Here is a 68,755-nt window from a genome sequence, read left to right as displayed (position 1 = left end):
CTCTTCTCTAACTGAATGGAAGCCAAAACATTCTGTAAAGCCTTGTTTCCAGCCACATTTTTTGGGTTAGTAGCCAGAAAACCCGAGCACATCAAGAAAGAAACACTGGAAAACAAAACAGAAGATGGGTTTTGTGGTTTTCCTTTGCATTGGTGCGTTCAGGTGGAGAAGGGGAGGTTTTGCTCTCTCTCTCTAACAACTGGGTTGCTGTGGGGAATCTTTGGAAAGCACACATTTTTCAGCTCATATACTCAGAAAAAGACAAAAATCTCTGCTTTACACCCAGACAAGAGGAGCCTCATTTTCAGGAAGGAAAACGTGGACAAATTCAGGAGAGACACACGCACAGGCAGTATGAACAAGTCAGAAAAGCTGAACTGTATCCCATTCTCTCCTGGTGGCTTGAAATGTTGCTTCCTTGTGCTCTTCATCTTCTTTCCATTCTGTCTCCATGCAGCATTAGGACAACATTTGGGCCAGGATGGCCATGAGCTGTGTGCCCAATGCCCCCACAAAGTGACTGCAGCCAACATGTTGCCGTAGTGCAAGCGCTGGATGATATTCAAGCCTGTGCAAGAGGTGTCCAGAGGACTGGGATGCTGAACACACACTTTCACACTGTCACTGCAGGACTCCCAGCACCTCTGAAGCAATTCCAGTGGCATGTCTCAGCCTGAAACACATCGCTCCCAGTGCAAGTCTGGGCTGGGTTCACAGGCTAAGGGAAAAGGCTTTTTTCCACATTAAAGACTTTCTCTCTGTTGACAGTAATGAACAAGGGAAAAGAGGAGCCGATCCCGCTCCTGCAGGCCAGGTTACTCACATTTTGCAATGCTTGGGGCACACGCATGGAAGAAAATAAAAGAGAGCCTACAAACATCAGAAAATCTTTCTGCGATCTATCCTGTCTCCAAGCATGGACAAAAGCAGGTACCGGAGCAGAGCACAGGCACGGGGCAGGTAAGTAGCAATTACCCACCAGAGCTCCCCCAAGCACATGGCAGCATGCAGTTCAGGGCCTCTGCCTGGACCTCCCCTCCCACGTGGGGTCTGAAACCCAGGGCTGTGTCCTGCTGGCAGGGGTCTGCTCCAGCCCCCTTGAATGCACCGCAGTCCCTCCAGCAACGGCTACTGGAACCATCCCATCAGACACGTCTTCCAGCCTGCTTGCCTCCACCCATCGCTACCCATGCTCCTGTCGCTTAGCACCAGTGATAAACAGTATATAGCCCCTTGGCCAGGCGCCTGCCCAAGGCATGCAGGATCAAGTCTTGTCCCGAAAACCTCCTCTGGCAGCCACTGAACAGCACCACTTGGTTTATCAGGCAGTGAGGCTATCCCTGTAGCAAAAAAGCACTCTTCCTTGATCAATATAATCCTGCTAGGAAAATTGGCACAGATCTGCCTGCCCTTTGGCACAGATGCCTTCACAATCCCCTTGTCTTGGCCTGTGTTTCCCACCACGTTACAAAACCACTCAATCTTCAGGACAGTTTTGGCTCATTGCTAAGCATATGGCAGGTCTCTGGCCGGGGTTTGTCCAGCCACTTCTCCCCAGGGGCAGGGCTCGCTGCCCCTGGCTCCAGCCAGCTCCACAGCTTTCTATATCGAGCGCCAGTTTGCCTTTTGCTCTGGCAGATAATCTCAGCCATTGCAACCCCTACTCAGCTTCTCATCAGCCCTTTCTCCAGCCCTTCTGATTTTCCAGCATCCTCTTCCAGCTGCCTGTGAGCTGAGTGAAAAATCTGCTCCTCCCCACTGCACCCCACCCTGCAAGGTGCCTCTTTTTAAGCTGTTGTCTAATGCTTCCAGCCCACCCCACCGGGAACCGCAGGCTCCTGGGCGCTTTAACCGAGGAGAGCACAGGTATTTGGCAGAAGAGGATGCCCTGCCCTTCTCCCCATCCCCAGCCACGCTCCTGCCCTGTGTCTCAGTGGGCTACAGCCGCAGGTCAGACCCAGGACCCGGTCCTGCCCCCCCTATACACAGCCTGGCAGGATCATAGGGCTGGCCAAGGTGACAGCAGGGTCAAGAACGTTACACCTGGACAAACCATTTTGTGGGGGACGTGGTGAGATGAGAAGCCAGCCCCACGCTGTCGTGGCTGCTGCCGTGCTCCATCAGCAAAGCCAGGAGCCGGGGTCCCCGCAGCAGGGCAGCGGGTGACAGCCTGGCCAAGGGGGCAGCGGCAGGGACCCCAGGGCCCCCGTGGGGGCAGGAGGGCTCGGTTGGAGCACAGATGAGCAGCTGAGCGTGGTTTCCGCCTCACCCCGCCTTCACCCTTCCTGTACCCCTGCAGGAAACAGCCCCAGCGGCCCTCGCTCGGCACCCGCAGGACGACGGCCACCAGCCCAGAGCGTGGTGGGACAAGACCCGAGGACTCCGGTGCCACCCGTCCGCAGAGACCCGCAGCGTGCACCAACCATGCGTTGAGCCCTGCCAAGGAGAGTGGATGCCAAACCTGAATTACCAGCCCAGAGAGTGGCTGTGGATCCCGGGAGCTCCTGTGATTTGCGGCAGGTTTTTCAGGTCCCCGCCTGTCACACACACGTGGATACTTAAGCAGTCACCCAAGGACCTGCGGGGTTCTTCTTTTACACCCTCCTAGTCCGTGCCAGCTCCAGGTAAGCACCGGCTTTGAGCTGGGGGTGCTGGGGTGGATTTGCAGTTTGGGATGGGGAGGGGGGTGGAAGGAGGAGCTGACCTGTGCTTGCTGGTGCTTGAGAGGTTGGAGCAGCACCCAGCAAGGCTGTGGTGGGAAAGCTGCATGCAGGGAGGGGGACACACAGGCAGGCAGAGACCCCAGGCTGGGGGTACCATGGGGACCTGCCTCTGCTTAGGCAGCCACTGTGCTCGTTTGCTTTGTTCCCATCCGATGTTATCTCTAAAAGGCTGAACAGCTAGTTTACAGGATGCATGACAGGTGTTTTTTCCTTATTTATGGCAGGGTCTGGTTTATTTTTAAAGCCTCGGTCCCACCTTATCCTGTGCGCCATGCTGGCTGATGTTATCCACAGCCATCCCACAGCAGGAGGACAAGCAAAGCTTGGGACAGGACACAGCTCTGCAGCAGAGCAAGGGAGGGCAGGAGGGCTCGTTTGCATTGAGAACTGCTATTTTGATCCCTGCAGTGGCAGGAAATAACTGCAAGCTCAAACCACACACAGGTGCCTCCAGCCTGATCCCAGCCCTGACAGTGGGGAGGGTACTGGGGAAGGGGTGAAGAAGACCAGCAGGGTCTATGGGGCCCCATCAGCTGGGCAGGAACTACTGCTCAGAGAGTTTTCCAGGGGCTTCAGGTGCAGAAAATCATTAGAAAGCCGCACAGCCCGCCAGCTATTGTGTCTGCCGTTCAAAAAAGCAAAGCTGAGCAAACAGAAACCATGTCCTTGCTGGAAAAGTGGCTGCTTTCTGCCAGGAGAGTAAACGCTGACTGCAGCAGCGCTGCTCGGCCGGCATGGTGGGAGACAGACGGGATGTTTCTCTCCCATCTCAAGGCTGAGCTGGGAGCCCTGCTAGTAACCCCAGGGTGTCTCTGGGGAGCTGGGTGCAGCCACAGGACACAGCATAATTGCAGAGGGACATCTCTCTCCACCCCGCTGCTCCTACCTAGGTCAGGTCAATGAGGACCGTGTCCAGCTGATTTTTAGAGACCACCAAGAATGGAGGTGCCCCCATCTCTCTGGTCCCTGTCCCCATGTTGTACCCCTCCACACTATGAGTACTTTTTCCCAATATCTGATCAGGCTTTCTCTTGCTGCAACTTCCATCTATCAGCCACTGCCTTTTGTCTTCTCCTTCCAAAATGACCCTGAAGGCGCATTTAAATGCCCCATCAGCCACACTAAGAGCACCAGGTGCTGCCTGCACAGCCTCCGTGTACACAGTGATGCTGGCTGGAGCCATCCGCTGCCCAGGCAACCCCTGAACCCCTTGCGAGCTTCGGCTGGTGGCTGCTCTCACGTTGCTCCACCTAAAACCAAGACAGGCAGAGCCAAGTGTGAATTCCCCAGGGCTCTCTGGCTCTACACGTAGGACAAAGTAGGTGTCACCAGTGCTGCGGTTTCACTGTAACAGTGCATCTGGCGTTGTCATTTCCGCCTGGGTGTGTAACCCCCAGCCACCCAGCTCTCATCCCCATGCTGCCCAGGGGAGACAGCAGCAGGCATGGGACTGCTCACAGAGCTGAAGGATGACCACAGCTCCCCAGCCTTTCTGAAAGCCAAAGAGATGGTTTACATCTTTTTCACCGAAGAAGCCATTTTTTTTTCCAATGCCTGCAAAAAAAGGTAGGCAGAAAAAAGTAGTGAGCAGTGGTGCTTCTCAGCAGCTGAGTGGAACAGTTGTGATACTCCATATTTCTGTCAGGCTTAGAGAAATGTAAGGAAGAAAAATCACCTCTCCTGTATAGGGGAGAGGTCCTGTGCAGCCTGAGGGCCAGGCTCCAGGCCTGTCTTTAAATGTGGCTCCATTTAAGCAGCTGATAGTTGAGCAGTGGTCCATATGGCCAGTCAGTCCCTAAAGGGACTCCTGGTACCCTCAAGTCCTGTCATATATCCCATTTTTAGCACCCAAGAGGTTCCACATGCTGGGTGCCACATGGTGCACAGGAGCCACATGGCTCCTGAAGACCTCCAGGACCTAATGGAGCGATATGGGGAGACCTGCAGAGCCCTCCAGGACCCCCAGAGGTTTGACCTTTTCCTGAAAGTCATCTCACAGCCGTCAGAAGTAGGAACTTTTCTCCCTCCAGAGCAGGGTAGAGGGGAAACAAGGGTAAACCATCAGGCATCACATCCTGGGTGCCGGGGCACCCTGAACTGCCAGCAGGTAGAAGATACTGTATCCTACAGGGAAATGCCTCAGGAATCTGGAGATTATCAGAAAGAGAAACAGTTGTGTAGATGAAACATGAAAGTTAAAGCACATATTCCCTATGCAAATCAATGCACACATGTTAATGTACATTAATGCAGCAGGCTGCAAACGACGATTTATGAGCCACCAGGACATGTGGCTGCTGTTGGCCCAGCCTGGATGTGATCCAGAGCTGATAGGAGCCCTGAGGTGACTGGGCTTTCTAGGAGAAGAGCAGGTGGCTCCGTGGGGTGCTGATCAAGGAGCAGATGAAGAACTTGTGGCCTGAGCTTGGCCTCATCTGCACTTTGCCCTCCTGGAACGCCTGGCAGCCACGGTGCTGGAGAGCAGCACCTCAAGTCCATGGGATCTCCTTTTCCACCTGCACCTTTTCCAGAGGTCTCCAAATGCCCAAGCTAGGTGAGGAGCGTTCACCTGGTCCCCACCAGCTCACACACGTGAGGGTCTGCCCTTTGTCTGCCCCTTCCTCTAAGGACACCTCCGAACTGAGCCGACCCCAGGGTAGCCCAGGCAGCTGCTGCCACACACCAGTGGCCACAACGCTCCGCAGACAAGGCCAGCTCAGCTCGCAGCACCTGGGGTTGAAGATGGCCTTTCCCTAGCCTATCTCGGGGGGTGGGGTGGGTGATGCCATCTGCCAGCACCATCATGCTCAGAGCTGCTCCAGCCCTGCGCAACCACTGTGTTAAAATCAGGTTTTACCAAGTGACTCAAGGAGAGTGGGTTGTTTCACAATCAGCCCTGGTCTATTTATAAGCCTCTACTCAAATGCCAAAGGATCCTTTTATTAGTCAAAGCACCTCCTGCAGATGAGGCTTAGTGGGGCCTTTGCTTTTTGAGGTAAACCTCAAAGAAGAAGCTCTCTCCAGCCTCTTGTGAATAGCAGAGCTGGCTCTCTGCAAGCTGCAAGGCAGTTTCGGAGCCGAGCCCCATCCCAGCACTGCTGTCAGCAAGTGAGAGCCCTGGGGCACTCGGTACACCCCAGGGTACCCAGTGAGCTAAGGTGAGTTATCCATCAACGAGGAAAGCAGTTGGGTTTAAAGCTACACAGCAGAGGTGCAGCATGATGGAGGTGCCCGGGCTCCTCCCAGAGCCAAAGGGAAGGAGAAGCTGGACTGCAAGGTGGAGGCAGGCAGCAGGCAGCCCAGAGGAGTCCCAAGGTGGGCCAAGGGCTCCTGGCAGCCCCCGAAAGCCAGCAACACCAACTGCCCGCCTGACAGGGACGGGCCAGGCAGCTCGGACAGCAGGAGAGCAGATCAAGAAAGGCCACATTTTTGCACCCAGCTCCTCCCCCGCCAACACCCCACAGCTCGGTTTCGGAAACACCAAAATGATTCAGCATCAAGGGACTCCTGCATGCTTTGTGGGGGCAACGCCTCGCATTTTAGTTGACTGAATTGGCAGGCTCGACCCTCTGCCATGCGGGAGCCAGCTCGGAGCCCTGCAGAAGAGAGGTGTGGGACTTCGCCACAGTGTACTTACTTGTTTTGCTTGTGCTTTTGTGCCAAGTCTGCCAGAGATTCGTGCAAAGCACCAGTGGGACAAAAGTTACTCTGGAGGGGAATGTGGGTCCCTTGCTCCTGCCATTGCTGGGAGCACCTATCACTGACCACAGCTGAGGGCACTGAGGGCTTGAGCAACGGACACGCACAGGGTAAGGTCCTCCAAGGACTGACCCTTCACTTATACACTGAAAAACAAATAAATAGTTGAGTGATGCTCAGGAACGTGACTAACTGTTTATGTCCATGCGTGATAACATTAAATATTGGTAAAAACAAAGCAGCTCATTGCCAGCTTTGTGTGATGTCTGGCCGTGCCGCTAGGAGTAGGACCAGGACAATGATCAGCAGGGAAAATGGGGTGATTGCTGGGTCTAAGCCCACACTCCCAAAAGAGCCTGTGTCCTCTGGTTTGTGATTTCCTTGCACAAACTTGCCTGGTTGCTGGGGAGAAGGAAAAAGAAAACCCAAAAATGCTAGGCTGGATGCCAGATACTGGCCCCTTACCCAGAAGATGAATAATATTTTTTAAACTAATGTATTTAAATTAACCGACTCAACACGCCTGGTGCTGTGACATCCCTCCCAAGTGACGCTCAGGCCTAAATATGGCTCTAAACAGGAATCATCCCCACGGGAGTCACACTGGCTATAAATACAGCAACGGGAGCGCTGAGCAGAGGACGGGCTGCTGCTTCCTGCCAGCCGAGGATGGTGAGGCAGCTCTGCTGGGCAGGCACCACAGCGGGGAAACCGAGGCAGGAGCTGCTGGGGGGACTGCGACTCCCGGCTGCGCTCCCCTGCATGCCTTTGGTACACAGGACTTGTGCCCTGAGGTGGCCAGAGGCCACTGGGAGGGGCAGAGCTAGTGGGGACAGGGATGGCAAATCTGGGGCTCAGCAAGTGTGGCCTCACCGGCCGCTCCCAGCTTGGGCAGTGACGCTGGCTCCTCTTCACAGTGACTGGCCCACAGCCCTGCCCCAGGAGGAGATGGCCACTGAGAAGCCAGTGACTCTCACTGAGGAGCAGCTGGAGATCCTGGAGTACAACTTCAGCAAGGTGAACAAACATCCTGACGGCACCACGCTGTCCCTCATCGCAGCCGAGACCGGGCTCTCTGAGGAGCAGACCCTGGTGAGTGTGTGCCCCTCGCCCTTGCCTTGGCACCAGCCCTGCTCCCCCTGTGTGCCTCTGTGCCCCACACACTCCCTGCATCTCCTGCTTATCCCATCCCCAGCTCTTTATCATACTCCCAGCACCCTTCTGTCCCCCCACATGCTTCCTACTGCACCCTCTGCACCTCTCATGCTCCCCACTTACTTGCTCCTTACTTGCACTCCTGCACCGCTCTGCACCCTGCATACCCCTTACCACCTCCCACACTGCATCCACAAGTCTCCTCTGCACCTCTGCAACCCCCACTGCACCCCTAAACCCACACTGCACCCACAGGGCTCTACTGCCCCACTGCATCTCCGTGTACCCCACAGCCACCCTGTACCCACATTCCTCACATGTTTCTGCCCCTGCATCCCCAAAGACCCTTTCCCCTCTAATTGCAGCCCCTTCACTCACTGTTGTGGCCTCCCACACAGCAGCCCTGTGCCCCCCTGGGACCCCTGTGCCCACCCTGCCTGGGAGCCCCATCCCCAGCCTGCCTGGAGACCACACTAGTGCTTCCCACAGCCAGAACAAGGGCACACCTTGAAGGTCACCAGCTGTCTGTGGAGCCCCAAATATACAACCCAGGCATGCTGTCCTGTCCTTCCAACCCACTCCTGATAGTCTCAGGTGCCTAAACCACTGCTGGCTTTATAGTCTGAAGAAACTACGATCATTTTAAAGCAGATACAGGATAGATGCAACTCCTGCAGGTTGTGCCATGGGACACACTCCTGCTGTGCACACGCACCCTCACTGCAATTAGCTACTTCAGCATCCCTAAGGCCAGATACTGGGCAAGACTTTCAGCCTCCCCAGGAGACATAGAGGCCTCCAGATGTCCCTTCACAGGGACAGACTGCCACGATCTGGGACTTCCACCAAGTCCTGTGCTCCACTAGACCCATAGCAGCATTGATGGGTATAGAAAAGAAATCCAACCCACTGAAAAGTACCCATAGCAGCATTGATGGGTATAGAAAAGAAATCCAACCCACTGAAAAGTTAGCAGCATTTTGCAGAGAGCTGCCAAGCCTGGCTCTCTTTGGGCAAAGCCAAAGGAGATAGGAGAGACAAGCTGGCAATGCCCCCATTTCATCTGTCCCAGGGAAGGATGCTGGTATAACACCCATTGTACTGATAGCCCTTGGATGGACTGGAAAAGGAGACCAAGGAGACCCTTCCTTTCTGGCGTTTGTGACAGGCAGGTACCACTGCTTGTTTGAGGCAGCAAGGAGGCAGTACCCCTGAAATACATTTTCTTCCTTAGAAATGGCACTGCTTCATTTTTTTTTTCCCTAAAGCAAGTTGTAAACACAGGCCATATATGCCAGGACACCTCTGGAGATGTCTTAAAATCTTCCCTGATAGCCACCTTCACTATGAATCCAGGGTGCTCCCAGAGATCTGGAGATGAAGGTCATGTTAGGGACAGGACTGAGACTGGGATGGTAAGCTGCAAAGTGCCTGCATTGCGTATGGCACAGAGAATCGTTGCTCCTGACATCTGCCGTGCTTTATCGACTAGATATACCAGCTATTTTAATAAAAAGATTAGTAAAAATGAGATGCAAAGAGCTATTGAGTCAACAGGAGATGATGGTTTGGGGCAGGAAGGGAAATTTTCGGGAGGAGGCTGGGCAGGCAATCATCTGACTGGATGTGGTCCAAAGCAGCGTTAGTGCTGGAGCTGCTTGTAGAGAGTGCCGTGGTTGTGCCATTACAGACCACAATAGCTTCAAAAACAGCCATGAACAAATATAGCAACAAAACGAACAGCAACAAAGCAAATCACAGGCACATTCCCAAACAAGAGGCTGAGCTGTGCTTCCGGCACGCACGTTGTATTTCTCCTTTTACTGAGGTAGTGTGGCTTTATGCAGCTGCATTTTATCTGATATTTGAAATTGTGGCTGTGTTCAAGTGGCATCAGCAGCTCCGGGAATTGGCTTAGAGATGTTAAATTACTACAGAATAACGTAGCCATGCATATTGCTTGAGGACTAAGATAATCTTTAACCCATTTTTTAAATCTATTTGTTCTTAAATTTGTTGAAAGCCACTGTGTTGTCTCTCATCCTTTCTGAAGCAGGCCAGCTTTTGATTCCTGTAATTTTTGGACCAGCAGTGACTGTTTCACTGCTCCAGCCATTTAAACTGACACCACCCAGCAGCTCCTTACCCAAACTCTTACTCTGTTTGCAAGAAAAACGTGGACTCACAGCAATAAAATAAGGACCCACTCATGCCGTCAAGGTCTGAAGTGAGCAAGAGAAACGAGTTTGAGAGTGCACACCTAGGTAACAAGCCCGTTTGGTGAGAAGCAGCTGTCCTGCTGCCTGTGCTGCCTGGGAACAGTGCAGCACCTTTCTACAAGCTAGCAGCACCGTGAGTTTCCCTCGCCTGGTCCGACGTGCTGACTACATCTGCACCTTTAGCAAGGTTATTTGCAGCCCAGAGCACTCAATCTCTGTGTTTGGGGGTTTGTTTTTTTTTCTTTCTCCAGAAGTGGTTCAAGCAGCGCCTGGCAGAGTGGAGGAAGTCTGAAGGGCTGCCCTCAGAAAGCGGTTCTGTCAGGGACTAGAGGACGCTGCTCCGATCCCCAAGCCTGATGTAAATGATGCTGAAGCTCTTCAGAGTGGGTTTCCTTGGGGTTCTTCTGTTGCAATAGGTTTTGAGATACAAAGTAATACCCTGCTATTTAACATAAGTTTTATTTAAAGTGTACATAACCAGGAAAAAAAATTATATATATATATATCTATGTGTGTGTATACAGCTTCTGATGGCTGCATAACCTGTTTAGTGATTTCCATCCGTTAACAGCAGCTGCAGAGGGCAAGACAATCTCATGCCCTTGTCCCAGGCTTGCAGAAAAGCTGTCCTGAAAGATTCAAACATAGAAGTGCGGAAAAAAAGTTTCTTTTCCTTATGATCAATAGAGGCAAAGTATGTGTGCTAGCTTTAATATCATCCAGAGAGGAGGGCATCTGGAAAAGCAGATGTTTTTCAGGTGATCTTAAGTCAAGATGCCTGAGTCAGCTCTGGATATTGGCAAATCAGTGCCTACACCATAACCAGACCAAGCCAAGCCCCCCTTGAACGTTCCTCACATTTCTGTTAAAGGTCACCACAGGAAAAGAACTGGGCTTTTTTTTTTTTTTTTCCCAATGCATTAATAAAGAAAAAGTTTTTTTGCTGAAAGGAACTGTGTTATGTCCCTGCTTGTGCTCCCTGCCCCAATGGCAGGAGGCAGACTCCTTCCTCTGGGAGGGCAACTCTTCTCCAAGGCAACCTCAATGGGAACTGCATGTTTTCCCTCTTACCACAGGGATAGCCCACAGACATGGGCAACCTCCTCTTCTAGGGCACCCACAGGTCCATCCATGGCAGCCCACACAGCCCCCAAGCCCTGAGGCGGCAGAGGCTGGTGGTGCTGGGTTCCTCCGCAGGGTGAGAGGCCAGACCCCCACCTCCTTCTGGCCATTCTCAAGCCTGAGGGATGGAGGTGTGCTGGGGCTCTTGCACAAAGCCCAGACCCTCATCCATCCTGGGACAGAACAACGCATGGGCTAAAAAATAACCAGTGCTGTTTCCCAGTGACCTTACCTTGTCCAAAGGGTTCAAAAATCCTCTGCTTAAGTGGATTATTGAATCAATTAGTAGATCCTCTGATTAATCCTCTTCTGGTTTGTGGCCACCTGCCTCTACTCCTTTGGAAGGAGAATCAGCTTTAACACAGGGAAGATTAAGATACACTGGCACTGAAACTGCCACATGCTCTCATTCATGGGTTTTGTCCCTTGCTGGAGAGCATCTCTCCTGCCTCAGTGTCTCCAGCCCCTCACCAGCAGTTGGGCTGCCAGCGCGAAGCACTCCAAACCCATAGGACACAGATAAAATCAATCTCCCTGTGCCATGTCCCACACAGGTTGCGGCGTTCCCCTGCAATCCAGCTGCCAAACTGACTCACACTCAGACTCGACTGGAGCTCAGAGTTAGTTCTGCAGAGTCTGGCACCGGTATCTGTTTTCTCCTTAGTGTTTGCAATGTGCCTCCTCCCTTACACCGAGGTGAACTCTGCTTTTTTGAGTCAGGCTCCAGAAATCCCAGTGCAGAGCTCCATTATTTTGCCCAGGGTCACACAACTGAGTAACTGAAACGCAGAGATTTAACCTGCCCGGGTAACTTGTATCAAAGCTGCATGCAAAGCAAAAGGCTGGATCTGCCCATTCTCCAGACATTTGAGAAAACGGGCCCCAGATCCAAGCCGACTCCATGCACATGCCACCCCAACGTTTCCAAAGTCTGGACAAAAGCTTTGCACCTTACCAAATCCAGGCCTGGATCTGGAATTTTGCAGCCTTTTGTGTTTCTACTTCTGCCACAAGCACAAACCTTTGAGTCTCACTAAGAAGATCTCTAAACTTCAGCAAAAATTTTGAAACCCAAGGTCAGAAGTTGTGTTGCATCAACCTACTGTGTGCTGTCGGCCTTGGTTTGCCGCACTTCCTCGTGTGAAAGAACAGTTCTTGTGCTGGCTTCCCCCAGCAGTTGTTTCATTACTTCTTTCACTATTACAGCAAAAAAATAAGAGAGAGAAACTCCAGACACAACCTGTCCTAGGGGGAGGGCTTCCCGTATTATGTCAAATCCTGCTCATTTCCCCTAGTGACTATTTCGCCTTAAGGAATGACCATTTTATGTAACTCCCCAGATGCTTGTAAGAAAGTGTTGCTGCTGGGTGCTGCCTCTGCGCCAAGTTCAAGGAGGTTTTCCAGCCACAGCCCAGCCCAAAGGGGATGTTCCGAGGGGTGGCGGGGGCAGCTGGCACCAGCAGTGGGTTGTGTTTCTGGGCGAGCTCAGTGGTTAATTGGATGAGCCAAATCTTGGATCCGAGCAGGACAAGCTGCCTTCTTAGCAGTGTCCTTCACCGTGAACGCATCTGGGTCGCATCGAACCAAGCCTGCGGGAGGCCGGGGGGAGCAAGGACAGGGCTGGACAATTCCGACCGGAGCAGGGCCAGCTCCCAAAGCGGCCGGCCAGCTAACACACCTCCACCTCCTCAAGGGAGGACAAAAGCGGCCATGCCTTCGCTGCTGTCACCAGCACACCAGTGAGAGGGGCTGCCCCACCTCTCAGTGAAGCTGTCCCAGCCAGGCATTCCCTCACCCTCTTTGGAACATCCCACCCAGCACTTCCAGCAGCCCAGGCTGAGGCCAGATGCGTCATGCTGGGTGGCATTAATGTGCTACACTGTGCTATGTGTCAGCTGGTTGCTTTTTATAATTGCAACTAATAATTAAGAAGTCCCAACCAATCATTCCTACTGGTATTAGAAAGTTCCTAATTATTCTTTTTTGATCCTACTTCCACCTCGAAAAATGCTTCTAAAATCACAATCCATGTAGCATTAGCACACCCAACCATGTAAAATCCACACATTTTGGAAGTGGAAGGGCAGTGGCTGGATCACACTGGCCAAACCCAAATCAACAAGGTGCCATGGCCTGCACAAAATGGGCTGACAGCTGATCATCTCCCCGTGGGAGGGGAGCAGCACCTACCTTTTGCAAGGCTGGACCAGTTTCACAAGCCTTGGTGTGGCCACCACATGCTTTGCAGCCTTCATCACTGGCCACTCAGCATCCCACAGGAGCACATAGTCAGAATGCAACCTCTTTTCCCTAGTCAGCTCCAAGGTCCAAGGGCTCGCAATTGCCTCCCGAGCCAACTTGGAAACGTGTGGAAGAACAGGGAGGAAGGTCCTTAACATGCTTCTGGCATTCAAGGGTGACTAGCCTGCAACTCAGCGTACTCAGGTTCACAGCCACTAACTGCACACAGATGGGACATGATCCTGCTCACAGCTGTGTCTGGCACCAGACAAGCTGTGGAAGGAGAAACCACTGTCCGGCCAGTCCCACCGCCTGCCCTCCAGCCTCTTCTTTCTCACAGTCCTTCGTCCACCTCATCCCCCAGCACTGGAGATCCCAATTAGACACTTGTTCACCTCCCCCCATCCCCACAGCTGCAGCCTAGGCACAGGTCTGCTGTTCTCTGGGGATGTCTCTGGGGGTCAGTTCATGCTCTGGATGGAGGGTGAGTCCTGCTCTCCAGCCCAGGAAGCAGCTACTTCAGCCGTGCAGACAACAGCATGCTGAGGGCTGCCATGAGGAGTGCCAGCAGCACCTGTGCCCTCCCATGCAAGCTTCAGGTGATGCTGCCTTTCCCCACGAATGACAGATTCAGGAAAGCTGCACCCATAGCAGCAGCTCACCCTCCTGACCCAGGGCTCTGTGAGATGCTGGAACCGGGAGGATGCTCTGGCCAAGGCCACGATGTTTGTAACCCGTGCTGGCACCTGCATGGATTGAAGGATGGAGGAGGGATGTGCGGACACAGCTCACCGCAGCAGCCCACAGGGACACACTCCCTTCCCAAAGGGGTGGGCTCCCAGCACCCTTCCTCTGCAGACATGGGCACATGAAGGAACGCTCCTACTTTCTCAGCACCCATTATTTTTCTTTCACCTGAACCATCAGGTAATTTTGGCACTATTGGGATTTGTATGTTTTAGCCAGTATCACTTTTTTCCCCTGCTGTCACCCACTCACAGCCAGGAGAGGAATGCCTGTAATGAGAGCCTGTGAAGGCAGGTGAAAGCGCAGAGAAATTTCTTTCAGCATAATGTTTTTCATATTCATCTTCCTGGCTGAAATAATATCATTTTCCTGCAAAGGAAAGAGGTTCAGATTTCAGGCTAAAAGTGCTAGTGTAGTTAACCGCATTCCTACAGCAAAAGTGATTACTGCTCCAGCATGGGACTTCTTCCCCTATTTTATTTTGGTTAGATGCCAAGGTCGCTCCAGCACAGCCTGACTTATTTCCCAGCGGGAGACTCCATCCAGAAAGCCTAGCCTTTGCCATGGAAATGAGTGTAATCGGAGATTGCCCCCAGCCCTTTCACCCCTGCCAAAGCAATGACCCGCCTGAAAGGAGCGAGTTCAGAAATATGTCTCTAAATTAGGCTTCTGGTAAAACACTATTAAAATATAGATAGTGTTTGCAGGCTCATGTCCCCTGCATACACAGATAGGAGCACAGCTGCCCAAGTACAAACATGCCTGTACTCCCTGGGAGCTAAACAGCCCATTCCTATCAGGTTTCTCCACTTTCCCAGGCTGCTTTATCAGGGGATGCAGCCCAGATGACTCCCTTGGCTCTCCTGCTATTCTAGGCTGCTCCAGCCTGGCTGTTTTCTGTCTCTCAGCAGGGAGATTTGCTTTCAAAGGCAGCATCTCACCCCAAAAAGGCAGTTTCTCTCTGCACACAAACCCCAGCAGAACCAGGCAGCTTCTCCCCTCCATAGCACATCCATGGGCAGGACGCAGAGTGTAAAAACTCAGGACAGTTTGCTACATCACTGTCCCCTCTAAATGTCCCTCAGCCACCTCCTCACCTCTCTGGGCAGCAGGAACTCTGGGTGCAGCACCTTTGGCCGGGCAAGATCCAGGATCTGTGGGGAGGCCTTACTGCTCAGTGCAGCTGGTGAGATGGGCTGGGCAGGGGACTGGTGAGGTCTGGAAACAAGAGTCACAGCATCGCCGCTCGGATATTCTCCCACACCAGTTAAACCAGGTTGCCGCTGGGATGTTTAAGCCTCATGTTTGCTGCGGTAGAAGGCAGCTTTATCTTGTGGCCATTTCCAGTGTAGACGCCACTCATCCCATGCAAGAATCCAGAGGTCCCAATCCCAGCAGAGCCCCTGCTCTGCATTTTGCCCTCTGTTATACCCATCCTCTGTTCCTGTATTTATCACTTTGAAGTTGCACTGATGCTACAAGACCCAAGGGCCTACCTGCAGCACCCTATCGGCTCTCTGGCCTCCCACCTTTGCTGCAGGTAAGCAGCCTGGTATTTTTTATGTTCAGACAACTTCTGCAGCTGATCAGAAGGGAAGCAAAAATCTACTAGGGGAGGACAGTCCCAGATCATTGATTCCCATCTGCAGCTGTACAAGAAGACAGATCTTGAGGAACAGCACAGAAGAGTTAGTAAAAGGCAACTGACAGAGAACGTGATCCTAGCAGATGGTATCCTAAGTCTGGTTAAACATCCGTGCCTGCTGCATGTACAAAAGTTGGCACTGGTGCACATGAAAAAGCCACGAACAAATGGGCATTTACACTTGACATGTCCTGACTTTAAAAGTAAATGCCGTTTGCATATGCAGAGTCCTCTTTTAAGCGCTCTCAGTACACTGCTTTCAAAGTCTAGGCCTTTCCCTGGACCATTTCAAGAAACCACTCTGCAACACAAACCTGGCAGCATCTCTGTTGTTCAGCTCTGCCAATTTAGAAACCTCTTTGTTGCAATGGCTTAATAACACCTTGTGCTCTTGCAGTTCCTTTCATCTTGGGATCTCCCAAGGCTTGCCTAGTGCATGCTCATCCAGCTTTCCAACAGCCACAACTGTTGGAAGATGCCCGTCATCACCAAGGAAGAGGTGAACAGAGGTGAGCAGAAAGGGCTGTCAGACAGGCACCGTTAGTCAGAGGCACAAGCTCTCAGGAGGATGACAGCCCCTGAATCGATGGCAGTGGCAGAGGAAAAAAACCTACAGACACACGTGTCTTGACATCCCTCCAGGTAGGGGGAAGCCAGAAATGCAACACAGTTTCATCTCCATTCTTATTGCTAGGACTTCTTACAGACTAGCAACCACCATCCCGTCTCCAAGAGAGCTTCACCCCCTCCAACAGAGCTACAGATGAGCTCTTCAAGTAATGCAGCATCACCCAGCACCACCGAAGTTTACATTTTTTACATAATTTTTCACTCCTATTGCCAAACAGGCTGGGTTTTCACCATGCAGTGACAGCAGAGGTTTAACATGAGGCAAGAGACCTGGATTCCTTCCAGGATGCTGCGAGATTTCTCTGCTCATGGCATTTCCTAACCTTTATCCTCAAGATTTAGGCCAGGCTCCAAAAGGATGCAGGGGATCACTAATTGTGTCCAGGTGCCTGGCTGGGCTGCATCAGCCCCAATACAGACAGGGAACACTCTAGGGACAGTCCCTCTATAGGCACAGGTGTGACACATACATGTTTCCATCAAGGCATACATGCATGCACATGACATCTCTGCCTCCAAGCCAAAGCAGAGCTGTTGGCTGCGGGAGGTTTGTTACAGCAGAGGAACATGCTCCCATGTGCTTGGAGACTGAGATCAGGGCTGGCTCCTGTGGCAGCTGATCCAAACCCAGAGCTCTAATCAGACCAGTAACGACCACATGTTGCAGAAGCCCTTCCCACAGGCAGGAAGCAGGCATGAGGAAGGAAAAAGGCACCAAAACCTAGTAACCCCCAGTTCCTCCTAATTCTGAGAGTCAAGCACTCAGGGTTAACTGTGCTCCCATAGCACTTTATTCCCTGCTACAGACAACCACTGTTCCAAGCACAGCCTGATGGGTCTCAGGGCATAGAGCTCCCTGTGGGGCAGCAGTGGAAGGAGAGGGACATGGCATCTCCCTGTCCTCGTTTCAGCTGGGGTAGAGTTAATTTTCTTCTCCGTAGCTTGTGCAGTGCTGATTTGGAGTGAGAATAATGTTGATAACACGCTGATGTTCTTACTTGTTGCTAGGTAATGTTTACACTAAGTCACAGACTTTTCAGTTCCTTGGGCCCTGCCAGCGAGAGGGCTGGAGGGGCACAAGAAATCAGGAGGGGACACAGCCAGGGCAGCCGAGCCAAACAAGCCAAAGGGTTATTCCATACCACAGAACATCATGCTGAAATAAACTGGGGGGGACTTGGCCAGGGCCTGCCAGTCGTTGCTCGGGGACGTGCTGGGCATCAGTCAGTGGGTGGTGAGCAGCTGTATTGTACATCACTTGGGTTTTTTTCCCTTCCCTTTCGATTTTATTCCCCTCCCCTTCTCTCTCCTTTTCATTACAATTGTTGTTGCTATTGTTGTTATATTATTTCAATAATCAAATTGTTCTTATCTCAACCCTTGAGTTTTACCTTTTTTTTCCTGATTCTCCTCCCCATCCCTCGGGGGGAAGGGGGGAGCAAGCGAGCAAGCAGCTGTGTGGTACTTAGTTGCTGGTAGGGTTTAAACCACAACGCTCCCCTTCCCCTGGGAGCCAGCACATCCCCCGATTAGAGAACACCTCTGAGCTGCCTCCTTCCCCAGGATGTGCTACCACATCACTGACCTGCACTGGTGCTTGCCAAAATCTCACTTGGGTTTGGCCAACACCACTGTTCTTGATGATGGTCGAGCTGTCACAGCTCCCCATGAGAGGGTCCAGATGGTCTCCTGGTTTCCCCACACAAGCCTGGCAAGAACAACAAGGGTGTGAAATTTTAGAAACATGCACAAGTGTGAAATGTGCTTGCTGGGGTCATCCTTCCCTGCCTAGGATGGGATGCACACACAGTCCTCGTGGCTCCCTGCAGCTATAGTGCTGCTGCCTAAGTACTCACCTTCTCTGGCACTGAATTTCCTAATGCTGTCCAGGTGGTTGCTGCCAACTCAAAAAGGAAAGAGCCTTCAAGTTATGAGTCTGATTTTACAGTTACCAGTAGATGCGCAGAAAGGGTCATTTCATTACATCTCTGAAACCCCTGGGGGAGTTTCATGATTGCATTTTTCTTGCCTCACCATTACCACCTAACTATACCACAGGTATGACAGCAAAAATAATAATAATGTTACAGCCAGGGTGTGCCATGGAAAGTGGGTGAGGTTTTGCAGCACGTTAGTGGTTACCCTCCTGTGCCCAGGGCAACTTTGGAGTTGCTCATCCTCCACCGAGAGAGAGGCCATGGTGGGAGAAGGTACCAGGGTAGTCAGGACAGGGAACAGCACGACGATGAGTTTGTGGAGCCTTTTCTGAGCACAATGACCCACATCCAGACAGGGGAGAAAAGATGTTACCAAGAGACTGTTGCTCTGGCTTGTCAAGCCATAGTTTGACTGTGTAATGCAGACAGCAACTCTGTTGCTAATGCTGGACCATGTCCTTCAGGACACAGCAGCTTGTGGGTCCGATGAGGTCCAGTCTCTTTGCACCACAGCACCATCACACCCCACAACATCTCCATGGGGCTCCGCAGGTGGGGCAGCAAAGGCAAGAGTTGGGTCAAACCCAGTTTTTGGATTGAAAACAAGACCAAGCTGAAGAGAGCCCCTCACGCACTGAACATCTCAATCTGGGTTTTTGGAGCCACTTCTACTCGAAGGGAACACAGTAGCAAGACAAGGCAAAAGTTCTGTGTTGGCTGAGGCCACATCAGTCCCCAGCCTTCATGCAAGGGCTGTCTGAGCACCATCTCCCCTGGGATCATTTGCACAAGCTGCTTTCTTGGGTTCTGCAAGTTCTTGTACCCTGTCGAAATTGCAGAAAAGGCCAAACATGCCATTAAACATACAGTTCAACCAACAAAGCATAAAGAAGCTACTGCTGTACTCAAGGCCATACAAGCCACTCTTGAATCCCCCTCCCTCTGCCTCCATCCCTTGCGAGAGTGCAATTAAGGGGTATCTCTCTCTCTCCAAGTAACTTACCACCTATTTAATCTGGTGAACTCACCAGCCCGTGGATTTTTGTGCTATCTCTTGGATTGCAGAGACGTGAATTTGCAATTCTGCCCTCACTGCAGGGTCCCTTTGGGACATGGCAGGGAGAGGGGGAAGGTACTTTTCGGATTAATAATGTGCCATGCAACACCAGCAGGTAGGAGATGGATGATCTCCCAGCCCACAGGAGCCCAGACAAACAGAAACGTGTTATCAACACTCCTGTGGTTTACTGAAAGGCACCATGGAGACAGCACTGTTCCCACATGGCTTTGGGAACACAGATGAAGATGTATTTTTTTTATTTATCATTTTATTTCAGTCTATTTAGCACAGAGGTCTTAGATGCTATAGAGACATAGGAACACAAATGGTCTGTGCCCTAGGAACAGCACTAAAAATGTTTTTACTGAATATTCATCAGACCAAAACCTTTCAGGAAGATCAGATATCACAGTCTGCTCCTACTGACCAAGTGTCCCTGGCTCGAAATCCCAGTGGCTGGGAAGCACTTGTGCTTTGTGAGCCGCGGTACAAAGAGAAGGACAAGACAATGCCAGTGCCACAAGTGCGTTGCAGAATTCCCTGGTGTTATGGACCAAGCCTATACCCAGCCACTGGGGCTGCAGGTGCCTGCCCCCAGCCAGCTGGGGGACAACCACACGATGCAGGCAGCTGTACAAGTGCCCCACCGTGGAAAAAGCAGAGAAGGTGAAAGCCTGGGGTATTGCTTCCCTGATTAGTATCACCTGGCAAAAAAAGCCGCATAGCTCTACAGAGGAGCAGGGACACCAACAGAGATGCTTTGCTGACAGAAAACAGTCTATGCTTTGGGCACACACTGCGGTTTCTCCGATGGAGCAGATACCTCTAGTGAGACGCCAAGCCCTAACAAACACTTGCCAGAGAGCTCAGCACCACAGAGACCCTTGCAATGGCAGGCTGCTGTTAGAGCACCCTCGGTGCATGCTTCCTGCGAGATGCCTGCTGAGTTATCTCCCCATCACATCTAACCGCCGGTCACAGCCAGCACTGCAAACACGGCTCCCATTAAGATCCCACAGACAGAACTGCCTGTAGGACTTTGGCACCCTGCCACCAGTTCAAGACGGGACATGCTCATGAAGGCAGCCGTCATTTCAGGAGCCAAAAATGAGTTTCAGCTGTTCATTCCCAAGCAGTTCCCCAGAGGCTTTTCCTTGCAAAGGTGCAAGGAGGTAAAGGATTACCACAGGAAGGTGTCCCCCTCAGCCTAGCAGCGTCGCAGAGCTGGCACCGTCTCTGCAGGCAGGCTCATTGCTTTTCCTCCACTGCTGTCACAGATCCACAGCCAAACCCTGTGCAAAGTGCACGTGGCATTCATGACCCACACCGCTGCCTTGGTCACTGCTGCACAAAGCTTGCACCGTGACCCAGCCAAGGAATGAGTCACACGTACATCCAAATCAGATCCCTCAACTCACTTGACAATTGTTGGTTTGTTTTCCAATTACAAAAAAAAAAAAAAAAAAAAAAAAAAAAAAAAAGATTCCTCTCTACTTTTTTATCATGGCGAAAGCTCTGGACAGACAGGGGTACCCACACAGGATGCACCTGCAGCAGCTCTGCAACTTGACAGAGTTAAGCTGCCTCACTCACAAGGGGACAGCCCTGGGGGAGCCTTTGCCTTTTGTGCTTGCCAGCAGGGAAAACTCTGCTGCAGACAGACACAGACACACCTCCCCTCTGCCCCTGAGCCCACAGACTCATTGCTTAAGGGGGATCAGGTCCCTTTGAGACCAATTCCTCGTAAAGCAGAGTCCCAGCTTCCATTTTGAAGAAGCAGGACAGAGTTGTTTGTCATGAGAAGCAGATGGAAGGGCAAAACCAGGCATCATTTCCTCTGTGTGTTTATCATCGCGTCATCCAACATATCAACTCACCGCTCAAAGTAAATCCCTGAGACCTCCCTGAGAGATGTGGGGCACAGCCTGGACACCAGCCAGGAGGCTGAGCCTGGGAGGGTTTCTTACCTGTGGCATGAGCTTGCAGACAAGTAACAAGAAGCTGCAAAGACAAGAAGAGGTGAATTTAAAGGCTGGGTAACTTCTGCAGCTCAGGCTGCCTGCTCTTCGGCGTGAAATAATCACAAGGCAGATTAACTTTGTGCATCTCCTTCGGATACAGTTGCTTGCAGGTATTTGTGTTGGGTTTCCCCAACAGCTTCCCGGTGCAGTTGCACAGCAGCGCAATTGCACATGAAGTGCTCCCCTCCCACGAAATGCTCCTCTCCAGGGGTGCTAGCAGCCCCCGAGGCTGCAGGACAGAGCACCCCAGCACCACCTCCCCTCACCAGCACCCTCCCCCTGGGACGAGTCACAGCACCCACTGCTAACCCGCAGGCTCCCACCTGCCTCAGTGTGGCCGCCCCTTATTCCTGTCTTCAAGCACTTGAAGGGGACGTTTCAAGAGCGTCGGGGGACCAGCAGCCGTACTAAACTGGGACTCCGCAGCAATGCGAAACAAGCTGGCATGTTTTAGGGGTGGGGGGCAACAGAAGAACTAGAGATGTGGTGACACCAGTGCCATGGTGAAACCAGGGGCAACTTCGGGGAGCCACGTGTCCTGACGGTGGCTGCAGCCCCACCAGGGGCTGGCATCGCTTTGCCCAGCAGACACTCTCAGCTACAGTGCCAGGGGGCTGCCAGCACCGCCAGCTGTGCCGTGCCCAGGAGCCCTCCTGCCATCACAGCCCCGAGACCTGCCATGGCTGGGGGAGGGGCCAGGGGGAGATGCCACCAGAGCGGGAAGGGCTGCCCCACTGCCTCCGCCACTTCATCCCCACCCACCGGCACGGGGCCAGGCCACCACCATGGCGTGAGCTCCCAGGTCTAAAGGCGAGACCTGCTTTAAAGGCAGCCATCCGAGTAAGGCCTCCAGGGTCCCCAGCAGCACTCCTCATTGGAGTAAATGAAGCCCAGACCACTGGTTAGGGCAAAATTTTCTGCTTTATGCATCTGTTCCAAAGGACAAAACCGTAAAACGCTCATACAATAAACACAGCTGCAAATCAGGTCCTTGACAGATCTGCTCCCAGATCACGCTTCCTGGAGCGTAATTATGAGGACACCGGGAGAGTGACACGCATCAGCCACTCACATTCCTCAGCTGCTACGCTAACAGGAATTACTCTCAAAAAACAACAGGTTTTTCATATGTAAGGCTGATCGCTCGAGGACAACCTGGACTAAACTGAAATAAGCCGCTCAGCCTGATGAGGGAGTCTCCCACCTTTGGTGCCAATTTAACTTAAACGCTTCCAGTCACTAACTTAAATTACAGTTTTGTTTTTCCCCTGTAGGCAAAGAAACACCTCATATCTTATTGCTTTCATTTTTCTTGTTCTTACCCACTAAAGAAGCAGTAACCAACCCAATTTCCACAGATTACTCGTTTGCCACTCCCTTAAAAGCTGGCTCCAGTACAGCAACAACAAAAATTGTCACTGTCAAAATTACTAGTCACAGCACTTCAAATTTCTGACACTGTCAAGAAGCGAGGTCTCCTTTTTAACACAACACCGCTGTTAACAGGGTTCTGTAAAACCTGTGAAGTAAATGTATTTGAATTTTAGCCTGAGACACCAACCCAGGTTAAATTCACTGGATACGACTTTGTTCCTTTGAAATCAATGCTCGATTCCCACCTGGCAAGAAGACATCTCAGCCCACCTAAGCCATATATCCCCTTAACTCTACTGTCTGAGAGACTAATTTACCCCTAAAAATACGCTAAAAAATAGACTACTTTTCAAATGTATTTTCAAACCACTATAAATTACATTTTCTTACCAATTAGACATCATTTTCAGAGGAATTCCACACCCACAAGGAAAAGATACCTGAACATTTCAGTCACCATGTGGCAAAGTGACCAAACACTAACACCTTGTTTCCCTCAGCTGCATATACGACATTGTAGGAGAAGAGTTGTCACTGTGTTTCCAAAATGAGCTGCGCTATCAGCTCCTTGGCATCCTTCATGCCAGAGGAGATCTCGGAGCCATCTTCAGCCACATGGGTACCAATCAAGAACATCTTTCTCTTGTCCCCAATATCAGACAGTGCCAGAGCATCATGGATATCAGTGATGCAATATGCACCTTCGAGGTCCTGGTAAGACAAAACCAAAATGAGCCTGTTAGCTGCAAGAGGCGGCGGCACCATTCCTGCGTTGCAAGAGGTGGCAGAGCTGTTCCCACTTTGAGCTGCTGCTTTTGTCCAGGGAGGGGAAGTGTCTCAAAGGCTCTGGGGGCACCATTCTTAGGTACCTTCTATAAGATCAGGTTCCCATGCCCTAAAATACTTCGGGCGGGGAAAGATGTTCATCCTTAACTAACTTCTTCCCAAAGGAATATGGGTACAGTTCTGTTTCTAGTAATTTCAGTGTTTTTGAGAACAATGGAAGACTTCCTGTACAAGGCAGACAAAAGTCTTGCTGGCCCAAGACACCAAGCGCCTAGCACAGAGTTATAAGAACAGGGCAAACGTACAAGAGCCATACCCTGCATACCTTCTCAGCTACCAGCACTTCTAACACTGGGACCTAGAGAATCAACAGTAAGATTTGTTTCATGAAGCCAAAGCTTGCACTCGTGTTCAAGAGTAACACAAACGACTACTAGCAACATGCCTAAGTTACTAGAAATTTAGGAGGTAACAACATGAAGCAAACTGAGCACATGGCACCCCTAAAAGAAAATCTGGGCATAAAAACCGTGGGCTGTTCTGTCACCTGAACATACCACAGGCACAACTATATTCTAGGTATAGCACCAGTCACTGACACTTTCACAAAGATCTCAGGAGAAAGCACTGCCTTGGGAAGAAAGCTGCTCTTTCATGCTTCAGCAGCAGCCGTAGGAGCAACCAACCAGACAAGTGCTTCGCTTTTCAGTTGCTGCTAGGTAAAGCAGCACTTCTAGACAGATATTCAGAACAGAAACTTGACTCCCATTCTAACTCCTCTCCCTTGCAGCTCTCAAACCTTGCAACTCTACAGCAGTTTCCACCAGTATTTCCACCCACAGCTCTGCACATCTCCCGAGCACAGGACGTGCATTTTGCAGGTCCAAAACTCAACCTCAGACTATTTTATTTTGGCGTCAACAGGTGTCCCAGAAAGACCCTCAGCTCCCAGCCACGTGGCCTCCTTACTAGCACGAAGTCTCCTTTGAAAGGTGTTGTTGCTGGTTTTGGAGCTGCTGCCAGCCCAAGCTCAGCTAGCAGCAGGGAACTCATACCTGCTTGTTAGCCAGAACCACCACCGGCAGGGTGGAGTTGCTCTGGATCAGTTGATGAAGCAGCTGTTTCGCCACAGGCAGTCGGGCATGATCGGCCGAGTCCACCACATAGATCAGCAACAGCACTCTTGGCAAGTACATCTTCCAGTAGGAACGCAGAGATTCACTGCCCCCGACTGGAAGAGAAGACAGCAGCACAGGATTCACCAAGTAACCCCAAGCAGCACTGCTCCCCGAGGTGCTGACAGCAGGCCCCGAGCTGAAAACCCGAGGTATTTGGGTTACCAAAACTCAAGGTATTTGGGCTACTGTATAGGAGACTGGAAATAGCTTTATTTTTTCCTGTCAAGTCTCATGCAGGCATATGTGTATGCTCGGGGGGGTGGGGATATCTTTCCATTTTAAGCCATTGAGAGGATTCTGGACTCAGATTCTTTATGGTTGCTTTCTGCCTTGTTGGTTCTTGCTCTCAAGCAAGTAGGGAGAGTAGAAAGAGGGTCAGTGTCCATAAACACCACGTGAGAATGTCCCCATATAACCTATCTCCACATATCCACCTCATCTTAAGACAACGCAGGCCTACAATTTCCAAAGAAGACATTTAGCTCTGAGGTGGGGAGAGCTCTCATCAGATCTGTGTGACACTAGGGACTAGTTCAGAACTCCCACAGCTTTCATACCGTCAATAACCAGAGGTGCTTAGGAAGAGAGAAAAATCAAGCCCCAGCAGACTCTTCAGGGAATCCTTGGGAGAAGTCTTTGCACAGGATACATTTCTACCTCGGTTCTTCTCTGCTGGATACAGAGGAAAACCATCCACCCTCAAAACCAGGCTTCATAACAATTCTGTGGTGAAACCATATACAGAAAGTTACTCGAGATTGTTGTTCCCATCTGGGGACAAAAAGAGTTTGGGAGTTTGCTGAGCTTAATAGGAGCGGGACTAGCTAACAGTATATTAAATATTTCCGATGTGTTTTCAGCTCTCCAGGTCTTCTCCTAAGTACACCGCAGAACCACTCGCTCAAAAGTACCGAGGTGCTCAAAAGACACGGGTGAGCCTCCCAAAAATAGCAAGTTTTCAAAGCAATACATCTGGGATTGCCTATACCTGTCTCCTGCCTTACACAGGAGCTCTTGAAAAAACTGACTGGCCGGTCAGCCATCTTTTACTGCCCTCAGTGACTCTGTTCTGTTTCAAAGCCATTTTGCTTTCGCTTAAGTCAAAATGATTCAGTAGTTTCAAGAATGTAGCAGGGGAAGCAGGGCATGTCCACCTCTTCTTCAAGAGCCCCAGTGTATCTGCAGGCAGAACTACAAACCTGCCACTGCAGAAAGGAGACAAAGGGCTGTGACTGACACATCACACTTGGGACAGATGCCTCTGATTCTGTACTGTGATGTTGTGGGGGCTCACCACCATTCCCTTTGTTAAGTGCATTCATGCATAGCATAACCCAGGGGTCAGCAACCTCACAGGGAACTCTTTCCCAAACCAGTAAGAACTCAGCAGAAGCCAAGAGCTCCTATTCCTTGCAGAGACAAAGTACCACCCACTTATCTATATGATGGTACAAGGATGGAACAGTTTCCTGTTTGTCTAAGCCAGCAAAATAAAAACCCTGCTGATTGCTGATCACCTTGTGCCACAAGATCACAGCATAGGCTGCTAACCCCTGGACTAGGCGATGGTGCAGACTGAATAAGTAACCAGATTAGAGAGCCATGCACGGATTTACCTGGCTGAAACTGGCCTGAGACATTTCATTTCCCATGGGTCTGATTGCAGCCATCACATCTCAGTCACTACCAACCTGGACCAGAGAGGGAAGGACGACTCAGAAACAACAGGTTCTGCCATGCGGTGTGCAGCCCTGGGCCCAGGCCATCCCCAGGCAGGAGCAGAGATACTGTGGGTTTCTCCAGGCTCGGCTAGACCAAGCACTTCCACACAGGAAACACAGGTATCTCATACCTCCTAGGAGAGTGACACAGACTACAGGCATCTCTGGAGGGATGATTTCCCCAAGCCACTGCAGAGATTCCTATGGTAGTAGGACTAGGAATGAAACTGCCTTAGTGGCCTCCTCCTCACATCCCAAAAACTTACCTGGGAACAGCACAACTCCTTTAGGCCTGCTGACAAAGGTACAGAGGTGTCTATGGGCTAGCTGCTAACTGAGCCAGTCGAGCACTGGTATGGTGAAGTGCAGAAACAGCAGGAACAAAGAGCAGCTTCTGCCCCCACAGAAGGCAGGCACCGATGAGGCTAAGATGTCAGCCTCTCTGTACCAGGGACTGATGCGACTGCAGGGCCTCTACCTTCCCCACCGGCTAGCTGCACCTAGAATAGCTGTGACACTCCAACAGCATCATAGATGCTCTCTGCAGGCACAGATAACACCCAAAAATCAGTGCTAAGGACAACACAGAAAGTTCAGCAAAAACCTACAAACACTCACAAGCCAATAAAGACTAGAAAACACAGCTTATGAGGCTTTTAACAAAAAAGTATGAAGGTTTTCTCCCCCTCCTCTCTTCTTTCACGCTATTGACTCTTCTTCAGCTCTTGCCCTTTGCCAGGCATGAGCCACAAGGGGAAACCGTACAACACACACTGGCCCACTGGCCAAGGACCACGACACAGGGCTTACTGGGGAGACCTCCGCTTTGGGCTGGTTTAATGCCACCAGGCTTGCTACCCTTCCCTCTCTGGGAGCAGAACTCCCTGGAGGACACGGCTGAACGAACAGAGACCTTCTCTAGCACGAAGTCTATCATGTCCTTCAAAAAGCAGGGTAGGAAAGCTGAATCCCCAAGGAGAAAATAATCACAATTTCACATTATCTGAGCAGGCATAAGGGAACTCGGGGCTTTGAAAACACGGGCCTGACCGAACCCTAGGGCACAGGACAGGAACTGATTCTATGTTCCGTACTAAAACAGGTGCACTCACTCTCCAGGAATTCCATCTGGGTCTCTTCAGTGTTGATGCAGATGGCATTGAAGCCCTCGGTGGGAGTCACGCTGCGCTTGCCACGGTTGGTCGCCAGGGCCTGGAGCACGCTGGTCTTCCCAGCCCCATCCAGGCCCAGCACCAGGATCTGCTTGCCGTGTCCCTGACCCTGCAAAGCGAGGGGCAGCAGGCTGAGCCGGGTGGCCGGGGCAGCGCACAGCTCGGTGGGGCTCCGGAGGGAACAGCGACAGCCACTGCACAGCGGCGGAGAGACGGGGCCCGCCGGGCACGAGCGCACGGCGCCGGGAAGCCGGGCCGGCCTGCCCGGCGCGGCCGCATGGGGCTGGGGAGGCCAGCGGAGGCCGCGGCCCGGCCCGCCCGCCCAGCCCACCCCGCCGCGCTGCCAGCGCAGCCCCGCCGACCGGCCCCGCCGGCGCCCCGCGCCCCCGCGGCCTCACCCGCCGCCCCGGCCCGGCCCCGGTACCTGGTCGGCGGCGGGCGGCGCGGTCCGGCTCCGCTGGCAGGCTCGGTCCCGCGCCCGGGCCCACCAGGCCCAGGCCGCCACGGCCGCACCGCCCGCCACGGCCAGGGCCGCCCCCCACCGGGCGGCGGGCGGCGGGCGGGTGCACATGGCCGCCCCGCGAACCGGCCCCGGCCCCGGCCCCGCACAGGGCGCCGCCGGCCCCCCCTGCACGCGCACAGGCGCGCGCGCGCGGCGCCCCCCGGCGCCAGCCGCGCTCCCCGCTGCGGGCGCACCGGCCCCGCGCGCCGCCGCCCCCCGCCCCCGCCCCGCAGCGGGGTTTGCCCCCGCCCCCGGCACCGCGCCGCTCCCGGCCGGCCGGGGCTCCGGCCACGCGTGCCCAGAGGGGGCGCGGGGAGGGCGCAGCGCTGCGTTCCCCGCTCCGGGTCACCCTCCAGCAACCGCACCCGCCGGGCACCCCCGAGAGCGCCATCTCCAGCAACGGCCGCTGCCAGCGCCTCCCAACGCTGCTCCTCCGCGCCCCGCTCTTCCTCCTTCAGACCCAGCCCCCTCCCCAGATGCTCCCAGTCAAGGGTAAAGGCCGGATTCCACTTCGGCTTTGACTCCGTGGGCACTCAGGCTGTGCTGTCGGGGTTTTTTAAGCCACAGTAACACTCCCCTTGCTTCCCACCTCTTCGGGCCCTTTACATTCTTCCCGGGACAGCAGCCTTTCCCTTTTAGCCTGACATCTGACTACTCTCCCCCAGGTGCTATTTCTACACACTGAACATCCATGTACGGTGTCCTGGTTTCAGCTGGGATGGAGTTAATTTTCCTCTTAGTAGCTGGTGCAGTGCTGTGTTCTGGCTCTGATGTTTTTAGTTGTTGCTGGGTGATGTTTATGCTAAACTTGTCAGTTCCTTGGGCCCTGCTAGCCAGAGGGCTGGGGGAGCACAGGGAACTGGGAGGGGACACAGCCAGGGCAGGTGACCCAAACTGGCCAAAGGGATATTCCATACCATATGGCATCATACCGAGTACATAAACTGGGGGAAGGAGGAGGAAGGGGACTTCTGGCATTATGGCATTTGTCTTCCCAAGTCACCATTACGCGTGATGGAGCCCTGCCTTCCTGGGATGGCCAAACACCTGCCTGCCCATGGGGAGTGGTGAATGAATTCCTTGGTTTGCTTGCATGCACGGCTTTTGCTTTACCTATTAAATTGTTCTTATCTCAGCCCCCGAGTTTTACATTCCTTTCCAATCTTCCTTCCCATCCCTCTGGGTGAGGGGGAGCCAGCAAGCAGCTGCATGGTACTTGGGTGCCGGCTGGGGTTAAACCTCAACATATTGAAAAAAGTTTTTGCTACATTCAGACCAAAGCACGTGTTTCAAGAGATGCTTAGGGGGTCCCTGTGGGGCACCAGGAGAGCAGACACATCTTCCATCTCACCACCAGATCCCACTTGGGAAGTGCAATGCCTCTTCAATGCAGCCCATCACCACAACCAGCCGCTTTGTTTTAGCTCACTCCTGTTTTGCCAAGCCCCCCAGGATAAGGCAGCTGGCTTGCAGAAAAGGGGACGCCAAGTCAGCTGCCACATGCTTTGCCGCGCTTTCTCCTAACAGCCTTGTTGTCCCCCTTCACATTACCTTCTCCTGCATAATCCAGCCCATATGTTGTTTTCCAAGACCCTTTGTGCCTGTGCTTGTTAGTGGTCGATGACTGACTGGGATGAGACAGAGAAGACAGTGCTTGTGTCACACAGACACACTGTCAGATAATCTGTTGAATGCCTTCACTAACATACACAGGAGGAACATACATTTCAAGTTCTTGATTATTCCACATCTTTTAAATGTTTGGCAACACAGATTTCTTCTCAGGGGCCGCGTCTGAGTTTGATGGCAATACCCTAAGTCACAGTGAGGGCAAGCACGAGGAAGGAAATACGGTGAGCAGACACAGCATGGTGCTTATACCAGCCCACCTCCCCCCAGACCACTGACAGGCAGGACAGAGATCTGGATGCCAAGAGTCTTTCGCCAGCGCTTGCTTTTGACCTTTATTCTGCAACCAGCATCACCTATTGAAGGAGGGAGGTTACACATCCTGCTTTTTACCATCCTCCTTTAGCCCCTTTCTTCTTCTTCTGTTGCTGTTTCTTCTTGGTAGCTGGGGCACCAGCTGGTTTTTGGTGCCGGGGAGGGATGACGTTACTTGTGGCCGATACAGCTGCAGCGCTACCGGGCCGAGGGGAGGTAGGTGGGCTGCTGGCAGTCCTACTGGCATCCCTGCAGGGAAGATGAGAGAAAGAGGTATCACATGTGCTCACAACCACCTGCAAGACGTGGCAGTACTGCAGGAAGCTGACAGCAAAAAAAATAGCAGCTGCCCCATAAGACAGCATTAGGTAGTGTTATGTATGGGAGGGCACTCACGCAAGGAGATCTTAAATAAGCTTCAACATATATAGAATGCTGATGGATGATGGGAACATGTCTGAAAGGGCAGGCAATCCCCTTCTAACTGATGTTCACTAGACAGTGTAAGTCCTCAACACTGAAAGCAAAGCTAAGTTTTGAACAGACACAGGACAGCTCACACAACACATGGGAAGCCTTTCAGGCCCCCACGCTCAGGCAGTACAAACCCAACATACTTTCTCTCTCCTTAAACACAAAGGCATGTTTGTGCCAGCTCTCCTTGCAAACACTGCTCAAGCCAACAGTGCCACAAAAGGCTTTTCATGCTTCTGTTTTGAGACGGCTGCATAAAGAGAAACTATCAGACAGCACTGGCAATTCCCTGTGTTGCTATTATTTTAGAAGTACTTCCTTCTCTCAGATGCTAGTAAGTCACCATCTTGCTGTCAGGCCTCATACACAATGGTAAACCCTGATTCCAGCTTGAATAGAGTCAGCTTAGAAGGAAATAGAGTGTTTTCCAAAATCATGGCTAATTGCTCTCCAGCTGGCAAAAGACTTGAAAGCAAATAGCTTGAGAGAAAGCATGCAAAATCAATCTCATCATCAAAGCTAAAAAAGCACACTGAAAGACTATGGGCATTTTATTTGCACCCTGGCACCTTCAAGCACAACTATAATATAATTTTGGGTTTCAGTAACCTATAGGGATCTTCAGGAAGAACAGATGGTAGAAGGTTCCAGTGGCAAGGTACAGTTTCACTTGTGCTACCCACAGCTGGCATGACAAGAGGCACAGAAAAGCAGCACAAACCCAGCCCTCCCAGCCACCCAGGAGCGATTCCCCACACCAAACCCTGCAAAATGGGTACTTACAGTTCAGAGGAGCCAGCTGTGGTTGAACCCTGAGTCCCCTTGCCAACCTGATCCTTCTTCTTGCCCTTCTTCCGTCCACGATAGTAGGAACGCTCTCGCATTGGAAGCCACCGCTCAGGGTCGGGAGTCACCTTGGGGTCATAGTTCTTAGGCAGCTTTCCTGCAGAACATGCAGTGCCGGCACATGAGAGTCGGGTCAACGCACTAGAGAGGCATCACCAATGGATACACGTGGGGGGTGGGGTGGGGGGTGGGGTGGGGGTGGGGGGGGGTGGGGTGGGGGTGGGGGGGGTGGGCGGGGCAAAGAGCCCAGCAACCCACATCAGCCTATCTGGGTGTTGCTCTCACTTCGATGGAAAAATGCCCCATCCAAACAAGCTATCATGAAGATCTAGGTTCACAGGGACCCAGTCCCAGCAAGGGCTCCTGCTCCTGGGAAGCTGAAGGGTGGCTATTTGAAGAAACAATCTGGCTAGCTCTCTGGAGCTGTGCCCTGTCAACAGCTAGGAAATGCAACTTACCCTTCTTTTTTTTCTTCTTCTTCTTCATATCCCCTTGGCTGAAAAGCAAGAAGGGAAACAGCCACTGTGACACAGCAGACAAGTCAACAAAAAATAGCTCTGGAAGAAGCTAAACCATTCTCATCTTTCTCAAACCTTGGTCTGCTGCTACCTGAAGCTCCTTGCAGTTAAAACACCAGTCTCCCTTTCCACCAGTCTCCCGTCAACAGCAATGCCCCCACCACACCAGGTGTAGTTCTTGTGGCAGCCCAAAAAGTGACTGCACCAGAGCTACAGCAGCCTGATTTACCCTTGCTCCTTCTGCTGGTTGTCTCCAGTGAGCTTCCCAGCTTTCTTCCGAACATAGGTTGCTCCATGGGAGTTTTCCAGCGCATCAACATCTACTTTCAGTGACAGGGTGTCCGAGGAAGGCAAGTGTTTGCTAAGACTGCAAGGGGCAAGTTCAGGAATGCAAACTAGCAAGCAAAAAGATAATCATCCAGGTTTGTCCAGATACCAACAGACAACTTCAGCTTGAACAGATCTGGCCTGTAAGCAATGCAGACACCAGGCAGACCTACAAGCCTAGTTCTGTCTCTCTCACCAGCTTCCCACACAAACTGGGATGAGCTGCTTAATTGCCATCTGCCTCATTTTTCCCTCCTTTGATACAGGGACAGAAGCAGCAACCACCTCTGAAACCTGCACAGGGTGGCAAAAGCAGTATATGAACCTGGTATTTTGGGTCAGTGAGAGCTTATTTTATCAGGCACTTTTTTTTTTTTTTTATCCTGCATTACTACCACAGGTTTAAGATTCCAACACAACAGACTGGGAAGAGCTCCTATTTTGGTTCCACCTAGTCTTAAGTTACTAATTCTCAGAGAGAAGGAGGCCAAAGACAAAATGATCCTGGGATCCCACAGTAATCAACCCAATTAGGGAAATAATCTAGCTCCAGACAACTTGACCTGGATATATAGCTGTTCTGGAGATGTTCCTTGCCTTTCTTCAGGTGAGAGTGAGTCTGTATTCCCCGCACAGCAGAAATCCAAGGGAGCAATGTCCAAACATCTCTTTCTTTGCTCTTATACCACCATCAAAAGGATACACTTTAGCTTTTTCAGGGTCTACCAGGGAGTAGGCAGAGATGAGCTGTGCCAGAGTATGCACATCTTTTGGGTTTTGCCTTTGTAGGGGGGGAAAGAAAAAAAAAATGAAAAGGACCAAGTTACCAAGGTACACACTCATCCCAAAGGCTGGTATCACCATGCAGTGCTTGCTGCTGCAGCATAGCTGCTATCTGTGGAGACAGGCATGTCAAGTCCATGGTCTCCTCCAGAGCACTAAACATCACTGGTGTGGACAAAAAGAGGTGCAGACATCTCCACAGTATCATGAAGCAGGCAATGTGTCCTGGTTTCAGCTAGGATAGTTAATTTTCTTAGTAACTGGTGCAGTGGTGTGTTTTGGATTTGGAGTGAAAATAATGTTCATAGCACACAGATTTTTTAGTTGTTGCTAAGTACTATTTATACTAATTCAAGGACTTTCCAGTTTCTCAGGCTTTGCTAGCAAGAGGTCTGAAGGGGCACAAGAAATTGGGAGGGGACGCAGCCAGAACAGCAGACCCGAACAAACCAAAGGGATACTCCATACCATAGAACATCATGCTGAGTATATAAAGCTGGGGGAATAAGAAGGAGGAAGGGGGACATCTGGAGCCATGATGTTTGTCTTCCCAAGTCACCATTACGCGTGATGGAGCCCTGCCTTCCTGGGGATGGCTGAACACCTGCCTGCCCATGGGGAGTGGGGAATGAATCCCTTGTTCTGCTCTGCTTGCACAGCTTTTGCTTTACCTATTAAACTGCCTTTATCTCAACCCACATGCTTTCTCACTTTTACTTTTCTAATTCTCTCCCCCACCCCACTTGGGAGAGTGAGCAAGCAGCTGTGTGGTGCTTAGTCACTGGCTGGGGTTAAACCATGACACAATAAAAGACAAAAATCTCTCAGTTCATAGTAGCAAAAGCAAGTCAGCAATCCCCCAGAAAAGATTCCATCAAGTGCGTAACAAAAACTAAAACCTAAACATCCACAGTTCATGTAGCACTACAAAAAACGATGCATCCCAGTCTCCAAAACAACCTTCACTGCACACAAGAGGTTTCTGGGACAAGTCAAGCAGGGTTTCAAGTGAACATTAGCTATAGATCAAATTAATTCTCCTTCCAAAATATGGCTTTTCATTGCAAAAATGCCCCTGTGCAAAATCAACTCTAAAGGACAGTTACCAGTCAACCAACCAGTCAACATCAACACACACAGTCAAGACACTGTCTCACTCCAGAGAGCTCCCTGTTCAGCAACCACCCAACTCACTTCCAGAGCTCCTCCAAGTCGCTGATTGCTTCCTTCTTCCTGCCGTGCTTTAGTTTGAAGTTGGCAGCTTCCCTTATCAGTGACAAATGGACAGGAGACTTTGGCTGAAAGACACAGCAGCCACCATTAGTTCCTCATTATCACAGCATGGAGCCCAGCTCTAGCTGGCTTTAATGCCCAAGACCTGACCAAGGAGAACTGAGTTAGCATCCTGTCACGCAGAAAGGACACCACCTTTGTACTCTAGGATGTGAGGCAGAACTGCATGGCACAAGGCAGCCTGCTGCTCCACAACACTTTCTTATCAGGAAGAGGGCCTGATTGCTACCTTTGGGCACCCACAGCCACCACTCTCCCCATCTGACAGGTGTTGCACAGCTTATCTAAAATAAAACGAACGCTCACAAAACAGGAGCCAACAGGTCTCTAAAACCCCAACTGGATGAGCCGCTGGGGCTAAGCATAAACAGGAGAAGCTGAGCTGGACCAGCTAGAAAAAAACTGAGACAAATCCTTGCACGTTAACTCCTCTGGTTTTACTTGCCTGGAATTGCTGATACCACTGGATAGCCTGTGTGAAGACCTCAATTGCACTGTCAATGTCCTCTTCGTGACTGTACATAGTCACCAACGCAGACACCTGCAAACATTCAAGAGCTGCTTACAGCACATCTTCAAACAAGCCATCTATAGCCAGAGAGTCAGCAGTTAACTGACAGGATTTCCTAAAAGTATTGTTAATGTAAGCCTCCTGCTCTGTCCCTAAAAACCAGCTGTGCTAACAGGCAGGATACCCAGGTGATACCTTCCTACCCAGGTCACTCCCAAAGAAATGACCCCAACAATCCTCCTCCTACGGTACAACCTTAAGACTGCATTCACGGAAAGAACCTCCTTGTCTTGGCACTTTCTTTGCTTGCCACTGGACAGTTTTGTTAGAAACCCCTTTTCTTCCCACATTCTCTATCCTAAGAGCCACAAAAAAAGAAATTGGCACTGAAGAGACGATACAGACACCACCTGTTTGTCTACATCCCAGTCACAACCAGAGGTGACTCAAGGCAAAGAGCTGGTGTTGCTGACTGCCCCTATAAATTACTTTGACCATTCACACTTGCAATTGGAACAGATCTACAACTATCAGCCTCCACACAAAAGGCTTATACAGTACATGAGCATTTTCAAGGTCATCAAACATGAATACCGTATGAGGACATGTGTGCAGATCGGGCTGATGCTGTGGGGATGGAACACACGGCACTTTCTCCCCAATATCTGTTGTTCTAAAGCTGCTTCAAGAACATCCCAAAAGTACATACCAGGGAAGCAGCTCCAGTCATGTTATGCAAGTAAATCCAGGCAACACGCAGGTCTAAGGGACTGTGAGAGAGTGGGAACATAGCCAGAGAGCATCTCTGCTGACAGGCAGAGTACTTCTGTGGCTAAGTTCAGGCCACCTGATGCAAGTTATAATCCCACCTTTGTCCAAAACAAGGAAGATGGGCTCAAAATCCCTGCAAACACTCAGTTCAAGTGAAAACCACAGGGAAGAGGCAACAAGGAGCGGGCAGTACAAAGCTGTGCTACAAGGGAAAAACCTCACACAGTTCAGACTGAGTTTTGCTTACCATACCAGGCTTGTGCTGCAGTTCTTCTATGCTCCTCAGGATCATGCAGGCTTTGGTTACACTGCCTATAAGAGAGACCAGAGGAATATGCTCTGAATGGTGTGGTAACACTTCACCCCGCCAGTAAACTTCCAGCCAAAGGTAAACAATGGGGACATAACAGTCCCCTTCTCAGAACACCTCCCCCTTTCCCAGGAATAAAGGGCAGGCCTCCACACAAAGGACTCTTCCACCCTTGCCACATCCTGCAAGGGTTCAGAAGCAAGCTTTTGCAGGCAGGGTCTTCTCTTCCAAGAGCAACTCTGCCATCTGACTGTACACAGGAACGGTACCATCAGAGAGCCCCCACTGCTCCCAAGACCCTCCTGCTCCAGAACAGATTTAGCCCTATTACTCACAAAGACTGTGTGCCAGAGACCTGTGGAGCATGGACATCCAGACATTAAGCCGTGAGCACATTCTGCCATAGCCATATATATAGAATACCTGACTGAAAGCATCTCTGCTCGCCCCCTGTCACAACTGTAACTGCAGCAAAGATCACCCTAAAGCCTGTTTTTCTCATCCCTTGTACCATTATCACGTGCAAACATCTTGCAACAATGGAGGACACTGGATACCTTGAGCAATTTTTAGCTGGGCCATCGTCAGCTTGATCTCAGCTGCACTGGCAGGGTGCTGGTCTGCAAAGTCCTGAGAGACAGAAGAAAGAATTCAACATGTGTGTGGGTACCAGGTTGCTGCTCTGCTGAATCATATCTCAAGCTCAGTCACAGCAAACCGGCAACAGCCAAAGGAAGCTTTCCAGCACTGGCAGGCTTCAGCACACAGCAGAAGGTTCCAAAGTGTACCAGTGGCCCATCATCCTCTCAGATTTCTGTCCCAGGCCACTCACTCCCTCCAAAACAGAGACTGTTGCAAAGCACTTGCAAGCAGGGCAGCAGAGCCCACTGCTTACCCTAGAAGTCTACTACAGCTTCCCAAGCCTAAAAATCAAGAGGTGCAAGGGAACTATTTCCCCTTAAAAGCAGCATCGTTCAGTTGGGTATAAATGCTTTCCAGCAGCGTTAAACCAAACCAAAATAAGCACAGTCAGATACCCTGCAAAATTTAAACCAGACAAAAACTAAAGGATACAGCAAAGGAGACCACAAAGCACAAGTTTAAATAGAGCTTGGCCAACTTTCTCTGAACCTACCTGCAGAAGCCCTACAGCCTTTGCATGCTGCTTCTCGCGACACAGTTGGGCTGCCTGGATAAGCACAGGGAGCAGATGCTCAGGACTCTGTGACTGCAGGCTTGCTGACAGCTTGCGGCACTGATCTGCCTGAGAAGTGGGAAGAGAGAACACATTTTTCTTAACCTCTGCAAGCACCTAATGCAAGGCTAACATACCAGTTTTATCTAAGATGTTATTGATGGCTTCCCTGAAATGCATACACAGAACAAGACAAGTCCTCTTGGCAGCACTTCAGATGCATCTAAGAACCCCACACAGCCCTTCTGTCTCTAGTCATCTCCACACCACCCTCCCTACAGCAACACTCAAGTCACTACACAATAAGCTGGCTGTTCTTTTAGGGATAATTTTTTTTTCTCCTCACTTATGTGCCTAAAACAAGTTGTCTTATCTTCTGACACAGAACAGCTGCATATTCATTTTTGCCTAGCCAAACTCCTGTGGAGTACATCTGTAGCTATTTACTGCAGATCAGTTTCGCCCACCTGGTTAGTGTACATTGCCAGCAAAGCTTTGTTGAATTCAATCGCCTGAAGCTGTTTCTTAGAAAGTTTATGCTCAACACCTTCTGCATTGGTCAGCTTCACCTTCTTCTTTGAGTCAAAAACATTTTGGTCCTGGGGAAATGACACATCATTAGAAGATTTCACTACATTCCTTGAAGAAGAAAAGGTCTCTGGGTCTGCAAATTAACTACTCTTTAGGAAAGAGTCTTTCCTAGTTATTTCCCTTCTCTAGACAGAAGCAGAGAAGCAAGCTGAGTAACCCCCTTGAAAGCAGCAAGGTAATTCTATACCTTGTTAATGGTGATGATGTTATTCGCAATGACAGCAAGGAGTCCTACATCTGTTGGCCTGCAGGTAAGAAAAGTAGAAAGCACATCGTTATTAAGCAGTGGTCTTTCTACAAATGCAAGACTGAGCATTTGTTTTAGAAAAGCCCTTACTTCAACTTGATTATTTGATTGTAGAGCTGTAGAGCATCCTCTGTACGACCCTGCAGTTGCATGATATAAGCCATCTGACCATGAATAATGGCCAGTTCAGCCTCAATGTCTTCCTCTGTCACATCCTGAAAGCAAATCAAGGCAAAAAGAAATGAAGCTGCCATCTCACCTCTCTTCCCCTGGCTTCAGCATTCTGCTAGCAACCATCTATGAGCTATCCTGGGCAGTATTAGCAGCAAGGTATCCCAGCTACTACAGGTGAAGGCTGTAACCACAGCACAAACACAAGCATATCTGGGTTAAACCAGGAGAAAAGAAAGCTTCACCTGCTCCTGCAAGAATCTGAAGATACCCTTAATTTGTGCACTGAATCTGCCCCTCTGCTTGAACCAACAACCGTGATTACAAATTTCCTGTTTCCCACCACCCACCCAGCGTGTTCATCCTCAGCAGGGGTGGGTCACAGGGAGGTTTCGAATGACCTGTACCCCTCCTGCCCGCACCAGCACAGGCAACTGTGCAAGGCACACAGCAGCAATCAGTTTGCAGCATTAGCTCCCCTTCTGCAAACAGCCATGGCTGCTGCCCCAGCCTCACAAGCTGGAACCAGCAGCAGTAGCAGGTCTTGCAGGGTAACCCTGCACCGCAGCTTCGGCTATCCTCTGGCTATCTGCAGTACACTTTATGAGCGCACCCTCGTTCATGCTGGTGCAAAGCGAGCACTTTCCAGAACAACATCAAGAACTTACAGAATCTTCTGACAGCGATTGGCGACACAGGTCTAGAAGGAAAACCAAATTGAAGAACACAATTCAGAAGGCTTTAGGGCAAAAAACTGCCTAGAAGCATGGGGGACCATATACTTTTTTTTATGTATCCCTGAAACTTCTGCAGCATTACAAAGGCACATCAGACTACAAGACTGATTAGGGATGGGACTGAGCCTGAGCAAGATGACTAGATGATGCAGAAGAAATACTAAATGCACAGGAGATACTGTCTCTCCCAGAGCTGCCTTCTGGGAATGGAGTCACACACTCATTTTCCACCCCTGAGCAAATTTCCTTAAACCTAGCTCCTCATCTTTTCCATAGGGATCACTCAGCTGCAACTGCACTCACCATCTTAGGAGTTATTTTAAGTGCTGCAAAACTGCAATACTCACATTACACCACCCTTTACGGAGCAGCAATTCCATCACTTTTCTGTACACACACCAGCCACTTAACTTTCCCATATACCTCACCGTAACATCACTTGCTTTGCTCTCCAAAGGACTATTATCACATATAGGCTCAAATTACACATGCTTAATAAACCAGTTATATGGGAAAGCTGCTATTCTACCATCAAAATCGGGACAACAGACTGACCTATATACCTGCAAGAGCAATTAGATCAGAAAGAAACTAATTCTTCCTAATTCTCCTCCCCAGCCTTTTTTTTTTTTTTTTGCCTTTTTTTTTTTAAACACATACAAAATCCCCCTTTCACCTCATAGGAAAAAAATCCTCTTTACAAAAAGGTTCATTTATTGGCTTATACTAATTTCATATCTAATTCAGACCATGAAGTTGTTGGGTTTTTTTTATAGTGTATGTTTACATATATACATATACTAAAAAACCAGACATTAGAATAGGTGAAACATTTCATGCTTATGAGAACAGACCACACTCATGTCTACTTCCTACTTCAAAAAACTGCTTAAAGGCACTGAACACCAACCAGGGGGCTGTAACAGAGTTAGGAGATTCTACGTGCTGCATGGCTCTGGAAAAGAGCTGCAGAGGAACGCTTCTACAGAAACACCAGTTCTGTCAGGAAACATCGGGAAAGCTACAACAAAAACTGACCAGCAGCAGGATTTAAGTTTTCAGAATCTCTTTCCCTCTAAGTAAGTTTGTCTATAGAGAACAAGTAACTACTTCTACCACACAAAGCTTCCCTCTCACCTCACCATGTTTTTACCTTCTGCTTTCTGTAGTTTTTTCATTGCTTCATTCAACTTTCCTTGCCCAATCAATGCACATGCACTGTTATAACACAGCTCGTAGGTAGCTTCTCGAAGGCCCAAATCCTCCTAGCATGAAAAGCAAATGTAATACTGAATAAACACCAATTGATCTAGACAGATTTAACAGGCAACGGACACAAACTACAGTTTTCATGTACATTCAAACTAGTCCTTGCAAAATACAATCAGAGGCAATTTTAAAAGGGCACACACCTGGCAAATAAGTCACAGTGCAAAGGATCTTCCCTCACACTGTACAAAGTCAGAGGCAACTGACAAGGCATGAATGACACTCAAGCCTGAACTTGGGGACTAGTCAGGCTGCTGGAAGAAGGCAGGTAAGGACCACTACTCTAGAGAACTAGAAAGTGGATCCACAACACTGAATAGAAAGCTGAGAATGCTGTGCACACCCCTCCAAAGACAAAGACTTCTGAAAAAATGAAAACATTACAGTCTGCACTGTTCATTAATAAAAATATTCCCAAGCACAGCTAGGTAATCCGGCCAGTTAACTTTACCCTGGGCAAGAGGGTAATGAGACAGGGGGAAACGCTAGTCGTCACAGGTGTTCTGCCTAACGCAGGCTCAGAGAGATGTACTTGTGCTCTGCTTTGACATCTAATAATATGAGTCTACTAGAGATCAAGTGATGTGTAAGTGTAACTCATGAACAATAACAACATTTATTCCTCCATACAAGAAAAGCACTAGGTGATCTTCAATACGCTCAGAAGTCATTAAGAGACATGAACACATTTCTATTCTGTTAAATATCTATGATTCCATACCCTTTATTCGTTGGCTCTCACTCCTACACACATACACACACACACTTACTTACTGGCATCACCTTCTCCCACGTGCTTTGTGCTGCCACAACAGCAGAGAGGTTGGTTTTTCTCTCTTCCTCATACTCATCCTGAGAGTTGCGGATGAGATCCCTGTATGCAGCCAGACAATCATCATAACGCTCCAACCTGTACAACTGAGAAGGGAAAGGGATTAGCTTCAGAATAGTATTTCCCTGTGTACACTAGTAACTACAGCCCCCTTACTCCCTCCCCGTGAACTGGGGACAGGGGACCATCATATGTTTTCAGCTGACAGAACTAAAATTTTGCATCTACTTTTAAGGGCAAACTCTACAGATATTTGTACAAGGACTCAAGCAATGACACCAGACACCTGCACAGAAACAGCACAGTTCTTACTCCTAAAATAGCTTCTTCAAAAGCAGCAGTTTACACAGTTTTGCCTTCAAACAGCCTTTTTCCAGATCACTTCACATCTCTGTGAGAGGTATTAAAGGAATGGTCTTTCATGCAGCTAAAAGACGACAGCCAGTTCTTCACAAAACTGTGCTGATTAACCAGGGAGAACCAGAGAAGAAACAGAACTTCTTTTCTGCTTCCCTCCCAACACCCAAGATGTCAGGTCCCACAAACCATTCCTGGACAAGTACCTAATGCAGGCAAATGGCTCAACCACAAATAAATCTCATCAGCTCTCTTCCATCCCCCATGAGCCAGATTACTATTATCAGGCCAGACCCAGGAAGGGAGAGGGAGTCACAAATGTACTGCTTTGGTTCAGTGGCAGTAAGATGACAACTCTGTCTCTAGCAACAGGTGACTGAAGCTCAACAGAAGCTGGACCAGTTGGGAACTGCACCTCTTCTTACCTTCAAAGCAGAGAAGGAAATTCTGTCCCCACACTTGCCCTACATTAGAAGGGGGACAAGGCATCCAGCATATAAAACTCCCACCAGGAAGAAAAGCTTGTAATTACCACTTGTCCATAAAGCTCCTTCAGTTTGTCTGTCTGCTGGCTGGCACTCTGAATGGTCTTGAGAGCATTTTCAATACGATTCAACCTGTATTCACAGTAGGCCTTCTCAAAGGCAATAATGTCACTGCAAAGACAAGACAAAGGCTGACAGCACGCCCTGTAGTCTTCATTCAAAGCATTCACCCACTTGAACACACTTGCTTAAGCAGCCCTTACTACTCACCGCTACATAACCAGAGCCAAACACCAGAGGTGAGAGCACATGATCCCAGATTACTGAATTATGTATCTGCCCAGCACTGAAAATACATTACATCTGCTTTGTGTTCAACAGAGAAGGAATATCAAAACTTCACCTAAAACAAGAGGTTCCTTTTGTCTGGTGTTTCCAGACACACGGCATTTCAAATCCGTCCCTCCAAGCCCACCCTGCCCTCCTACTTACTATGCAAATCGCATGCTTAAGGATAGAACAATACTAAACTTCATTATATGACTCCTTTTTAAGGAGAAAGCATAACATTACAGAAAAAGAATGGTTACTGCAAACTTTCGAAGACAACTGCCTCACACAGAGAAAGGAAATTGTATAAAACACAGTCCCTCTTATAGTTTGATACTAAGCCAATGGTAACATTAACCTATTTTGAAATATCAGTGCAGGAGAAGTGCAGCAAAAGGGTTTGTTGATGTTAACATAAAATTGGCTTCAAAGCAAGCTCACACCAGCAGGGAAGCTTTATCAAACGAGCAGAGCCTTGAATACTATGTTCCACCTACACCGCAAGTTACCACTTAAGCCAAAAGAAAATTAATCAGTGATTCCCTTAGTTCACGACTGCTGCCACTTGTCACCGGCTATTTCTTTGCCTATTTACAATTATCTCAGTCCAGCTGAGTATTAAGGGAGTCTGAAAAGAAATGAATGGCATTAAGAATTAAAGCAAAGCAGTGGGCCAGCCTCAGTACGGGACAGGACAACTTCAAGACAGAGCAAGAACCACCACTTTCCCTGCTCTGCAAGATACACAGACAGACACACAGCAGAGCAAAGCTAAAGAAATTCTAGAGAACTCTGAAGCCAGTTGAATTTAGAGAAATTACTCCTACTCCTCACCATCTACTAAAAAAACAAGCTAAGAAACTTGTAAGCGTTGACCTACAGCTCAGTCAGATGGCAACATACATGCTGCAACTACTCTTTCAGGTTTCAGAAAGCAGTTGTGGCCCTAATGGGACCCCTGGCATTAGAAGTGCTCTGTCCACAAGCATATACACTTGTGTTTTACCTCAGGTCTCTTCCAGCTCCCTCTCAGCACAGCATGTAAGCTGGAGCCACTTCCCCACCTTTTGTCTGACACGTGTACGAAAGAAAAGTACTGGTACATAATAACTAGGTAAAAGAAATTCGCTCTTCTAGAAGAGGCATTACTCCCTGTCGCTCCAGGAAATAATGGATTTGTGAATAAGGTAATTACATTTTATACAGCTGTGAACAAAAATGAGGGTGTATTTCATCACACTGATACTAGAAAGTCCTTAATAGAACCAGTATCTGAAATACAAAAATTTTGTTGCCAGGCAGTTCTTAGGTAGCAGTTTTCATCCTAGTCATTGCACAAAGAGCATCTTTTTTAGGAAGAAAATTAGATTCTGCTTAAATGACACAAATAGGAAGCCTGACCTGTTCCCAGACACAAGTGGTCTCCAAGGTCCTGATTTTGCGAACGTACACAAAGGGCTTGCATCACCCCAAAAGCTAAGCAGTACCTTCAGACTGTTGAAGAAAGGACCCCAAGGAGCAGCATGATGAGACAGACAAGCAAAGCTAACAGCTCTTACTGCCACTGGCAAGGGCTTTTTCCTTCTCTCTTCACTCCCTGTGAGACCCGTCTTCTTCCCTTGTACCAGCTATGGTGTTCAACCACGTCAATGAGCAGAATCAGCTCATGAAGGTGGCTGAAAACTAGATTAGAAACAATCCCTTCAACAGTAACAGCAAGATGTTAGACTCTCTCAGACTCATCCAGACCACCTCTCACACCTTGAATAAATCAATGTTTCACTGAGAAGCCCAATCCCAAGGGCTGTGAGCACCTCCTGCTCTTTATTTTGCTGCCTATTAGTCCCTACCACTGAAGCTGCAGCAGCTTCTCAAGGACTTGCTGTTTCATATTTCGTGGAGTACAGCAAAACACAACTCACCTGGTTAACACTTTAGTGTGGGTGTTTATTACACTGAGGGCTTCCTTGAAGTTCCCGTTCTGGATAAGACACACTACTTTACACTGAAGTGCAGTCACATCGTCTTTGTTGATCTGCAGTACTGGAGGGAAAATCAGTTTCAACACAATGCTCTAACTCATTATTAGTCACACTATGGGTCCATAAGAGCCATATGCTTTTACAGTTGCAAAAACCCATCACAGAGAGCTGTCACGCCAATTTAAAATGGTCCTGGTATGGGTTGCTTTGGCTCAGATCATGAAACAAATTCTGTCAGGATAAAGAATCCAGTATAAATACTAAACTAACCCAAAGTGACCACTGTGCTAACATGCCTGGAGCAGAGCTGCACCAAAGGAGCTGTACACAGCGGAACAAACCTTTCACTGGCATTTCACTTCCAAGCAGAGAACACAGTGCCAAAGCCTGAGTGCCACGTAAAGCGTATGCAGGAAGAAAAACACCTGATATAGAAGAACAGCATGGCTCTAGACAGGCACCCACTTTATATGCCTTCTGCCAGTGGAAGACAGTGAGGGAGAAGAACTAACGAGAGAGAAATATGTTTTGGTGGTTTGATTTGTTCATGTGATCCCAACTCTCAGATGCGCTGGAACAGGAGAGGAGCCCCTACTCCCTACAAATGGCAAAGACAGAACTTTAAGCCATAACATGCCCTCTATTGCAGTCCCATTTTGGATGCCAAACTATCAAAGCAAAACATCTCAGTGTGGACTCCCACACTCGAGCACGTTATCGCTCCCGACTCTACTGGTCCATACACACACCACTACTCCTCTAGTTCCCAGGGGAAAAGCTCTTCCTCCTACGCTCAAAACTGAAGGAAAACCCAGGAGTAGCTCGGAAGGCTTGGCCCACAGCAAGGGCTGCGGGATGCAACAGAAGCCACCGATGGTCCCGGGGCAGGAGCAGGGCCTGGGGGGCTGCCCTGCTCGGCTCCCCCACCCGCTTCTGCCTCCGCCCCCCCAGCCCAGGAAAGCCTCGGGAAGCGCGCCGGGCCGCCACCGGGACCCACAACCCTGCTCCCGGGCCCGGCACGGAACCCACAGGCGGCAACCGGAGCGCAGCCGTGTCCCCGCCGCCCTGCCCCCGTGCTAGGTCAAGCCCGCCCGGGCAGAGACCGCGGGGAGCGGCGCCCCGGGAGAGATGTGAGGCGGGGAGGGCGGGGGCGGGACACGGGCGCCCGGCCCGCAGGCCGCCTTCTCCCGGCGGTGCGCGACCCCGCGGCGCGGCAGGGCCCGGCCCGACGCGGCGGCGGGGGGCGGCACTCCTGTACTCACTCACTTTTGTTAACGGACTTGAGCGCGCGGGCGAAGTCGCCGTTCTGGCCGCAGCGGTTCACCTCGCTCCACAGCGCCGCCGCGGCCCCCGCGCCGCCGGCCGCCGCCGCTGCTGCCGCCATCTTGGAACGGGGAGGAGAAACACGCCGGGGGGCGGGGCCGGCGGCTGCCCCGGAAGCGGAAGTGCCGCGCGCACGGGCCGCCACGTCGCGGCGCCTGCGGGCCTCCTGCGGTTCCGCGGCGGGCCCCGGCCCGGCCCCTCAGCCGCCCCCCCCCCGGCCTCCCGAGCGCGGCCGGTACCGGGGGCCCGCCCGCGGGGCTGGTGCACGGCCGCGTCCGCCGCCGCGCTCAGCCTCTGCCCTGGTACGTCCGGCAGCGCGCGTGCGGTTTGGCTTCGTGAAAACATTGCGCGCAGCTCTGGCCCCTCGGTTACTGCCCAGTCCCTCGGCTCCGCTTCTCTTCCAGTGTTTTTTCTGAGGAACTTTTTTTTTTTTCTGCCGGTTAAGACTTTAACCAACGCTTTTCCCCCTCTCAGAGTAAACTAAAAAAACCAAGACCATTTCCTTTCTCTGTGTAAGGCAGTTGTCTTCGAAAGTTTGCAGTAACCATTCTTTTTCTGTAATGTTATGCTTTCTCCTTAAAAAGGAGTCATATAATGAAGTTTAGTATTGTTCTATCCTTAAGCATGCGATTTGCATAGTAAGTAGGAGGGCAGGGTGGGCTTGGAGGGACGGATTTGAAGTGCCGTGTGTCTGGAAACACGAGACAAAAGGAACCTCTTGTTTTAGGTGAAGTTTTGATATTCCTTCTCTGTTGAAGATGTAATGTATTTTCAGTGCTGGGTAAATACATAATTGTGGTATGAAACACAGTCCCTCTTACAGTTTGATACTAAGCCAATGGTAACATTAACCTATTTTGAAGTATCAGTGCAGCAGAACTGAAGCAAAAGGGTTTGTTGATGTTAACATAAAATCGGCTTCAAAGCATGGGGAGGGGGAAGGGAGCAACTGCCCCCCACCGAGGGGATTTTCCACCAATTCCCCTTGCTTCTGCTAAAAGGCAGCTGTCAGGTTTCAGAAATGTCACCAGTGATTACAAATGTTTCAAAGGCTGTTTCTCTTCAATAAAAATTTGTCAGAAGGTGAAGGTAGCTATCGCTTTTTATAGCAATACCAACATAGCAGAATTTGGACTTCAAACACAAACTGAAGATAAACTGCAGGTGTGAGGTGGGACCAGCAAAGCCAGCACAGCGCAACTCCTACTGTGCTGGAGTACTGAACCTCTTCTTATAGAGTAGCCCAAAGTAAACGAGACAAACATCACTTGCTCCAAAGGACTACGGAGTAATCTGTTGACATCTCTCCAACAGGAACGACCGCCACATTAAATAAGAGAAAAAAACCCCAATAAATACTTTAAACAAAATACTCTTTTTATTAGAGTATTTTTGATGAAGCATACAGAACTCAAGATTGCTATTTAAAATTTTTACTGTTCAAAGTTTTTCCTTCTAGAAGGATGGTAATGCTATCTCAGTGCATATTATATGGAAGGATCATACCTCTCAAGTGTCTAGCTCATAAATCATATCAATGCTGCACATACTCAGTGTGCAAGCAAAAGAAGGGAACGCTATAATGCAATTAACATACCAAAAATGCACCACCAATACATACATGATCAGCTCCGTGGACATGTAGGCTTAGCAGCACAGGAATGAAAAATAAAACAGTTCCTGACCACAAATAAGGAGTCTGTAACAGATTCAGAAGATTTGTACAAGACCTAAGTGTTCCTCCTCTGCAAGGACTGCAAATTTAGTCACTGGTTTGGAAGATTTTCCAAAGCATCCATTGTGCTGGGGACAGGGATGCAGAAGTCTCACTGAAAAAGGTGACAAAACAGCCCTCACACACCTCTGAACGTCACCATTCCAGGCAGTCTGGTGAAACACTTACTCGTGGCTGCAAGTCCATCTGCTATGGGCAGGCTTCTGCGCTGGGGTCTTGGCACCTATTTCTTCCTCTACCAGCACTGATAAATTTGAGCTCGCATTTTATACACAGGGTGACACTAACAAAGCAGCGCATGTAGGGAGCTTCATCCCTGCTGCCTCTACCTGCTGGTACCAGTTCCTTGAGCATATTGTGTAAGTAACTACCATTACTACCAGACTTCAAATATTCAAGCTTTATTCTTTGTCTACATCTGTGCACAAATACTACAGCTAGGACCTGCAATTCCGTGCCTTTTCATACTGCTCCACTGTTAAGCAAAACCTAAGCAATCATCAGCTTTTATTTATGCAGCGTAAGTTTCCTTAACTTTTTTTTAAAGAATTGAACAAAAATTAGTTTATAAGTATGTTTGGTCAAGTTTATCACTGCATGTGTTATAACTGAACTTGGTTAACTAGCACTTCTCAACTATCTTATGATGGAATGTCTACTGGCAGATTTCTTTAAATGAAAAATCCAGACAACTGAGAGGTATGCAGAAAACTTGTCTTAAATATTTGAATATACATGTGCAATCTTACAGAACACAAGCTACAGTTACAGACATAACATTAAATCTTATTAACCAATAGTGCATAAGAACTTAAAAACAAGTCAGTGAAATCAGTTCAGCCATTGACTTCCTAAAGAAGTCATGCCTCAACTGCATTGTGTGTGGGGGAAGGAAAAAAACAGAGGGAAAAAAAAAATCATTCTTAGGCTTAATAGAGTTTTAATCTACATTTGAAAAGCTGTTTTATTACATATATATACTATGTATAAAATAAATTAAAAAGGGGAAGGAGTAAATAGCTTTGTATATGCTTCAAATTAACACAGACCAGTAGTTCCATAAATGAACATTTTACCATCTTTGTGGTAAAAAGTTGACATAAAAGTTCAAAACCATATAATACTTATAAATAGAAAGAGTTCAAAAGATTTTTTTTAAAAAATTGAATTTAAACATCATTTTCCCTTACCCTACAATACACATTTTGTATGTCAGAGCATTGATAACATTTACAGAGTATTTGAATGTCACATCCACACAAGAATCTGTTACAACGCAGGTAAAAGTACTAGTGGTGTTAAAAGTTAGGACTTCTCCCAAACAACTCTACCTGCTCCTCAGCCTTCTCCTGAAATGAAGGCTATCAACATTCATCACCCAGTTTGAGGTATGGGCAGATGAAAAATCTGCAACTGGTACTCCCTGCCCCGCCTTGCCTCTGCTAAAATAACAGCAACAATCTATTGATCTGGTAATTGACAATGGTGGTGCACAATCTCTTACCTCCATTCAGCATTGATATAACTTAATCACTATATATAAAAAAAGTTATTTTGAAACATAGTATTAATGCTTAACTTAAAAAAAACCAACAAAAAAACCCCATCCACCCCAACTTTAAATCTTCTTTGAAACCATGTTTAAATGTTCTTCCAGATTTAAAGCTTCACATAAACACCAGACAGAAGGATGACAATTTTAAACCAAGAGAGCACCTAAAAACATACCATAGGCAAAAATGAAATCAATCATCTCTCCACTTCATAAAAACGTAGAAACCCTGTCAGCAACAGTAGTACACTCAGAACAAACAAGGTGAAAAGGAGCATCTAGAATACTCAAGAGGCTTGCTACGCTACTTCTCTTTATTGCCCATTCTCTCATTTGTATGGATGGCCACTGCATGACAAGATGCCTGTGATAGTTCTCTTATCTTCCTTTCACCACTGCTGCCAGCTGAAGTCGTCATTGCTGCCAAAGACCAAGAAAAATCCTAGGATCGTGGCAAAGATGACTGTATTCCCCGTAAGAACAAGTGCACACGCGCCCCAGTAAATCTGTGAACAAGGGGACTTCAGTTAGACACTTTTTGAAATTAATACTGATAAGACAAAAGGTAACATCTTAACATCAACTTCTATGGGCCATGATGCAAGAAGGTGGCATCTCATTATTTGTGGTTATGCCAAGAAGGCTGGGTTTACCCTAAATGAGTCAACCAATTCACATATATATATATATATATATAAAAACACACACACTTAGCCAAGCAGCACTGCAAGTTTCTTCTAGCCGCATTCAAAGCACCTGCTCTAGCAGGCACAGCTGTTTTGCTGTAGCATCCAAAAATAGTAAAGTAAGGCTAGGCAACAGCATCACACACATCTGCAGCCCAACTATACTTGCTAACCATGCTACAAGACTCTTTTAAACAGATAGTTAAGGATGCAGGTCTTCCACATGCCATCAGGTATCCCAGTAGCAAAATAGGAGGTGAATGTTTTCCAAGGAGAGTAAGTGGATTACTCAAAGGGTGTGAGGCATTCAAACCACTCATCTGAGGTGTTCTTGCCTAAAGAGATTTTATGAACATGCACTCCATGTTTTTTTACTTAGTAATGCTCCCTGAAATTCACACAAATAAGGTCATCTTTTAAATTATTTTAACGAAAAGTCGTATACTGGGGAAGATATAACAACAACTCAGAAATTTAAAAAATAACACCAATATCATTTACAGGGAGTGCAAAAAGTGCATTTTCTATTTGGTTACTTGCCTGTTAAGTTTTCACACTATTTTCTACCTTGTTTTCCCTGCATTGCATATAGGCTGTTAGATTCATTCCATGACCACATGAAGCAACTAGCCATCATGACATTCTGCCATGCTTCCATTTCTGGTTATCAGTTTTTCTTGCCAAATGAATTCTTATTCCACTGCAAGCATCTTAAGTACTTAAATATTTATAAGAGTTGCTTAGTGCACGAGAGCTTTATTTTCAGTAAAAAAAAACCCAAAACATAAAGAACAAGGTTTTCTAGGGGGGGAAAAAAATCATAGATTGAAATATTACTAACCAGTTCTGCTCTCGCAAACACTATCGGTAGCCCAAATGCTGAGACAACAATGCCTGTTGTAAGAAATATTGCTAGCTCCTTGCAGGCATTACTTGTAGCATCTGTGTCATCTACTAATCTTCTTGCTATGCAGTACGGGATAGGAGAAAGGATGTAAAAAAACAATACAAACAGTGGCCAGTACTGGCTGAAAAAGAAAGAAGAAAAGTTAAAGTTAACTCTATTACTTCCTGTTCTTCCTAAAATCAATACAAGGCATTTTCCCCACTGAGCATCCACATTTGGGAAAGACAGACAACATGCCCAGAGAAAGCAAATCCTTCACTTTGGAACAAGCTGACATTAATCCAATAGACCACATTTGTGAGCGGCTTCAGCTGACCTCAATGGCAGCAACAAAGCACTCACTAATAGGATATTCATAAAGCACGATGTCACTCTGCAAGCCTAAACCTAACGCCATCTCACAAGATGAGGTTAACTCTTCAGTTTAGTGTGTTAGCTTTACATCAGAATTGCAGAGATACCTTTGTAGAGCCCTCACATCATTTTGCCCATAAGATTTCAGTGCACATTCATGGAAGAGTATTATTCTTAGCCAATACTCAGCCACCATGGGGCACGGAGACTTTTTTTATTTTTAAATCTGAACATAACCAACAAAAACATACAGAAATTACACCATCATATTTAGCAACATTTTCTTTTATTGCTTGCAGTTGCACATTGTTTCAGTAAAACCTCACTGCACTGTTCGAGGGGTGACTGCACAGCAATCTTCCTAAGGGTTTGTGTCACCAGCCCTGGTTTTATAACAAAAGAAAGCTGGCATAAGAAAACTAGTCGTATATGTAGAGATCTGCAATTCACAACCACTAACAGAACTATCAACAGGATTTTTGATTCTTATTTAACAGTAAATAAGTCAATTTAAAAGATTTTCTGTAAAGTCAGCATTCACTTGCAAAGGCCTAACCTTCTGAACATTTGGTCTACTACTTCATAACTCCTGAAAACTAAGAAATGGGAATCAGTAGCCCAAAAGTACAGGTAGCAGCTGCCATTATGCCCAGGTGCTACGTTACTGAGTGTGCACAGCCAGGGTTCCACCTGATAGGCACTGACAGCCCAGCTACTGCAGGGTACCCAGAGAAAATGCAAATGCTTCCCTGATAATAAATACATACTTGCTACCTACTTCAGGAGGTGCTGTCTGCTTATCAGCCAAGAGGGACAACACTGGAGAAGTGTCAGAGGACAGTGCATCTTTAACAGTTTGCAGGTGGTAATTTAACTTTCATTGACTTCGCTTTGATGTTCATGGATGAACACATGGCTGGTCTTTTTTTTTTTTCCTGTCTCAATCTTTTGGAAGGAAAAAAAAAAAAAAAGAACCCCCCAAACCCCACCTACACACAGAGGGCTCACCAGTCTACAGTTCTGAAAGGCAAACCATTCTGGAGTTACAGACATGCAAAAAGAAATGAAGAATAGGAAGAGAGTGCACGTTACTTGTATTGCGGAAGGGCACATCCAAGCATCAAGAACATTAGTCCGACTGCTCCCCCAAAGGACAGGCTAATCAAGGCTACAACGAGAACACAAATCGACAGCAGGTCAGGGCTCCAGCGCACCGCGCAAAGCAGCGGCCGCGACCTCCGAACGAGCGCCACCGAGAGCCCGGCGTGCCGCTATCCCCCGCCGAGCCAGAGCCCCCACCGCCCCCCGGACGCCCGGCCCCTCCCGCCAGGCGGAGGGGGCTCAGCGCGGCCCCGGGCGCCCGGCGGAGCGGAGCTGACCGGCTCCCGCGGCGGCTGCCGGCCCCTCCCGCCCCAGGAGGGCCTCACGGCTCCATCTCCTCACGGCCCGCACGGCCTCCCGCGGGGGCGCGGACCCGCCGGCGGAGGCCCAGGGCCGCCCCCGCCCGCCCCGCCCGGCCTCAGTAGGTTCCCGGGGCGCTCGGCGGCCCACCAGGGGAGGGGAGGGGGCCCTCGCCGTTGACCAGGGCAACCGCTCCGCCGCCGCGTACCTTTGATGCCGGCCATGGCGCCGCCCGTCCCGCGAGCCGCACAGGCGGAGGGGCGCGCGCCGGGAAGCGGAACTGGCGCGGCCGGGAGCCGCTTCCGGGAAGGGAGTGCGCAGGCGCTGAGCGCGCCCCGCCCGCCGCCGAGCCCGCTCCGGCCACGTGACCCACCCCACCAAGCCCGCTGCCGCGCCGTCACCCAAAGGAAAAGTCCCCTCCCTTCGCCGCGCACCGCTCCCTCGCCCCTATTGGCCCTGGGGGCTACCGGGGCGGGGCTTCGGGGCGGGGCCGCAGTGCGCGTGCTCCCTGTCAGGCCCCGCCTTTTCCGCTAGGCTTATCCAATGAGAGGTGCCTCCCCCGGAGAAGGGGGTTGACTCACCTCTGGGCTGTCAGGGGCGCTGTCATGGTGGCCGTCGGGCGGGCCGGGGTCTCCCCCGGGCTCCTGCTCCTCCTGTGTGCTGCCGCCGGCCCCGCGCGGTGCTGGGACCAGCCGGGTGAGATGTGTGGGGCTGAGCATGTCTCTGCGAGCCCCGCTGCTGTCCCTTCCATGGCGGCAGGGCGGGGGCTTCTGCTCACGGCCTAGCGCTGTGCAGCGCCGCTGGGGTGGCGACGGCGGCCTGGGGCGGGGGCGTAGCGGGGCCCGGGCAGGAGGGCTTTTTGGCTTGAGCTCCCTTTAAATCGGCCTGTGCCGCAGCAGTTGCCCCGCCGCGCGGTCCCCGGCAGCTGCGCGCTCAGGGGGGTGGCCCAGCGCCCCCACCGAGGGCAGCGGGGAGCCGCCGCCTTCCCCTCGGCGCGGCGGGCGCTTGCTGGAGCTTCGCTTCACGGCTTTGTGCCGTCAGCCCCTTCCCGAGGGGAGGCCCCGGTGGCTGCGGTGACCTTTGTGCTGCCTATTGCAGGGAGGGTGCTGCTGCGGGAGGTGCGGGCGCTCACCCTGCGCCGAGGCCAGCACACCGCGTCCCGGCGGACACCTGCCGTCCCGCAGCTGCAGTGCACGGGAGGCACGGCTGGATGTTCCCGTACCCCTGAGGTTGTCCAGTGTTACAACAAAGGTTGGGATGGCTATGATGTGCAGGTAACTGTTTAAAACTTGGTAAATGTTTAATGGCATCCTATTCCCCCAGATTTGGTAACTTTTGAAGGAGGGTATAGTCGTGGGCTAGCGTACCCGTTCAGTTTGCTTTTTGTTAGAGGACCTTTGACAACTAAAACAACCTAAATACTTCTTGGGTTTGGATTTTCCAGAACTGCTGCGGGTATATCCCTGAAGGCCCTAATGTAAAAACACGGCATAGCAAACCTTCGCTGGCTTTAATTAAAATGTTCCTCAAGTTTATAAAACCAAAGTTTTGTGAACCCCAAAGGGTGCTCTTGCTACTGCTGCATGATTTCCATTTTTTTGTGAACCTCAAAGGGTGCTCTTGCTTTGATATTGCTGCATGGGTTTCCAATTTTTATTAGAGTTGGAAACGCAATAAATATTTGCATCTCTTCAGCCCTACCTTTTAAAAACTAAATTTCGGACATAATTACTTCCTCTTGCATGTTAGTGCGTCAGTACTAGTCAGTAAATAATTATGTATTTCTGTTTTGATAGCTATTACGTACATTTATGCCAATAGATTAACCAGGAATCGAGCATAAAGATAATTGTTAAAACTGATACAATATTGTAAAATTACAGTCAATTTTGAATTGGCAGTTGGTACTGCTGTCCTGGACTATTAATGCAGAAACTACTTCCACCCACCCCCATTACGTGTCACTTGCAGTTAGAGGCGATACCTAAGTTCTGTTACTTCAAGGAAATGTGGGACTGAGGAATCCTCATATATTGAACTGTCAAATCGCATTCTGATTGTGAAGTGTTGCATATGAGTGACGAATGATGTCTGTCCCAATTTTTCATGATTTCTGTGTGGATGCAAATGGAATCAGGTGCAGTGAATTTCAGGCTTCCATATTACGTTTTTGTAGATGCCGTCCAGTTTATGTGGGACAGGCATTTATTAAGTAACTGTCGCACAGGGTACAGAGGTTTGGGTTTTTTTAAAGTGTTCCTATACCAAAGAAGGGATACTTGAAAAACTTGTTCTGTGAAGAAAAACAAAATCTTCCAGAGTTGTAACTGTTCTGTGTTCTGAAAGATTGGATTTTTTTTTAACTTTAGGATTTGAAAAAACATTCTTATTTAACGTCAGTTTGCTAGTCCTTTTCAAAATAAGAGTGCTCAAAAATTTCTTACCCTGTGGCCTTTTACATAATTTGTTAGTAATTATAGCCTTATTTCAGAGCATATTTGGAGAATAAAACAGGTATTTTCATCTCTGGAGCAGGTTTTACTTTGTATTGTGTTTATCTTTTCAGTGGGAGTGCAAAGCAGACTTGGAAAATACCGACCGTTTCGGACAAATGGAAGTGAGCTGTGAAGGTTACGATTATCCAGATGATCCTTACATCTTAAGAGGCTCCTGTAGTTTGCTGTTCAGGCTAGAGCTGACTGAGGAAGGTGAAAGGAAAGTGAAGAACTCTGGAAGCTTTGGCTCTAGCTATTATCAGTCAAGAAAAGAATCTTCCGATTCTGGTGCTGGAGCGATCGTTATAATTGTTCTTCTGGTTCTTGCTTTTGGAGTGTACAAGCTCTTCCTTGGTAACCAGCAGCCTCAAACCCAGAGTTTGGGGGGCAGTGATGGATTCACTAGGCCTTCCTGGCAGAGTCAGCAAACACCTCCTCCTCCTGGTTTTAAGTCCACCTTCACAGGTAGGGTTCTCAGCCATTTAGAATACTCAAAAGAGCAAGCAGTGTTGTACTGTTTTATGTGCAGTAACTGCGGGTGGGATAGACTTAGAACCAATGCATTGGCAGTTGACTCTGCTGCACTGGCTGCAGCGTTGCATTCTGTTGTTCTTTGTTCAAAAGTGAAAATAAGAACTTGGTTTCCCATAGGCTTTCAGGGCAGGCTATGCAACAAGCTGCCCTTTGAGCCTTTGGAAATGCTCAGCAAGTGTTCTTTTCAAATGCTGTGAAACAGGAGGGTAGTGGGAGGGAAGAGTAATTTTCGTAAGTGATCTGGAAGAGAGAATAGTCTTGCCCAGGCAGAAACAAACGGGTGCCAAAGAAGCACTTTAAAACTTTGCAGAAGGATCTTTAAGCCATTGGGCTGCTGACTCCTGATTTCATTCACAGAGCAGCTGATGCAGTTGAGTGCCATGTAGCAGTCCTCCGTTTTAATAGGTGCTTCAGTGTAGTCCCAGTGGCTGGAAGATTTGGTTCCCAGAGCAAATAACAGTGTCTGTGAACTATCATTAGAGGTGCAGCACCTCAGCCTCATGTGATGCCTTTCATCTGAAGTTGGAAATTGTATAAGCAGTGACCGAGCTACTGCTAGGAAAAGACGCATTTTATCTTTTCCCAGAAAACTGATGACTTTTGTCACTTGAAAGTGGTCAGCCTTAGGTGGTCATGGTGTCTAAGGGAAATAAATGTTATCCATCGCGTGTCTGACCGACTCATTTAACCCTGCAAACATGAGATGCTCACAGCACTGGAATGCAAATTACATTCTGACAAGTCGCATAATCTCAATCTTTTCCTTTTTGGTTTTTGTTTGTTTGTTTGTTTGTTTTTGTGGGTTTTTTCATGAGAGAAAGGGGTCTATCAAGTCAAAAAATAGAACAGATAAGGCTTAGTCAAAAGCTTGTATTTTAGTGATGCTTGTTAATGCTTTCTTCCAGGTTTCCTCGAGCCACTTGGCCAACAGAGGGTGCCAGTATAACTCTTTTGGATACCCTTATGCAGGGCATGTGCCCCAGAAACTTTCAGATGTACCTGCAGCAGAAAATTAAAGGGATTCTGCTTCTGTGTTACTAGTGGCTTTGCAAATCGGTTTCGATGTAGTTCTTTCAGACTTCAGACAGTCTGCCTATCCTGCATGTGCATCTGTGACTTTGTGTGGGCATGCCACTTGCCACTGGCATTACTGAAACAGTTACTAAGAACCATGGTTATAAGAGAGGTCTTTGTCATACTGGGAGCAAGCAAAACGAATGAAGAGTTACTTTCTCTTTTTCCATCCTGTTCGTTGTCAGTTAACTGCATCACTGCATTTGTCATTGCAAGAGTCTGAAATCTAGCGAGGGTAGGGCCTTGAAAATAAGTTTTCGTGGTAATTACTGAAAATACTTTGCACTTACATGGCTCCCAATGTGCATGTTAAGGCTTAAGTTATGACATTTTTAATAATTAATGTCAATGATTTTTCCTTAGATTTCAAAGTAAGGAGGAAAACTCCTTGAATGTGGGGCCAGCTTAAAAATATGAAGTGTTATGCTACTTCATGCATTTAGTGTCTGCCTTACATTTAAGCAGATCTCTGAATGTGTACATCTTTGTGTTCGGGAATGTATTTTTAGTCTTTGAAAATCTGCACAGTAATGGAAAGCAATGTTGTTGACTTATTGCTGTTAATATTTTATTTGCTTCATTTTAAAATCCCCTTAACGTGCAGAATGTGTCCTGTGAAACTTGTTTAGCTAGCCTATCTTAATTAAATTCTACTTTTTCTCTGTTAGTGGTTTGACATGTTCCTTAATGTTTACTCTAGATATTTCAGTAAAAAATGACTCAGTTTTCTGAGTCAACATTCAGCCATGGTGCTTTTGAACAAACGAGTTGGTTCATCTCCCTGATTAACATTGTTTTTATAGTAAATTAAGTACTTTTTTGTTGTTGTTGTTGTTGGTAGTGTTCCAGATCAGCATAGTTTAATGGTTATTGACCCAATAAGCATTCATTTTTCCCCCAATGCATTCAAAATGAAATTCAACATCAAATCGAATGTAGATGTAAACTGATTGTTTAAACGGGGGGTGGGGGTGTCTCTTCCGTAATTATAAACAATCCACACCAGTTTGGTGACAAACTAAGTCCTGTAGAACTTTTACATAGTAAATCTTGCCCGCTTGTGTAGGTGGGCATATTTCAGAGAGGCCCTGATGTTATTTTCAGTCCTTGCCTTTTACACTTCCTTACGTGTTAAATCTGTGGTTGAAGCTTATTCTTGCACCCATGTTTTTCTCTAGACCAGCAAATGATTCTACTTCGGTTTTGCATTTTCTCTTTTTTTTTTTTTAAATGGAAGGCATTTTGTTCTGAGTCAGAACCTCATGTTATGCAGGTCACAGGTAAAAAAATGTGTCTCTCCTCCCCCCCACAACCCACTTGATACGCTTGCAGTTTCAGCAAGGTATTTGTCAAGCTTGGTGACTCACGCATAATAAAAACTTTGCAATGTGATTGCAGTTAGCATATCTTTTGATAACAGATACCAGACTAGGATTACCAGAAATGAAACAATACGAAGTAGTTTAGCCTTTAGGCTGAGCCACTGTTACTCAAAATGTGCAGCTGTTCTGAGTGAGATTAGAAGCTCTGTGTTTTAGTGGTTATTTCACTGTTTGGTTTTATGTATTTGATTTCTGTTCCTGTGTCTGCTTCTGGCTTGCTATGTGACCTTGAGCAGATTATTCTTTCTCCATTTCCTTTTCTATTTTTAATCTAATTTGTCTGTTTGTAAATCTGCAGGCAGGAATTCTTTGCCATGTTTTGCAAACATCAGGGCTGTGAGATTGAACGGAAGCTAATTTTAATGTAAAACTCTTTACATTTGTGTTCATTTATGTTTTTTCCTGCTTTCTGAACTGTGAGGCCTTTCAAGTTAAACTTGATCAAGGATCTACTGAAATCAGGTGGAGTTTATTGTTTAATTTTCCATTATCTTTAACAGGGGAGAGTCTTGTTGCAAGAGCTAGCCTGAGGATTAGGTGGCACTAACAGATGTTTCCCATTTTTGTTTTGTTTAAGAAGACAACAGCTTTGGGACTCATTCATCTCCTGGAACCGATTCAGGACCAGGATTTTGGACTGGGTTAGGAGCGGGAGGCTTGCTAGGCTACTTGGCTGGCAGTCACAGGTAAAATATGCATGCTCTCAGACTCCAAGTGTTTAAGCTTTCAGGGGGTATGTCATATATACTCTGTTTACATTGTTTCTAAGCTTTCAGGCCTGTATTGTTCAAGCTGTAAAATCCTACCTCTAGAACAATAGAGGAGCAGTCTATAGCTCCACCAGCAGAGCCATTTTAAACATGTTTCTGGGGAACTAAAATTGGGAGGACGGAGGTTCTTTATTCTGCTTTAGCTACCTGATTACTCTGACTGGGCATGGCTTGCAAATTTAAGATGATTTTACATTTAAATGTTCCATCTGCAGACTTCACAGATGATAATAAGCATAAAACTGTCTGCAGATAGGTCTCCTGTATCAGTGTTATCTCTCCTAAAGTCAGTCTGGATGGCAGCTGCTCTTCTGTGATACCTGGTGTGGTCAGATTAAACTGCCTTTAATCTAATCTCCTGAAGGCCCATGTGTTTAAAATACAGGAGGTGTGGTCTTCCAAAGGACTTGCAGGTCATACATAAGTTGCATTTTTGGAAAAACGTAACAGAAACAGCATTCAAAAGCATTTTCAGTGCTGGAGTAAACATCTGTTCATCATATTTGCTAAACACTTTTAAAATGCGTTAGGTTTAGATAAACAGTTTAAAGGGAGCAATTGCTGCCATTTCAGCCTTCGCTAAAGAAAATACATGGCTCCTGCAGGGAATCTTTAGAGCCCAGGCAGTTTCCTTTAGTGATCAAATAACTGCATGTGTATCAAGTCTAATCCTGGAGGAATTCAGTAATGTAAGAGATTAAATATAATAACAGAAGTTATTATACATAAGGGGTTTTTATATTGAAAGTTTGGGAGTAAGATCATGTAGACAGGAGTGTGTTAAATCATCTTCCTCCATTGTAAAGTGCGGGGTTTTGGTAATGACAGAAGCCTTATCAGGGTTGCCTGTTGAGGAAGTGAAAACTTGGAAGATAAGATAATTTAGACCTAAAGTGTCTAATGTGCAGTCTTGATCTCAGAGTCAAGTAAAATGAAACTGGGACCGTGATGCTATCAACAGTGGAAATTAACTACAAAATTACTTTGGATAGAGCTTTAGATGTCATATCTTGGATTCAATTACCTTTAAGGTCTTTTCCAACCAAAAGGATATTATGATCTTGTTTTATTACATTAATCCCACTGCAAATTCTTAAAAGGTATAATGTGTTCAAGGTTTTATTGACTATTTCTTAAGTCTCAAAACCATGACCCTTGTGTTTAAGCATTATATTTATGTGTTATCTACATGCAGGTTGGTTCCTTGATTTATACACACACCCCATTTCAGTAGCCACCTCTTATGGTACAAGATTAGAGGCCTAACTGAATATGCAAGTCCAAGTGCATGAACAAGCTTCCTAACTTGGGCATCTCTTCCTTTAAAACAGTCTTTGGCCCACTATTTTTTTTTTTTTAATTTTTAGTTGTTTGAAATGATGTGCCTGAAAATGCTGGTGTCAGAAAGTGTGAGAGAGTTCTTCATAAATTTAAACAGCAGGAAATTCCATATCTATAGAAGCAAGTAATGTAGATCAGCGAGTCAAACACTGATATATAACCCTAGATATCCTTGCTCTCAACATGTTAATTACATTAAATAAGGAGGTTTCCAGCTTTGAAACAACTGTCTGCTTACAGTTTTCCCTCAGAGATGCAGTCCACTTGTTTGGAATGGTAACTTCTTAATTTTTCATAAGGTCACTACCAAAGTCTTCCTTCTACTCTGTCTCTCACCAGAGCACAGCCACGTTCCCCATACTGCAGTATGTGGACAGATCCCGCAGCAGCACCTCCAATGAATGGGCAGTCAAGCAATTCCACACAAAGCAGCAGTTCGGGAACAAGAACCGCTTCTGGTAAGGCGAAATACCTTTTAATCTCCTGAAGCTTGAGAGGCTTTGATCTATCAAAATTAAACCTCAGATGTTAGCTGAGGTTTAGCAAACATTCTTTGTTTTATTTTACCAATTGGTATAGGTGGGCATGTAACAATGTCCCTTATTTCCATTTCCTGTGGAAGTAGGGCAGCACTGTGGGATGTGAAGCTCCCCAGGCCTACAGTGAGCATGGTACCACTGTTACTGGGTTTGTCTTCATCTGTAAGGTGCATTAGTTTAAAGCTTTCCCCTTTGGTGTGCACTATACATGCCCTTCTCTAGAAAACATCAAAAAAACTGATTTCTTTGTAGAAAGCAGGTTGTCTAATCTGCAAGAACAGAGTATTTCAGGCCAGTCAGCCCACAGTTGTTTGCTGTTCTACTTTATGTAAATATGTTTAATTCATCTTGCTTGCCTCCTTTAGCCTTTTTAGAACTAGAGAGCTCAGTGGAAAGATTATGGTGGAGCTGACAGTGTTTTTGGTTTTTTTCTTTGCAGGCTTTGGGGGCACAAAACGAAGATGAAATTCTTGATGTTACAGGATCTGAGTGATTGAACTAACTCTTCCTGTGTACTAGTACTTTTTTTTATTAGTAGTAGGCTTCAGAATGGATATGAGGTATGAAGGACTAGGCAAAGGATTCCTCTCTTTCCCTGTGGAAACGTGGACCTTCACTCTTGTTTAGAGTATCACAGGTGCTGGAACATCCACTGTTTCAAACCAGCAGCTTCTCATAAGACACAAAATAAACTCATCCAGGTTAAGAATGATGTTACAGTGCCTATATATCTGTCTATGCTTGAGGAATTACGGCAATGATAGCCTTACCAGATTTTCAAAGCAAGTGGCTTACTTGTGTTTGGGGCTTAACTTTGTTGAATTTGGAATTTCTCAGTGTTCTTCTTTTTCTTGGTGGTCCAGCATCTGAAAGGCCTAGTGTGTAATCCACCTGATACCTAAGGGGTGCTGGTTTTTTGAAGCTACTTCTGTTTGTCTTCATAAAATTCATGTGAACGTTACTGTAAGTGCAGTCAGCTACGAAGATGAGCATTGGCATTTTTCATTAGTGGAAAAAAGCAAAACTATAGATATACAGAGACTAACATTAACATAATGCTTGTATCTGTGCTATATGACAGATATAAAATTGGAGCCAAAATTTGCAGATTTGAGGACACTCCCATGTTTTAGGGTTTATTCAAGTGGCTGTGCAAACCTGGGGAATTCTGTGTATAAATTGGAGGGGGGGGGACCCTGAAATGAGTTGAGATGGTCCTTGTCTGATTTGGACAATTTTTCTGGAAGGTGGGTCACTTAAATTCAGGTGGCTACAGACGCTTTGCCCATATTGAGGCTCTGGACTTTCATTTTTACAGTGGCTGTCAGCAGTGCTGTGACAACTTACGTGAACAATCTGTCCTGCTAAATGATCTGTCCAGGACACAGTAATCCAAAGATGCTCCTTGCTAAAGGGAAGGGAGCAGTCTTAATCCAAAGCTGATAGTATCTCTAGAGCATGGCAGGCCCTGAGACTAAGCAAAGAGAGGAAATTGAATGTCTAATGAGATGTAAACTCCCTCAAATGTGGTTTTTAAAAAAGAAGTGCTGTCAAAGAGCAGGAGGCAGAGAGGGTTTGATGTTTTGGGGCTCTGAGAAGTGTCATATAGTTCTGGCATGATTGACTGTGCCCTGGGAGAGGCATTTCTGCAAAAAACCAAGAGAAACTACTCAGGACTGGGGTAGGGGGAAGGACTGAAAAATGGGCTGCTTGATCACCAGGTCTTCTCCAGAGGCCATCCTAATACCGCTTAGAAGCGTGTGTGTGCACAGCTTTTCTGTGCCGGTAGCAGTCTGAGAACCACAACTTTCATTCTTGTGAAAATACTGTCTTGCAGTTGATGTAAACTATTACAGCAAAAGCAAAGCACTGTTTTGCTGCTACAGGCTGCACCTCCACAAGGAGATTTAGCAGGGATGGTTAGTCTGAGGTGGTGACTTCAGTGTTACTCATCAAACAGCAGCTATGTCCATTCATGAGTACAGAAATAATTGGCTCAAATGATAATACTTGAGTTCAATGTGTGGTTTAAGCAACAACCACAAAAAATACATAGAAATCTTTAAGGAGTCAATGGAAGCTATAAAAAAGTGTAGAGCTTGCACTGAAAACATGAGCATTGTGATAAAATTGATAAATTGAGGATAAAATACTGGTTTGCTTCTCAGAGCTGCTTGAGGACTGGGGGGGAAATTTCTTCATTAATAGCCTGTTCTGTCAACCTAGAAAGGAAATAGCAAAGACCTTACTGTTGGCCTATTAGAAAGTTTTACTGTTTGTTAGGGACAGAATATGATAAATCTTTATCTTTGTGACCAAATATAGCAAAATAATTTACTTTGAATTCAGAGTTTTTACTTATTTCTAGGTGTATTCAGGTTGCAACTTGTACAGTCAATACTCTCTGCCAACTAATTACGCAACAATGAAACTGGATTTTTGCTAACTGGGTAGTTTGAAGTGAGGTTTGCTCTCAAATTATGATGTGTTGTGAAATGTTTTGGACAATGTTTTTACTTGTATTTATAGTTTCTGTATGAAATGTGATCTGATGCATAAACCTGATGAATTACCATAGTTCGTGAATCTGTTTATAGCACGTTTTTACCCTTCCCTTTAATAAAGTAATGAAATAAGTAAATAAGGAGTGTTTTTGTCCTTAAAGCACTATTCTAAGACCTGCAGGGATGGCACTGTCTGCTTTTCAGGGTCAGCTCTGTCTCATTGTCCACTTCTCAGGTGGTATAATAACATCATTTACCCCCAGTTGCAGAGCTGCTAAGCTGCATATTGTTTTACCAGAACAAAACCAGACTGAGTTATTTTACTGGTTGGATTTTCAATAGCAAAATAATGCACCACGTAAGGAAATGAAAGATTTCTTATAAATCAAAGTTTCACATATGTCTGCAGAAAAGCTCCGTTATGTCGGGGAGTTCCTGGTTTTACAAGGTAATTAGCTGAAGCTTTCAGAAGCAGTTACGATCGCTGCCGCTGTTCCCAGTTGTGGATATAGCAGAGCTTTACCCTGGGGACAGCAGCTGATGGATCTGCTTCTTATACTGAGAATGCATCCCTGCTGAAGAGGGACATGGCCTGCTCATAGAGGCAGTTCAGCTTCTTGGCAGTGGTAAAGCAGGGTTAAATGGAGGCCTGCAAATTCTGATATAAAAGTTTCCTTGATCAGTGATCAAGGATGTTGGTGAGGCTCCTGAATGAAAAGGACTTGTGGAAGAACTGATGCTTGTGAGAAATCTTAAGCTTCCTTCCTAAACATCTGATCGGAAGGTCCTAGTCTTCCTCCTCCTCCCGGACAGAGTTTTTGGCAGTATCTTCACAGCAGCTTCATAGTTGCAAGGCATATGTAAATGCCTAAACTGTTAAATGCTGTTGTAGGATAATTGCAGTTCTGTTTGGCACCTTGGACTAGTTCTGCTCACACGCTGACATGGCTTACATCCTCACACAAAGCTAAAGCTCGTTACAGGAACGAAACTCCTGGTTTTACAGCTGACTTCCCCTGAAGCATGTGATGAAAGAAAAAAAAAAGATGCACAGAGATAAGCTTTCTCTGTGCCATTCTGTCTTGTGACTCAGCTCCCAGGTCAGATCTTCGCTAGTTCTGCAGACTGGCATGCTATGCAACTTGGTTTTTTCTCTGGGTACAAGGTGTGTGTTAGATTTACCAGCAAGGTGAGATGGTTGGTTGGTTTTCTTAATAAAAAATAATAATCTTCTGTGATCATCACTTTACATCATTAAGTTCCAAAAAGGAAATTAAGTCAGGTGGCATGATTTCCAGCACTAGAAGTTGTTGCACAGAGAAATTGCTGGAATAAAGTAGCATGCAATGGCTGCCTGCACAGCTATGTAAAAGCTGAAAGCACAGTATTTGTACACAGGCTGTTGTCCATTTAGCACCAATTACAAATGTTGTATTTTCCCCTCTGTAGTAAATTAGTATCAGTTCTTGGTATTTTCAGAGTATGTATCAACCAGTGATTCTGGCACAGAAATAGCCCAGCTCCTTCCAAACTGAAGTATATGAGCAAAACCACAACAGTTTAAAAAAAAAAAAAAGTCTCACGGAGGTGCAATCTGTTCCAAGAGACAGTGCTGCTGTTTAGTGTTGTGTGTAATAAAGCATACTGCTGGGTCCTTTGTTCTCCTTTCATACCTATTGGGGCAGTTCAGGGCTAAGTGTTGTGCAGGAGAGGCTCCATAACCCTCAGCATTTTGCCGAAACCTTCCTTTGCAGCCAATTTTCTTGTTTTTGCAAATTTGTGCCTGACACAGGTAAACTTCTCTTTCTGACATCTCTGTTTCTATTGCAGCTGTGTTTTGCTGGTGCTGATGAAAATAATCAGTAGACTGTTTATGTGGCCTGTATTTCTTCTCTCCCACAGTCTTCCACCTTACAGTTCCCCCTGTTCCTGCTGAGTATCAATGTTTCTTCAGTAGGGAAGTGACAAGCACTTGCAAAAAGTACATTGAGCTGGGAAGGACTGGAAGAGGTTGAGGTGAAGTCAAGGGAGCAAAATGTCAGGCTGCAAATTTACCTTCGTGGGCAGTATGTCTGTGAAAAGAACTTTTTCAGCGGTCTGTCAGAGAGACGTTTTTGCCAAGGGTACAGTATTGGCAGCTGGTGGCTGGAGCAGGTCAAGGACTGGTGAACTGGCAGCATGGAGAAAACCTGAAAACATCCTCTCCATCCTACCTTAGGAATGACTAAGACTTGTACAACCAGGAAGCTGGCCTAGGTTGTGCTATCTCAGCCATTCCACAGGCATGCCATTGCAAATCCTGCAGGTAGATGTGCGTTTAAAGATACCAGATGCTTCTGAAAATGCCACAATGCTATCGCCAAGCACAAGAAAGGGGACTTGGCCCTGCATCTGTGTGTTTTCCCCGCTGCAGTGTGTCTTGGAATGAACCAAGAAGGCCAGAAATGGGAAGAGCAGCGAGCAAGCATGGTGAAGGGTAGCAAGTTTACACCTGCGCTAGCCAAAGTCAGGCTTGCAGGTGGAGTCTTTGCCCCCAGTACGTCCTGCTGGATTGCTCTTCTTCCACAACAGCAGGAAATATTAGGCAGCTCTGACAGCAGTTGTGTCGGGATTGTTTTACTGGGGCTGAAAGTTTCATCCTGTATCTCTAAAGAAGTCCTAAGGGCGATTATCAGAGCTATGTGCTGACACCTTGTGCTCCGAGGGCCACCTGAGCCATAGCCCAGTTCAGTCTTCACCCACTGTGAAGTTTGGTGGATGCAAATCACTGTCTGCTTGAACAGCAGTTCCTGCACAGGGAGTTGGTGCTTGTTCACTGGATTTGCTGGGACTTCCCTGGCACAGAGACTCTTGTGCAGTCTTTGCTCTCCAGCTGCATTTGGATGTCGTACAGGATCCTCTGAGATTTGGCCTTGAGATCATGGCCCCGAGATCATGGCCCCTGCTAGCCATCTTTTGTATGTCTCCTGTACCCTTGTAATCAGCATGTGGACTTACTTATTGAGGCAGCACTGAAATTATCAGCAATCCAAAATACCTCTTGCTGCTGTAATGGGAGTTATTCATCTCCCAGTCAACTCCTGTAGTCATTTTTGTGTCATTTAGCAGCTGTAAACGCATCACATCTGCTTTAATGGACAGAAAACAATTATGGTTGAGGGGAAAATAAAAAAAAAAATTAACAGATAAAATGTTGAGGTGGGACAGCTTTGCAGAGCTGACCTTCATGCTGGGAATACTTTATCAACATTCTTTTTCCAGGAGGAGGAGGATTACTTTATTGCTGTGGATTTATATAATACCACCAGTGCTTTCTGCACCACTCCAGCAAGAGTAGGAGACTTGGAACGGTAACAGGTTTGGTGTTCAATAAGGTCAGACCTGTTTGGGGGCTCTTTGTAGCTTGCAAGGAACTGGTAGCACTAACAAGTGGAGTTAGATCAGTGCAGAAATTCACGTGGTTGCAGCACAGAGAAAACAAACTGCTCTGTGCTGTTCCTGAAATTGAGGCAAAAATCAAGCTCAAAGCAGGCTGAAACAGCTCAGAAAGTTGTTCCTGTCTTTGCTTTGGAGTCAAGGAGATCCTGTTCAGCATAAATTGTCATCTGCTGCTGACACCTACTGTCAGCAGCGAAGGGCTCTTTTCCTTATGTAGGTAAATCCTGCATCCTCATCCTGACTACTGGAAAAGCAGCCAGCCCGCCTGGGTCACAGTGCAGTGTGATTCTCTCCTGGCAAGCTTGGGTGGTTAATTCTACTTGCTCTCCTTCATAACAGGTGGAAGGATTTATTTCCTTTTTAGCAAGGAGTGGAGGATTAGGCTGTAACTTAAGCGAATGTGTATAGAGCTGAAACAGCGCAAACGTAAGTGATGAGAGGAAGACCACACTTGAATGAAGTAATCCAGTTTTACCCAAGGTACTAATACATTTCTTTTAGTTCAACTCATGCAGCTGCTAAAGAGAAATTAGGTTTTGGACAGATACTGACTTTTACATTGCAAAGCTGCTTTGGGCATAACTGAGAAACAGAACTTTCTGCAGCAGCTGAGAGAGAAACACGAGAGAAACGTGAGCTGCTCCGACAGCGTTCAGCCTGAGAAGAGCAGGGAGAGCAAGGAGTCCCGGGCTGGAACCAGGGAGTGTTTCTAGCCTGAACGTGCTGCAGAGGCATCTGTTCCTCTCCAGTCTCTGTTTGCTCAAGCACCTGAGAGGCCTCATGAAGCAACGAGAGCTACCACTTCACCTCAGCTTGGCAGACCTCCAAGCCGAGAGGCTGTGGGTGAGGGAAGGTTGTGTTTGATGACCTTTGGACAGCACGTCAGGAGAGGCCCAGGAAGACAGCTGAGCTATGGGAATGTTTTATGCCCTGGAATGACAAATGAAGCAAGGGCAAGGAACAATCAGCAACCTTTGAAAAACGATGTGGGATGCTCTGGAGAAGGCAGTCGATATGCTGGAGTGTGATGCTAAAGGAGCTGCATCCCCCGGTCTGCACGTGGCTTACAAGGACACTGTATGCATTCAGCTGCTGGGTCAGGCCAGCCCTGCCATTCTCTTCCTCTCCTTCCAAATGTATGGCCTAACCATACACGTTTACAATCTTGCCAGCTCAGAGAGACATGCACCTCCAAATACAAACCCTCCGGTTTAGGAAACTCCTTACCGCAGCATATTTTAGAGGCCAAAACCACAGATGAAATGGAAACGATTAGGTGATTTCTCAGAAAGTCAACACATCAGTGACTGAGCCATTATGTGACTTCTGGCTCAAAAATCCCTAGATCTTGAATTCCAGAAGCAGAAGGTGTTAATGGCCTCTATCAGAGTCCAGTATTGGGGTAGACAGAGCCTTCCTCTGAGGCAGCGTGACAGTTCTTACATCCTTATATACAAAGACAAGTCTCCTAGCACCACTTCCTAGTGCAGAAAGGTAATGCTAGCTGATAAGCACTTTTCCCAGCGCAATGTACTGAAATTCTGCAAACAGCATGCCTGTAACTGCACAAGAGCTTTTGCTGGCATAGGTGGAAAGAGAGAAGAGTACAGGTATTTTGCATTCCTGACCCAATATATGTGCTGGGTAAAAAATTTAAATGTAGACCAAACTTCATAATAAAGTTCAGATGGTTGGCACCCCCTTACTCAGCATTTCTGTTAGACAGATGTTTTGAATAAGCAGTTGCCCTTACTGCATTCAGACACCTTCACACTTTGCTAAACAAGTGTTAATTTTTCAAAGTGTCAGACAAGGGCAGGTAACATTACCATCTTCCAGGAAAATTTATGCGTGAGACATTAATGTTAGGACTTTGATGATGAAGTAAAATCCACGTTCTTTCATCTCGGTAAGTGGCCTGATCACCCACTGAAATCAGGAGAAAAGGCATGGTTAACATTTTGGATGACTATGCCATTTGTACCGAACATCCTAAATAAATGAAAAGCCAATTATGAAATACTTCGTTTGTGTTTCAAGAGATGGAGCTGTAGTCTGTGCTATTACACCATGTGCTGTTATTACAGTGGTCACGTAACATCTAGATCTAGAGAAGATCTTAAAATGTCACAGATCTTAACAAATCTCATGGATCTTAACAAATGAAATCTCAGCACACTAGTCTGCTTTTCCACCCAGGACGGGGGGGTTGCAGGAGCTGCTTCTAGCCTTAGCAGTCTACTTTTGTAAGTCATGCAAGATCTGGAGGGAGAAATACCTTTAATTAGCGTGGAACAGAGCTTGCATTTTGCTTTTTCTTCACTATTTTTCTTCCATAAGCTTTTTCAGCTTATTTTTCCCTAACGATGCACCGTGCTACTCAAGCCCACAGATTTCAGGTTACAACTGCATCTGTCCTGGAGAAGGTCTCCGAGCAGGCTGGCTGCCTGGCAAGGGGAGAGTTAACAGGGCTGGCATGATTTTACTATCCTGCAGTAGTGCCTCAGGGCCCCAAGCCCAAACTGGGGGAGGAAACCGATGTACCAGGCTCGGTATCTCCCCAGTAAGGCACCATCCCTGTCCAGCTGGTGCCCCAGACAAAAAGCTGGGGGCAGAGGTCGCCCTGCAAGGGGGGGAGGTGGGGGCAGGGAGGCGTTATGTCCGTTCCTTCGCTACCTTGTGGGCAGCTTTGTTAGTCCGAGATGAGCTGCAGAGGTACTCAAAAGAAGAGTGAAAAGGGAGAGAGTCCTAACTGAACTGGGGTGTCTGTCTGGGAAGTGGCAGCTGGTGCCCAGAGCTGTCAGTTTGGGGCTTT

General features: G+C 48.1%; 5 protein-coding genes across 9 annotated transcripts; 2 read left to right on the top strand and 3 right to left on the bottom strand.

Moving 5' to 3' along the window:
- Positions 1-2,293: 2,293 nt before the first annotated feature.
- HOPX (HOP homeobox) lies at positions 2,294-10,745 on the top strand. Of its 2 annotated transcripts, none has more exons than XM_005436682.4 (3): positions 2,294-2,624; positions 7,340-7,514; positions 10,048-10,745. In XM_005436682.4, exons 2-3 carry the CDS (start codon positions 7,371-7,373, stop codon positions 10,123-10,125), a joined length of 222 nt encoding a protein of 73 aa, XP_005436739.1. In that variant the 5' UTR covers positions 2,294-2,624; positions 7,340-7,370; the 3' UTR covers positions 10,126-10,745. The 2 variants fall into 2 exon arrangements, with proteins under 2 accessions (XP_005436739.1, XP_027657503.1); XM_027801702.2 differs by lacking the exon at positions 2,294-2,624 and adding an exon at positions 4,598-7,193.
- Positions 10,746-22,101: 11,356 nt separating this feature from the next.
- On the bottom strand, positions 22,102-28,106 carry ARL9 (ADP ribosylation factor like GTPase 9). Of its 3 annotated transcripts, XM_055712327.1 has the most exons (4): positions 27,855-28,106; positions 27,371-27,539; positions 24,415-24,590; positions 22,102-23,284 (listed from the first exon to the last, which is right to left on the bottom strand). In XM_055712327.1, exons 1-4 carry the CDS (start codon positions 27,999-28,001, stop codon positions 23,105-23,107), a joined length of 672 nt encoding a protein of 223 aa, XP_055568302.1. In that variant the 5' UTR covers positions 28,002-28,106; the 3' UTR covers positions 22,102-23,104. The 3 variants fall into 3 exon arrangements, with proteins under 3 accessions (XP_055568302.1, XP_027657501.1, XP_055568305.1); XM_027801700.2 differs by lacking the exons at positions 27,371-27,539; positions 27,855-28,106 and adding an exon at positions 26,154-26,215; XM_055712330.1 differs by lacking the exons at positions 27,371-27,539; positions 27,855-28,106 and adding an exon at positions 25,095-26,110.
- Positions 28,107-29,868: 1,762 nt separating this feature from the next.
- On the bottom strand, positions 29,869-45,352 carry SRP72 (signal recognition particle 72). The gene is made up of 19 exons (XM_055728438.1): positions 45,172-45,352; positions 43,846-43,966; positions 41,641-41,764; positions 40,694-40,837; positions 39,804-39,915; positions 38,582-38,613; positions 37,833-37,957; positions 37,683-37,740; positions 37,372-37,503; positions 36,845-36,973; positions 36,267-36,339; positions 35,647-35,711; positions 34,563-34,658; positions 34,019-34,122; positions 32,745-32,822; positions 31,944-32,081; positions 31,655-31,692; positions 31,134-31,293; positions 29,869-30,125 (listed from the first exon to the last, which is right to left on the bottom strand). The coding sequence occupies exons 1-19, from the start codon at positions 45,287-45,289 to the stop codon at positions 29,951-29,953; spliced, it is 2,022 nt and encodes a 673-aa protein (XP_055584413.1). The 5' UTR covers positions 45,290-45,352; the 3' UTR covers positions 29,869-29,950.
- A 2,311-nt stretch (positions 45,353-47,663) lies between these two features.
- On the bottom strand, positions 47,664-52,223 carry LEPROTL1 (leptin receptor overlapping transcript like 1). Its single transcript, XM_055695852.1, has 4 exons — positions 52,072-52,223; positions 51,555-51,630; positions 50,043-50,229; positions 47,664-49,021 (listed from the first exon to the last, which is right to left on the bottom strand). The coding sequence occupies exons 1-4, from the start codon at positions 52,085-52,087 to the stop codon at positions 48,905-48,907; spliced, it is 396 nt and encodes a 131-aa protein (XP_055551827.1). The 5' UTR covers positions 52,088-52,223; the 3' UTR covers positions 47,664-48,904.
- Positions 52,224-52,404: 181 nt separating this feature from the next.
- On the top strand, positions 52,405-62,642 carry SARAF (store-operated calcium entry associated regulatory factor). Of its 2 annotated transcripts, none has more exons than XM_055728608.1 (6): positions 52,405-52,559; positions 52,962-53,137; positions 54,430-54,823; positions 57,929-58,034; positions 59,799-59,917; positions 60,438-62,642. In XM_055728608.1, the coding sequence occupies exons 1-6, from the start codon at positions 52,469-52,471 to the stop codon at positions 60,461-60,463; spliced, it is 912 nt and encodes a 303-aa protein (XP_055584583.1). In that variant the 5' UTR covers positions 52,405-52,468; the 3' UTR covers positions 60,464-62,642. The 2 variants fall into 2 exon arrangements, with proteins under 2 accessions (XP_055584583.1, XP_005436741.3); XM_005436684.4 differs by having other exon boundaries at positions 57,926-58,034; positions 60,438-60,710.
- The last annotated feature ends 6,113 nt before the right edge of the window (positions 62,643-68,755 follow it).

Source organism: Falco cherrug, chromosome 1 (genome assembly GCF_023634085.1).
Source record: "Falco cherrug isolate bFalChe1 chromosome 1, bFalChe1.pri, whole genome shotgun sequence".
Taxonomy (NCBI): Eukaryota; Metazoa; Chordata; class Aves; order Falconiformes; family Falconidae; genus Falco; species Falco cherrug.
The sequence above is the reverse complement of the archived record's forward strand: the minus strand, read 5'-3'. Positions and strand labels throughout refer to the sequence as shown.

Bases quoted from the DNA above. Each gene is read 5' to 3' on its own strand.
- HOPX (XM_005436682.4), top strand. From the start codon at position 7,371: ATGGCCACTGAGAAGCCAGTGACTCTCACTGAGGAGCAGCTGGAGATC. The intron at 7,515-10,047 runs GTGAGTGTGTGC...TTCTTTCTCCAG, and splicing joins TCTCTGAGGAGCAGACCCTG to AAGTGGTTCAAGCAGCGCCT.
- ARL9 (XM_055712327.1), bottom strand. From the start codon at position 28,001: ATGTGCACCCGCCCGCCGCCCGCCGCCCGGTGGGGGGCGGCCCTGGCC. The intron at 27,540-27,854 runs GTACCGGGGCCG...CTCGCTTTGCAG, and splicing joins CGCCGCCCGCCGCCGACCAG to GGTCAGGGACACGGCAAGCA. The intron at 24,591-27,370 runs GTGAGTGCACCT...CTTCTCTTCCAG, and splicing joins CCAGATGGAATTCCTGGAGA to TCGGGGGCAGTGAATCTCTG.
- SRP72 (XM_055728438.1), bottom strand. From the start codon at position 45,289: ATGGCGGCAGCAGCGGCGGCGGCCGGCGGCGCGGGGGCCGCGGCGGCG. The intron at 37,958-38,581 runs GTAAGTTCTTGA...ATTTGCTTTCAG, and splicing joins AATCGCTGTCAGAAGATTCT to GATGTGACAGAGGAAGACAT. The intron at 31,693-31,943 runs GTAAATCAGGCT...CTTGCTTTTCAG, and splicing joins AACCAGCAGAAGGAGCAAGG to CCAAGGGGATATGAAGAAGA.
- LEPROTL1 (XM_055695852.1), bottom strand. The intron at 50,230-51,554 runs GTAACGTGCACT...TTTCTTTTTCAG, and splicing joins TGTGCCCTTCCGCAATACAA to CCAGTACTGGCCACTGTTTG. The intron at 49,022-50,042 runs GTTAGTAATATT...CCTTGTTCACAG, and splicing joins TGTTTGCGAGAGCAGAACTG to ATTTACTGGGGCGCGTGTGC.
- SARAF (XM_005436684.4), top strand. From the start codon at position 52,469: ATGGTGGCCGTCGGGCGGGCCGGGGTCTCCCCCGGGCTCCTGCTCCTC. The intron at 58,035-59,798 runs GTAAAATATGCA...GTCTCTCACCAG, and splicing joins TACTTGGCTGGCAGTCACAG to AGCACAGCCACGTTCCCCAT. The intron at 59,918-60,437 runs GTAAGGCGAAAT...TTTTCTTTGCAG, and splicing joins GGGAACAAGAACCGCTTCTG to GCTTTGGGGGCACAAAACGA.